This window comes from Mus caroli, unplaced genomic scaffold, assembly GCF_978045245.1.
Source record: "Mus caroli unplaced genomic scaffold, Mus_caroli_1 scaffold_5, whole genome shotgun sequence".
In the NCBI taxonomy this organism is placed as follows: domain Eukaryota; kingdom Metazoa; phylum Chordata; class Mammalia; order Rodentia; family Muridae; genus Mus; species Mus caroli.
Genome location: NW_028227260.1, coordinates 30,134,617 through 30,206,705, shown reverse-complemented (window position 1 = coordinate 30,206,705; position 72,089 = coordinate 30,134,617). Strand labels below are relative to the sequence as shown.

The 72,089-nt window shown below is 37.9% G+C and overlaps 1 protein-coding gene across 2 annotated transcripts; it reads right to left on the bottom strand.

The window, feature by feature from the left end:
- Positions 1-14,821: 14,821 nt before the first annotated feature.
- Positions 14,822-70,433, bottom strand: Rbm41 (RNA binding motif protein 41). Of its 2 annotated transcripts, none has more exons than XM_085838006.1 (7): positions 70,374-70,433; positions 66,954-67,070; positions 65,750-65,942; positions 65,128-65,332; positions 39,716-40,119; positions 27,345-27,492; positions 14,822-19,262 (listed from the first exon to the last, which is right to left on the bottom strand). In XM_085838006.1, exons 1-7 carry the CDS (start codon positions 70,379-70,381, stop codon positions 19,096-19,098), a joined length of 1,242 nt encoding a protein of 413 aa, XP_085694132.1. In that variant the 5' UTR covers positions 70,382-70,433; the 3' UTR covers positions 14,822-19,095. The 2 variants fall into 2 exon arrangements, with proteins under 2 accessions (XP_085694132.1, XP_085694131.1); XM_085838005.1 differs by lacking the exon at positions 70,374-70,433 and adding an exon at positions 67,156-67,287.
- Positions 70,434-72,089: the final 1,656 nt, after the last annotated feature.

The following is a 72,089-nucleotide window of genomic DNA, read 5'->3' as shown; positions in this document are numbered from 1 at the left end:
GGCAGCTATATCAGGCTCCTGTCATCAGGCTCTTGTAGGCATCTGCCATAGTGTCTGGGTTTGGTGGTTGTTTATGGGATGGGTCTCCAAGTGTGACAGTCTCTGGATGGTCATTCCTTCAGTCTCTGCTCAGAACTTTGTGTCTGTAAGTCCTTCCATGGGTATTTTGTTCCCCCTTCTAAGAAGGATGCTGAACTTCTGGGCTAATATCCACTTATCAGTGAGTGGGTCTTGAAAAGGTCAAGATACCTTCAAGGCCCTTTAAGGGGAAAATGGTCATTTCCAAGAGCTAGGTTCATTTGGGTTTTCAAAATGGGTCTCAAAGGGTCATTGTTAAAACAGTCTAGGCATAATAATAATAGACACCAATACTGTGACATAATCCTCACGGGCAGCTCTTGCTCTAGGCAGCCTGGTTCATGCTCTAAAGAAATGCACGCCAGAGCAAGCATTATGCAATTCATCTTTATAAAATTTTAATTGTGTAAAATACAATTCAGGAGAAATTATCATTATGAAACCCATCACATATAAAAAATATACACTAATAAAATGTAGTTAAAAAGATGAAGGACAAGGCCATCAATTGGTGGCAGAATGCCCACCTATCATATGCACGTCCTAGATTCAATCCTCAGCACTACAGAACAATCCCATATAATGAAAAGGACTAGGCATCAAGGAACTTACATTCAGTGGAGAGTTCTTTTCACTTATTAGCAAGGATTTCTCCCCATCTTCATGGAAGCAATTATACCAATTATTCAAATATCTGTCACTTTCTACCTGGCATCACATTTGTCAAAAGAAAGGCCTGAAAGTAATTCAGGAACCAACAGTCTCCTCTTAAAAGCCATGTTTCAGGAGAATATTTCTCTCACCTTCCTGGCTTTAAAAATATTTCATCAAACAAATATTATTCCTATATGGTTCAAACATCATTTTACCGAACAGTTACTGCGACGGTTAGTTTTGTCAACTTGATCCAATCTAGACTCACTTGGGAAAAGAGTTTCAGCGAGAGGTTGACTAGATCAGGTTGCCCTGTGGGAGATTATCTTGATGAATTTCATTGAGGTGGGAAGAGCCAGCCACAGTTAGGAGCATCATTCCCTGTTCAGGGATTTCGAACTGTGTACAGGTGGAAAGAAAATAAAAGCTACACACTAGCGCCAATGCACCAAATCACTGCTTTCTTCTCTTGACTGTAGATGCAATGTGACCAGCTCCCACAAGCCCCTGCCATTGGGACTTCTTCATCATGATGGAATATACATGTAATTGTGAGCCAGAACAAACCTTATCTTTTTTAAAGTTGTTTTTGCCAAAGTATTTTATCATAGCAACAGGAAGAGAAGCTAAGACAATGTACGTGTAGGCTGGTCCCATATTGTGTGTTTTGTTCCTAAAACAAAATATTGGATAGAAGAGAAGCAACAGAAGGAAAGAATGATTTATTTTGGCTCATATTTAAGAAGGGATATAATTGATCACAGAGGAAGGATGGTAATGGGAATGTGATGGAGTGTGGTGGCTTACATAATGCTTAGACACCAGAGAGTGGCACTTTTTAAAAAGAATTAGGAAGGGTGACCTTGTTAGAGTAGGTGTGGCCTGGCTGGAGGAAGTGTGTCACTGGGGTTGGGCTTTGAGGTTTCAAAAGCCCAAATTGGGTCAGAGGATCTGGGTGTAGAACTCTCAGCTTCTTCTCTAGCATCGTATCTGCCTGCATGCTGTCATGCTGCCTCAGCCATGATGATAATGGACTAAACCCCTGAAGCTGTAAGCAAGCCCCAATTAAATGCTTCATTTTATAAGAGTTACTGTGGTCATCGTTTCTCTTCACAGCAATAGATCAATGCCCAAGACATGCAGTCACAATGTGTCTGCAGTGAGAAGGCAGAGAGAGAGAGAGAGAGAGAGAGAGAGAGAGAGAGAGAGAGAGAGAGAGAGAGAGAGAGAGAGAGAGAGAGAGAGGTGGATTCTGATGATCAACTAGCTTCCTCTCTTCCCCTTTTTATTCATTCTTGGACCCCAGCCAATGGGTTATTGCTTTTTGCATTAAGGTTGGAATTTAAACCTCTCAGGAAATACCTTTGTAGACACATATCTCCTAGATGATTCCAAATCCAGTCACATTGACAGGGAAGATGAACAATCAAACATGGCTGATTGTGAACAATACCATGATAAACATGCATATGCAAGTATCTCTGTGGTAGGTTGACAGAATCCTTCAGGTATATAATCTGGAGTGATGTAGGTAGATGGATCATATAATAGTCACATTTTGGGGATTCTTTTTAGAGAAATCTCTGTACTGATTTTCAGAGTAGCTAACCAGTTTACATCCTCACCAGCAGTGAGTAAGAGTCCTTCCCATCCTCATTAAACCTTTGTGTCATTTTTTTTACCACCCGAACTTTGTCTACCATGCACTCGGAGGTGTTTCTCACAGGTGTGAATTTGGGGCCACGCTTCATTTCCGTTTTTAATTCCTTCTATTGATCCAGCACAATAACTCCTTCTCTTTTCTGCAGTCCTGTCACTGTCATTAATCAATATCTGTGAGCATTGGATGTTATTCCTAGACTCTATCATAGTTTATCTGGGATTTTATAAGGTGTCACTTCACTGTTGTTAATGTAATTTTATAAAAACAATTTCTATCTGATGATATAATTCTTCCTTTTGTTCTTCTACTTTAAAATTGGCTTGGCTATCCTTGGTGTCTTAGTTTGTTGATAACGACATTGTGACCAAAGGTAACTTGGGCAGGAAATGGTTTATTTTGCTTTCATATCCTGATTACAGTCCATCATGGAGGGAAGCAGAGGGAGGAATTCTAGCAGGGTAGGAATCTGGAGGAAGAAGCTGAATTGGACATCATGGAAGATTGTTACTTACTAGTTTGCTCTCCATGGCTTGCCCAGCCTGCTTTCTTAGGGAATCCAGGACCACCAGCTGGGGCGTGACACCATATCCAGTGAACTGGCACTTCCACATCAATCATTAATCAAGAATATGATTGGACGCATTTTCTCAATTGTGATTCTCTTCCCAGAGACTCTAGCCGATAAAAGTCTAATCAGGACACTTGAGCCCTTGCTCTACTTTCTGCATTTTTGAGTCATCTTGAAAATGCCAACCAAAGTAAGAAAATCCATTGAGATTTTCATTGAGTTATATATATATATATATATATATATATATATATATATATATAATGTATTATATATATATTATATATATATACTAATATATTATATATACTAATCAACTTGAATAGAACTGAGATTTTTCACTGTGTCTGACCTCTATATCCATGAACTTAATTTTTCCATTTGTGTTTCTACTTTTCTCTTTCACATTTTGTAGTTTCTTTTTAATTTTTTTAACATTTATTTATTTGTGATGTGTGTGTGTTTGTGTGTGAGCGCGCACGTGCATGTACACATGTCACAGCGCCTATATGCATGTCAAAGGACTTCCTACAGGAATAAATTCTCTCCTTCTACTATGTGGTGGGCCCTGGGGAATGAGACTCAGGACATTGGGCTGATGACAAGTGCATCCACCTACTTGGTCATCTCACCATCTCTCCTTTTTCATCTATAGTTTCTTATGTAGAGAGGTTTTTACATTAATTCCTAGATAATGTTATTTTAAATGGTATCTTTATTTTCATTTATAATTATTTTCTTTAATATATTAAACTAATTTTAAAACTTTTTCACCCGGTGAAATTTTCATATTAACTTGTCAATTCTAATATATAAGTGTAGGTGAATTTTTGTATAAATATATATACAGTCTAATCGTCTAGGCATGTTCCAAGACTCCATTAGTTGTCTAAAACTGTTAATAGAACTAAATTCTGTATATGCTATTTGTCTATAGATATATACATATCTGTAGTTAAGCTTAACTTATAATTACACGTATTAAAAGAATGGTAACAATAACAACTAATAAAGTACAGTAATTATAATACTGTCATTTGTTGTTGTTTTTCAAGATAGGGTCCCACTCTACAGCTCTGGCTGTTCTGGAACTCACTATATAGAGCAGGGTCAGTCTGAACTCACAGAGATCTGCTTTCCGTTGTCTCCAACGTGCCAAGATTAAAGGTGTGCACTGCTATTCCCAATTTATAATACTATCTTATAATAAAAGCTATATAAATGTTTTCCTCTTTCAAACTCTATAGATTAAGCATATGGTTTTTCTTCCTTAAGCTTTTAGCATTGCTTGTTTTTGTACATGTGAGTATATATACATACACATATATATATATATGCACCATGCGGTTCATTATTTTAAGACAAGGTATCTCAATAAATCTAGCAATTCTCTTGGGTCTACTGCCTACCCTGAGTTCTGGCTTTTTTTTTTAACCTGGGTGGTGAAATCTCACCTCAAGTTCTTCTTTAAGTTCTTCTTGGGCTTACACGGCCAGTTTTGCTACCTGCTAAGCGACTTCTCCAGCCACAGGTTTTGCCTTTTAACTTGAAGTAATCATTTTGCAGCTCATTTTGGTACATTTGATTTGGCAAGGTCTCTGATCTTGTGCTTGGAGGCCACTATTAATTAAAAGATTGGTTAATTCAATTGATACTATGACAATGACAGTTTATCTGATAACTAATATGGCTACCTCAGTGGTTAAGAGTAGGTGACAAATACACAGGATACACTGGACTCACATCACAAGCAGGATGGATCAGGACTATACAAGATTTTACTTTGCTACATAGCATGGCATGTTGTTTATAACTTACGAATTGTTTATTTCTGGAATTTTCCATGTAATATTTGCAGATCACAGTTGGCCTGAGATCAAAAGAAACTACGGTGCATTTTTCTATGCTATTGTGTATAAATGTGGATGCATGTGATTTTAAAAAATGTCTATAGGGAAAACATAGCACAAGAGGACCTCATGCATGACTACAATTTAATTAATCAGCTGCACTTATTACTTAGCATTTACCCTCACCTTTATTTATCTTGTGGCTCTCATTTGTCTTCTGCTGCCTGCCAAACTGCTCTGAAAAGCATCAGCACTGACGTCACCTGCAGTACCAAATAGACAATGTTTGCGTGCTTTGAAATGCTCAGTATTTTGGGTCTCACACTTGTTTGGGACTGCATGAAAAGGGAAAAGAAGGGGCTTATGACAAGGCTTCCAATGTTGGGATGTCAGTCTAACTGCTTATGCTCAGTTTCAGACAGAGCCTTTCATAAGTGCTTCTTGAAATGTCTGGCTCTCTTGCTATTCACTGACCACAAGAGGTCACTCAGTCCACAGTGCTATGGACACGTCATTATTACCCCTTCTTCTTGCTTCGTCTTCTTTGTTTCCTCCTCCCAGTAAAACAAATCCAAAAAAAAAAAAAAAAATCCTCTCCTAGTTTAATGGATGGGAGTAAAGAGACAATAGTAAGTATAATGTGTATCAAAATCAAAACCAAAACAGACAAAAGATCACATGGTGAGATGTTAGTCAGATTTTTCTATCCATCTAAAACAATTATAAACAAGACAAAAAATACAAAATATTTGTTTTCTTTATTGAGTGGGCAGTACAGGGATATTAATTATCTCCAATAGAAAGAAAACAACAAAAAACGGGGAGCTCTTGATTTTTTTCGTAACTGCCTGCCTGATAATATCCCTGAATTGGCGATACATAAGATTGAAGGCTATCACGATGCCTAGAATTTGAAAGACATAGTACTGGAAATGAGAGAAACAAAAAGGTAATGAGGAGAAATGGAGGTAGTGGGAAATAAAGAGGAGGAGGAAGAAGAGGAGGAAGAGGAAGTGGGTGGGAAGAAAGAATAAGAGAAATAAAACAAGAGGCTAGAGGCACAGAGGGAGATGAGGAAGAAATGAAGAGGGAAGGAGAAAAGGAGAAAGCAAAAGACAGGGGGATGGGGGAAGAGGGAGGGAAAATATTTAAATCTTTGGGGCATCTAGAGAGGATTTCCTTATTCTTTAGCTGAGTATTGATTATTTTATGTTATCTACCTTTTATTAATTATATTTGTTCAACAATTTCATATATAGTACATAATTCATTCCGATTATTTTTATCTCCTTTCTCATATCTTACACACATTTCATTTTGTGTGACACTATTCTTAGGGAGACATGAACAAACATCTATAAACCTAAGTAAGGATACCACTGAAGTCCAGCTTGGTGAGCCAATGAGTGTTAGTGTGGCTACTTACAGGAATGTGGGAGAGAGGTTACTTACAGGAGTAGAAATGACTCATAGTCATGTGAATCACTGACAGCCCACCCCAGCATGAGTGACAACTCTTGAAAACTAGAAACCTGGAGTGGATTGCACAACATGCAGACATCCGAACAGGCTAGTAAATGTCCTTACAAGGTAGCTCAGTTGTTCTGAGCCTCTTCCAGGAAGTTTGGCTGGTCTGAAACTCTTCCAGATATCTGAGCTTGTTTCAAAGTATCTCTCAGCAGTCTGTACACACACACACACACACACACACACACACACACACACACACACACACATATATATATATATATATATATATATATATATATATATATATATATATATATATACTTGGGGATGCAAGGATCCATTGAATCTGGTCAGTTCCAGTGCCTTCCTGAAGCTATTATTTACTTCCATAAGGTAATGAGCTTCCCTACAAGATGAAATGTTTCATCTCCCCACAGACCACTACTGGGATTCACCTCCCCTTAAAATACTTTATTGTTTTACCTTTCATCCCAAATCTTAATGAGATTCCCTTATCTCCGTGGAAATTGCGACACAAGATTCCCCATTCCTTGTACATGTCTCTTTTCTGTGTTCATGTTTGTGATGTTGTTTCATGGCCCACTGAGTTTAACCAGGGCTGTCTATATAACCATTTGGAGCTATCAGATGGGGCCTGGTGGTCTCTCAGTGGATAAACAATTGAATACAATGATGCTTCCTCTCCCAGAATCTATCAAGAACTAATAGTTCATCAGGGAAGGATTGAACCCTATAAGTCCCTCCTTCATCCTCAAATGACTGTTGACAGGCCCAGTCTCGTGCAAGCCCAGTGCAGCCAACAATAGCTTGTGTGAATTCCTGGTTGCAATGGCTGTGCCATGCCCATTGGGACAGCATTTCACAGCCATTCTCCCTATCCCTCTAGCTCTTACATCATTTCTGCCCATCATTCCTCCATGTTTTCTGAGCCTTTGCTAAGAGAGAAGGGTAAAAATACTATGTTTAGGGCTGAGCCCTATTCCCTTGTTCCAGCACCTTGGGAAGCCAAACAATAGCATTTTCCTCCCACTGTTCAATGCAAAGACAAGCTTCTCTGACACTACTGACAGTAGTGTTTGCCCTATGGGTATGAACCTTTTATTAATTATATTTGTTCAACAATTTCATATATAGTACATAATTCATTCTGATTATTTTTATCTCCTTTCTCATATCTTACACACATTTCATTTTGTGTGACACTATTCTTAGGGAGACATGAACAAACATCTATAAACCTAAGTAAGGATACCACTGAAGTCCAGCTTGGTGAGCCAATGAGTGTTAGTGTGGCTACTTACAGGAATGTGGGAGAGAGGTTACTTACAGGAGTAGAAATGACTCATAGTCATGTGAATCACTGACAGCCCACCCCAGCATGAGTGACAACTCTTGAAAACTAGAGATGGTAGGGTTGGAAAGAAAAAAAAATAGAAAGAACAACTTTTAGCCCTCTCTTGAGCTAATGAATCCTTTGTAGTTCTCCCAGCCACAGTAGAAATTCAGAGAAAGTAGTTTGGGCCATGCAAAATAGAAAGAACAACTTTTAGCCCTCTCTTGAGCTAATGAATCCTTTGTAGTTCTCCCAGCCACAGTAGAAATTCAGAGAAAGTAGTTTGGGCCATGCAAATTTAGCTAGACAATAGTAGTAAGTTCACTTCCTAGGGCCTAGGGCCTCCTCATCCATGAATTTTAAATAGAACTTACCAAGTTCTATTTATAATAGTACCAAGCACGAATCATTTCCTATGCAGCTGGTCTCAACTCCAGTCTAAGAGCTGTTGGTTACCTACACAACAGTTGTGCCTCTGTTGCACTGTTAGGCACACGGTGCCTGACAAGATGATTGTAAGTTTCTAAGGTTCATAGTGAAGACAAGTCATGTCGTTTATCCCCAGCAGCCTGCATGATACCTTAGGGCACTGTAAAGTTAGGAGGAAATTTCCAGTATAGTTCCAACTTGATTTCTTTATATCTAGCAACCAAGCAACCAACCTGTCTAGGAATATCTTCATTAATAGGGGGTCTATTAACTAGCTATAAGGGCTACCAAGAAAAATGGCAAGAGCTAGTATTGTTTTCAGGGACAACACTACATGAAAAGGTATCTCACAGCTGGCTCTGGGATTTTTGTTTAACCAGCCACGGAACTACCTAAGCTGGGAGATGGTAGGGTTGGAAAGAAAAAAAAATAGAAAGAACAACTTTTAGCCCTCTCTTGAGCTAATGAATCCTTTGTAGTTCTCCCAGCCACAGTAGAAATTTCCATCATTCTAAACTTTAGGTTTCAGTGCCCGCAAACATATTAGCTCAGTAGTGGAGAAAACAAAACAAAACAAAGCCCAGCTCTAGACTAGAACCAAACAAAGTTTAAAAGCAAGCCTCAGAAGAATAACACAAAATCAAATTAATTTAATAATATCCCAGGGAAAAGCTTTTAAAAATTAAACAAATTTTAAAAATTCATCATTCGCCAATGAAATGACACAATGGCTGCTATCCAGTAAAATGAGGAGACGTTAAAGAGAGTGTGAAAATACAACCATGACAAAGATAAAAGTGAATAAATTAAAAGACACAAAAGAAGCCAATGAGACAATTACTAGCCATAAACATTAAAACATACAACTTTTCCTTGTTTTCCAAAAAGGTAGAGAAACATGTGAACATGATAAGAAATGTTGAAGACCCAAGGAAATTTTTTTTTTAAAAAATGAGAGATGAAAATTACCCCTACATATGAATAATACTAGATTGCATATTGCAGCAGAAAGATTAGCACATTTGAAGACAGCAATAGAAACATCCTTACTGAAATACAGAAGAAAACAGGGTAAAAAAAAATTCACGAAGCATCATTTAGCTCTGTAAGACAACCTAAAGCAGACTAATATAGAGTTCAATGTGAGAACAGAAAAACGTTGGCGGAAATAATCACAGAAACCATATGATGACACATTTATAAATCTCAAAAGCTCAATGAATCGCAAGTACAGGAAATATGAAGAAAACTACATCAGGACATATTTTTAACTGCTTAAAACCAGGGATAAATGGAAAAAACATAAAAGCATCCAGGGATCACATTACATCAAGAGACACATTACTAACAGAAGAACACAGCTAAGCACTGCAGAACATTTTTTCATGGAAAACAACACAAGCTACAAGAGTAAGGGGCAATATATTTAGAGCCCGGAGAAATACAATGTTAACATCTACCTATGAAAATTATCTTTCAAAATGAGTGTGAAATAAAAATATTTGCAGACAAAAAAAAAACAGACCTCAAAAACATGTTACCTATCACTTAGCTAATCAAGAAATATCAAGGAGGAATCCTTCAGATGTGAGCAAAATGGCAGAAGAGATAGCTCTAAATAACCAATTCCATGGAAACATTGAAAGAAATAAACAAGGAACGAATCTAACACAAATCTGTCAGAAATCACATCATCAGAATTCTGGGAATCAGTGTAAAACCTTTAGAAACCAAGTAAACAGTGAGTCTATTCCCTTACCTGTTGAACACTGGTTTTGAAGACAAGAAACCAGGGTTCCAGTATGGAAACCTGGTCTGTAATTCCGAGGTAAGCAGAACAGATAAACACTATTCATAAAGTATCGTTTGCAACTTTAAAATTAATGTTGAACATTCGATCACAAAGTATTGAGTTTCATCGTGGTATCTTCCTTCATACAGATGTGTCATTGTACCATGTTCAAATTCATGCCCTTCCCATTTGCCTTCCACTATGGCTCTTGTCTGTCCTAATGGTTTACTTCCTTCCCCTGCCCTAATTCGCCCTTATGCTTTTATGTGCCTTCTTTTCATTTCATTCCCCTTTCTTCCTCTCTTTAAGATCTCTTCAGTCCCTCTCATGACCCACCTTGTATTTGCATCCCACAGACACACACACATAACTACACATATGCACATACACATACACAGTGTATACTGCATCACATTTTCTTTATGTACTCATCTGTCTATGACCATCTAGACCTGTTCCATTTGCTGCTTATTAGGAATGGTGCATTAATAAACAGAGACATGGAAGCATCTCTCTTGTAAATTGACTTAAGAGTCCTTGGGTATAGCTCCAAGAATAATACAGTTGGGTCATATGGCCATTCTATTTTTAGTTTTTAAGAGGTGTCCATACCTCATGACTGCATAAGCTTACATCCTCACAAGCAGTGTCTAAGGGCTCTTTTCCCTATATCCCTCCCCTGCCCCCAGCATCTGTTGTTACATTTTTACTTGATGATAACCATTCTGACCGTAATGAGAATCTCAATGAAGATTTAAATTTCATTTCCCTGATGGTTGAAGACATTGACTACTTCTTTATGATTGCACTGGCCATTGTACTCTTCTTTGGAGAACTGTCCACTTAGTTAATTGGCCCATGTATTGATAGAATGATTTGTTTTCTTCAGTGTTTGATTTTTACAGTTTTTTACATATTCCAGACAATAATTCTACCTGATGTGTGGTTGGCAAAGGTCCTTTTCCATTCTGGGAGCTCTGTCTTCCCTTTGGGAATTGTCTTCTTGGCTGTAGAGAAGCTTTTTAATTTCATGTAGTCCCATATGTCAATTCTTGGGCTTATTTCCCATGCTCTTGGCATCCTTTCTACAAAACCCTTGCCTATTTCTGTATCTTCAAGTATTTTACCCATTCTCCTCCAGCACCTTCACATTTCCAGGGCTTAAATTAGGGTATTTTGTCCCTAATTCCTTTGTTCTTCTTATCCCACCATCCTATGTCATTTGGGGTTAAGTTTTTCATTTTTAATTACTACAAATTTGTCCTTTAAAATTGTTTATACTGTGTTTTAATAATTTTAGTGGTTATTCTAGACCAGTGGTTCTCAATGTTCCTAATGCTGCAACCCCTAAGACAGTTCCTCATGTTGTGGTCATGTGTCCCTCCCCCCCCCATCATAAAATTGTTTTCGTTGCTACTTCATAACTTTAATTTTGCTACTGTTATGAATCATAATGTAAATATCTGTGTTTCCCAATGGTTTTAGGTGACTCCTATAAAAGAGTCCTTTAACCCCCAAAAGGACTATGACCCACAGGTTGAGAAATACTGTTTTAGATCATTGGGTCTCAGACATGGTTGATTTTGCCACCCCCATATGGCTTCTGGCAATAGCTATAGCTACTTTTTATACTATTATGGGGCGGTACTACTGGCATCTACTAAAAAGAGGTTAGGGACACTTCTAACTACTCAGAGAACAGACATAAAGAACAAAGAATTATCCTCCACCACAGTTAATAGTGATTATGTTGAGAAACCCTGATATAGAAATTATGATTCTTAACTTCAGTTCATCTTAAATTCATACCTCCCCATTTCATAAATCAAAAACAATAAAAGTCCCATTATCTGCTCTTGTTCAGTGTCGAATTCATTTCTACACGTAACTCCAGAGTCACTGCTATAGTTCCTTTAAATAGAAGAAGAAACATCACTTACAGTTGCCCACATACTTGTCCTTCTGGTGCTCTTTCATGCCTCCTAGACTCCTAGTCTCCCAACAGTATCAGTTTCCTTCAGCCTTAAGAAGTAGTGTTTTTGTTGGCAATTCTCTCAACGTTTTTATTTCCAAAGGATTTGGGGTCCCACAGCTCCAAGCAGAATGACACACCTGACAGTTTCTTCCAATGCGAACATACAACTGACCATGTTTGATATTTGTTTCTACCTCACAGGAGTTTCTAGTTAAAGAGGAAGATATGAAACTCCCAGTCTCAGCATAATTAAGTGTGCAACTAACTGATTTTCATTCTGTTTGGAATTAAAATAATTCAGGCATAAAGTTTCCCCCACATGAAGAACAGTAATAGCTGCTTACAGAATTTTACAAACAATAAGAGACGTTTCTTGCTTTGATAAAGTTTATACATGTACAACAAATATCACATGGTTTGTGTGTAAAGACTGGAGACATGTGGGAGTCATTTCTCTCCTTTTGTCATGGGTCCTAGGAATTAAAGTCAAGCCTTCAGTATTTATCCTGTATCCACTGAAGCATCTCATCAGCCTTTACAATATTTTATCTATCCATCAATTAGTATCTACCTCACTTGATTTCTTCTCTTAGCTCCTGTGAAAGGTGCCACAGTGAACACTGCAGTCCTTCCCACATTTTAATCCATATTCCACTTTATAACTTTGTTATCTATCTCTTAATATAGTACTGTAATTATTACTTTAGTTTGTTGGCTTTTTATTCATCTTAAAAATAGGACTGCTTTATGCACCATGCTCATAATAGTAGCGCCTTTGCAATTTGGATATTCACTCCTACCAGAGCTTTATTCCTTCCCATGTTTTCTTCTTACACATTAGTATCTCTCAATTTGAAGCTTGTCTTGTAGGGCAGATGCAGTGGGCATATATTAGTTTAGCCACTGTCTGAGACCATCTTTATCTCTCCACTTCTAAAAGATAGCTTTGTTGACTATTGTTCGGAATTTTTTTTTCTCTAGTGTTGTGAAAACCTGATTTACTTCTAATTGCTTGTAAGGTCTCTGCTAAGAGTTTTGTTGCCAGGTAAATAAAGACATATTCATAGCAACTGGGAAGATTAAAAATGCACTGCAAGCCTGATACCTGCACCAGGACCCCTAGAACCTATGGCCGCAGCAATACAGATGTCTCTCTACAACTTGGGAAGCAGAGACAGGACGATCTGCAGAAATGCTCAGGCTACCTATTCTCTGAAACAAGAGGGAAAGATAAGGAGCAACCCTGAAAAGTTTCCTTTGACTGCTACACAAGTATCAAAAGCACGAGGCTCCCTCTTGCATCCAAAAGGACGCTTCTATGAGTTTATTAAAGCCCACATTTGAGATGTTTCCCATGAGAGTATTTCCAGAGACAATTACTATGCCAAACAACTAAGAGGAGGGCCAACTTTAAATATGGCACCATCAACAATGTAAAGAGCTTGGGTCGAACAAACGCTAGAGGAGGAGGTATGCCTGAGTGAGCACTCTGTCTGCTTCCTGTCCACTACAAAGTGAATAGCTTTGTTCCACCACCTGAAGCCCATCATCTGCCTTACCCAGGGTCCAAAAGCAATGGAAGCAGCCAACCATGGAATAAAAACTAAATTGGGAGGATCAATAAATCTTTATTTAAACAGTTTATCTCAGGTATTTGTTGTTATGGAAACAAAAGGGTTGGCTTAATACACTTCTCCCTTCTTGGTAGTTTCAGTTTTTGTGGTTGCAGTTATCAGCAGTCAACAAAGTCCAAAAATATTAGACGGAAAATCCTGAAAATAAGTGACTCATATATTTAAACTATATTCTCGTCTGGATACTGTGATGAGATCTCATGACGTTCTACTGAGTAGAATCCATGCCATTCTGCCCACATCACACAAGGGATATGAATTAATCCTTTGTCCAGGATATCCACATTATTATATATACTACCCACCAGCTATTCACTTAGTAGCCATCTCAGCTACCCGCTAGTTACACTACTCATGCTTAAGTAAGCTTTACCTTATATAATAATGGCTCCAAAGTACAGTCCATAAACTATGGAGGCATATATTAATGTTGGTAGTAAATGGCAATGGTTCAGGATATACAGAAGAAAAACAAAGTCAAAATGCAGTAGATAAGGGGTTGGTACTATCCAGTGACTGTTTTACTAAAATAAATATTATACACAAAGGGTATTAGTTCTTGGGGCAACAAACATAGCTCCTAGTCTTTTAATGGCAAAACTGAGAAAAGTTCTAATTTGTAGCATAGGCTGGCTTGTAACTCACCACATAGTTCAAGCTTCCTGCTGTCTGGTCCTGAGTCCACACACTACTTCCCTGGATCAGAGTTCTAAATTTTAAATTTTAGGCAGTAGTGGCGATTGAACCTAGGAGCTCATGCACGTTCAACAAGTATATTATTCCTGAGTTACCTTCAGCTGTAGGGATTGGTAGTTTGAATGAGATTAGCCGCCATACCTCCTATGTTTGAATACTTTCTCCCTAGCTGATGAACCTATTTGGAAAGGATTATGAGGCATGGCTTTATTGGAGGATGTACTTCAATGGGAGGTGGGCTTTGAGGTTTCAAAAAGACTCACCCCATCCAAAGTGTGCCTCTTTGCTTCCTGTTCAGGAAGTAGGATGTGAGATCTCAGCTACTTCTTCAGTGCCAAACCTGCCTGCCTGCTGTCACGAGCCCTGCCATAATGGCAAGGGATTCGTATCTTTCTAGAGCTGGGAGCCAAAACAGTGCCTTCTCCAGGTAACCTGGCTTATGGTGTTTACCACAACAATAGAAAAGTAACTAATAAAGAGATTGTAATTTAGTGGCTTGGACTCACCTATGAGAAGCAAACGAGAAATACAGTAGCTTTGGGTTTTCAGCAGCAATTAGAGACCACACAATACTTGCACTAGTTAATGAAATGATTCTCTTTCCAAATCTCTATTTCATCAAAAATTACTTTTATTGTAAAAAATTCACACATTAAAATCCATTCTTTTGGTGCATAATTTTCTGAGTTTTAACAAACACATACACATTGTAACTATAAATAACAGAGAAAGTTCCTATTATTAAAAAGAAATCCCTTGTGCCAATACTTGGTGTCTACTGCTTTTTCTGCCTTATTGCTTCATCCTTTCCAGAAAACAACACAAATGAAATATAACAGTAAGCAGCCGTTTGAGTCTGGCTTCTTCTACTTAGCAAAATACATTTAAGATTTATCCAAGTTGTTGCATATATGGTTCCTTAGTTTTTTATTGCTGAGTAGAATTTTGTTGTCGGGATACACCAGTTTCTGTATCTCTGCACCAGTTGAAAGGTATCCTCTGTTAGATTTTCTCCATTTTTAAGTGGTCTGCAGGCCTAGCAAGGAGGAGGAAAGGTCTCCCACCTGAGAGGAAGCAGTCCCTTCTGGGAAACCTGGCTGAGAAGTGTATCCCAGGGTAACATGTGCAAGAGGCTGTAACCAGGATGGCTCCTTCACTTCCCATGCCTTAAACTCTATGAAAAACTCAAGTGTTAATCGTGTGAGCAATATAGCAAATGAATATAAGTTTGTCCTGAGTAAAGTCAGAAACCCTCAGAGTAGGGCTGACTAATATTTTGGAAGCCAAGTGTTTGTAAGAATATTTAAAAATTACTTTAATTAAAAAGTAGTGAAAAAGGTAAAAATCACTCCAAATCATACCACCTAAAAATGTTTCCGAGGTGGAGGTGTTTTGTTTTTAGCTTGTGCAGAGTCACTTGCAGAGGGTTTACAGCCTGTTATATACATTTCCTATTTTATTCCTATATTTGTTTTGAAATTATCTCTACAAACTATACACATGAACTATGTGCTTAAAAATGTGTTACATACATCTTATACATACATACATACATACATACATACATACATACATACATACATGTATTTTAGCTTATAACTTAATATAAAATCTTGGATATTAGTAGAGGTCACAATATATTCATAGATCTAGTCTACTGTTTTAATGGCTTCATAACACCCAACTAAATGGATGTGCCATCAGTGATAAGTCACTCGTGTTGACAGGTGGACATTTGGATGATGTCCAAGTTCCTATGTTTTTGAGTTTCACTGAGATTTAATTCACATACCACAACATTCACCCACTTGGTATGTTCACTGTTACACAACCACTAATGTAATTTATGAACACTCTAGTTTTTCTTGCCTACCATTTATTACTACATATATATGCACTTTTTAAACCAACTCTGTACTTGACATATACATGGAATTGTACAATTTGTCCTCATCAGTGACCGGCTTCTTTCCCTGAACATACTCTCGGGGTTCTCCCATGTGGTAGCATATCTCAGAAGTATTCCTTATTTTCTTAATAAACAGCTTGTGAAGAAACCGGCTTACTGTTTTATTAAACATTTAGTAGAATTCTAGAAGTCAAATCAAAAGCAACTTAAGTATGGGTATTGTTGTGGCTTATCTGTCTTGTTACTTATTTAACCTATTTGTTATTAGGTCGATTCTGGCTTCCTATATTTGGTTCTTGGTACTTTATCTTCTTAGGGATTTGTTCATGTTTAGTAGGTTAATTTACTGACACATGAGTATAATAGTACTCCCTCACCCACCTTCTATTTTTCAAAGGTCAGTAGCAACATTCCCTCCTTTATTTCTCAAACTAATGATTACATTCTACCTCTTCCTGCTATATGTAGCAAAAGGTTTGCCAGTTTCTCGCTTGGATACCTTGCATTTTCTCTATTGTACTCCATTCTCAGGCATTTTGCATGTTTCCCCCTTTTTGTTGGTTCCTGGTGTAGTTTGCTATTATTTTCCTATGGCTTAAGATATGAAGTAAATTACTGTTACACGATCTTTCTTCTCATTGAATAGGCTTATCTCTAAGCATGTCCCATATAGACAAAGGTAGCTGGGAACCATCAGTGTGGATGGTAAGGATCAAACTCAGGGCCTCTACAAGAGCAGTAAGTACTCTTAGGCACTGAGCCATCTCTCCTGCTTCTTTATTGACCTACTTGGTCTTTAAGGTATCACTAATTTTCACTTATTTGTGAGTTTCCCGATTTATTGGTACTGATGTATAACCTCCTTCCATGTGGAAGAGAACATGTTTGACAAGACTTTAGTCCATTTGTATTTATTAAGGCCTGTTTTGTGGTTCAGTTCATGATCTAGCCTAAAGATGTTTCATATACATGGGATAAAAATATATATTCTAGTACAGCTATATTTTATAGCTGTCTTTCAGATCTATCCAGCATCCAGTGTTGAAGCTGGCTACTTCCTTGTTTATCAACTGTGCAGCACTACTTGTATTAGGAAGGAGACACTGAGTATCCACCAGTTTGGAGGTGTGCCTGTTTCTCCTTTCATTCTCTACTTTGTTTGCTACCTTGTTTCAGGTTATTTGAGGGCTCTGTAGTTATGAAAATATGTGATTACAATTCTCACGTCTTAAAACACCAACCTTTTAAACACAAAGTGGATCTTTCTCTCTAGCATTTTTGTTTCCCTTTCCTCATGCTTTGGGGTATGACAACCATGCGAACTCTTTCAACACACTGCAGGGCTAACAGAACAGTACAATTACCAATATAATTCTGTTACTTCTAGGAAGCAGAATTAGGTTTACAGCCTAGTAAAATTTAGCCACCTTATTTCCCTTTTGTTTTATTTGTTCCTATGGATTTACAGGATTTTTAAAGAAACTATAGCATTATTTCCCAGCCTTTTTGTCCTATTATTGGCAGGTCCTACAGTTTGAACTCAGGTCTTCCTGTTTGGTGGCAAATGCCTTTACTCACTGAGCCATTTCACTCGACCTTTTGGAGAATTTTTATGCTTCTTTCTCGCCTTTGAATGAAATTCTTATTATATGTTGTTTGATGTACTTAGTGGAGTACCCTACAGTTCCTTCATTTTTCCCCTTGTTATAATATAATATAATAATATAATATACCTTGGATAATATAATCTCATTTAACCCTTACTCAGGGAGGTCTGAAGCAACGTTACTTTTTATAGATGAGATAAATGAGGCTCAGAGTAAGTGACTTTCTAAGCTCAGGGAGGTAAACATGGGTGACTTTGAGGGTCACAGGTCTGACTCCAAAGCTGGTTCTAACATCTAAACCATTTAGGTTCTTCTTCTTCTTCTTCTTCTTCTTCTTCTTCTTCTTCTTCTTCTTCTTCTTCTTCTTCTTCTTCTTCTTCTTCTTCTTCTTCAACAACTATAAAGGAATCACTAGGGGATTTGAGGCAGGCTGCCTTTCCTCTAAAGAACTTTCTTTCCTTGTCCCTTTAATATAGATTCTAATTCATTTGTCTTGAAAGTTCATATATTAGACAGATACTCCATGAAGAATGTATATTGTTTTGAATGCAATAGTACCATAGATTACCAATATTTTGGTTTAAAAGATGTCATAATAATAAATATGTTTTTGAGGACTCTGAAAACTTAGTGTGAAGGCAATTATTAAATAAGTTAATAAACTTATGAATCTACCTACTGAAACTGTTGAAGGTTCTGACAAAACACAGTTTGAGTTCAGTAAGTAAATATTTTAACACTGGGTTAGTTTTAAAACTTCGTATACAGGAAACAGTCCTAGAAAAAGTCTTATCTCTAGGACTAAACACTGAAGACTACAAAATTATTAAAGAATTTTTGGAATCTTTAGGAACAGTCCTATGTAATATATCCTGAGAATTAAAGGTTTTCACATGGTCTTAACACTCAGGGTATTTTCTGCCATATATAGTGTTCCATTATTATCTTTAACACCCAGGATATTGTCAATTTTATACAATCTTTTTCAATACTATACAGTATTTAATTATAGAAAATACTTTTTAGGGTTGAGAAATGACTCAGAGGTTAAGAGCACTGACTGCTCTCCCGGAGGTCCTGAGTTCAATTCCCAACAATCACATGGTGGTTCACAACCATCTATACTGGGATCCAATGCCCTCTTCTGGTGTGTCTGAAGACACCTACAGTGTACTCATATACATAAAATAAATAAATATATCTTAAAAAAAAGAAAATACTTTTATCAATTCTCTCCAAATGCTGAGAGTCATTGTCCTAATTTCTTTCTTATATTTCCTCAATTATCAACAAATTTTTATGAATTTACATATTCTTGATCTAAGAAATGAGAAAAGGAAAATCATCTGAATATGCATTTACATACATACATACATATATCCAAATGTGCATGTGCATGTGTGTAGATATGAATTTCTAGCTGCCATTGATTTCTGTTCTGCCATCTGTAGCAGACGTTATAAGGGAAGCACGCTGAACAGCTGACTGTAGCTTTTTGCTCTTTGCAAACTCTATCACCAATATTTTCCCATAGAGTTTATATCCATTAATTTGGTGCAGTGCTTGCCATGCTATGTCTTTATCTGGAAAAAAAAATAAGAAAAATGCATCAAATTATATAGCGCTTAATCACTCAATTATATTACAGGGTTAATTTGGATTTGTGTGCTATAAAAAATCATACTGATGTTTGATGTTTTTGTCCTGCCTGCAATCCCCAGTTTGTATAAGTAGGCAAGATTAAATTAATGGGTAATAATAGTGACAAAAGGCAAGCAACGGGTCACCTTCGGCGCAGAGTCGGCAGACACCCCCAAGGTCCCTAGAGGACTCTCCACACGATCTTAGGACCTCTGGTGAGTGGAACACAATTTCTGTTCCAATCCAATCACGTGGGACCTGAGACAGCATTAGGGAAGCAGAAAACCCGGCCTGACCAGGGTGGCCTGACCAGGGTCACAAATCCCCTCCGGTCGCCGCCAGCACCGGGTCACCTGGGCACGGAGTCGGAGGGCACCCCTAAGATCCTTAGAGGACTCTCCACACAATCTTAGGACCTCTGGTGAGTGGAACACAACTTCTGCCAGGAGGCAGGTCTGAACGCCAGATATCTGGGCACCTTCCCTGCTAGAGGAGAACTTGCCTGCAGAGAGTGCTCTGACCACTGAAACTCAGGAGAGAGCTAGTCTCCCAGATCTGCTGACAGAGGCTAATATAATCACGAGAGGAACAAACTCTAACCACAGACAACTATAACAACTGACTCCAGAGATTACCAGATGGCGAAAGGCAAAGGTAAGAATCTTACTAACAGAAACCAAGACCACTCACCATCAACAGAACGCAGCACTCCCACCCCACCCAGTCCTGGGAACCCCAACACACCCGAAAAACTAGACCCAGATTTAAAAGCCTATGTCATGATGATGCTAGAGGACATCAAGAAGGACTTTAATAACTCACTTAGAGAAATACAGGAGAACACTGTAAAGAGTTACAAGTCCTTAAAGAAAAACAGGAAAACACATCCAAATAGGTGATGGAAATGAACAAAATCATACTAGAACTAAAAAGGGAAGGAGACACAATAAAGAAAACCCAAAGTGAGACAACACTGGAGATAGAAACCCTAGGAAAGAAATCTGGACCCATAGATGCGAGCATCAGCAACAGAATACAAGAGATGGAAGAGAGAATCTCAGGTGCAGAAGATTCCATAGAGAACATCAGCACAACAATCAAAGAAAATGCAAAAAGATCCTAACTCAAAACATCCAGGAAATCCAGGACACAATGAGAAGACCAAACCTACGGATAATAGGAATAGATGAAAATGAAGATTTTCAACTTAAAGATCCAGCAAATATCTTCAACAAAATAATAGAAGAAAATTTCCCAAACCTAAAGAAAGAGATGCCCATGAACATACAAGAAGCCTACAGAACTCCAAATAGACTGGACCAGAAAAGAAATTCCTCCCGACACATAATAATCAGAACAACAAATGCACTAAATAAAGATAGAATATTAAAAGCAGTAAGGGAAATAGGTCAAGTAACATATAAAGGCAGGCTTATCAGAATTATACCAGAATTTTCACCAGAGACTATGAAAGTCAGAAGAGCCTGGAAATATGTTATACAGACACTAAGAGAACACAAATGCCAACCCAGGCTACTATACCCGGCCAAACTCTCAATTAACATAGATGGAGAAACCAAAGTATTCCATGACAAAACCAAATTCACACATTAACTTTCCATAAATCCAGCCCTTCAAAGGATAATAACAGAAAAAAAAAAAAAAAAAACAACAATACAAGGACGGAAACCACGCCCTAGAAAAAGCAAGAAAGTAATTCTTCAACAAACCTAAAAGAAGGCAGCCACAGGAACAGAATATCAACTCTAACAACAAAAATAATAGGAAGCAACAATTACATTTCCTTAATATCTCTTAATATCAATGGACTCAATTCCCCAATAAAAAGGCATAGACTAACAGACTGGCTACACAAACAGGACAAGAACATTCTGCTGCTTATAGGAAACCCATCTCAGGGAAAAAGATAGATACTACCTCAGAATGAAAGGCTGGAAAACAATTTTCCAAGCAAATGGTCTGAAGAAAGAAGCTGGAGTAGCCATTCTAATATCGAATAAAATCGACTTCCAACCCAAAGGTATCAAAAAAGACAAGAAGGGACACTTCATACTCATCAAAGGTAAAATCTTCCAAGAGAAACTCTCAAATCTGAATATCTATGCTCCAAATGCAAGGGCGGCCACATTCATTAAAGAAACTTTAGTAAAGCTCAAAAAACACATTGCACCTCACACAATAATAGTGGGAGACTTCAACATACCACTTTCATCAATGGACAGATCTTGGAAACAGAAACTAAACAGGGACAAAGTGAAACTAACAGAAGTTATGAAACAAATGGATTTAACAGATATCTACAGAACATTTTATCCTAAAACAAAAGGATATACCTGCTTCTCAGCACCTCATGGTACCTTCTCCAAAATTGACCATATAATTGGTCACAAAACAGGCCTCAACAGATACAAAAATATCAAAATTGTCCCATGCATCCTATCAGATCACCATGGACTAAGGCTGATCTTCAATAACAACATAAATAATAGAAAGCCAACATTCATGTGGAAACTGAACAACACTCTTCTCAATGATACCTTGGTCAAGGAAGGAATAAAGAAAGAAATTAAAGACTTTTTAGAGTTTAATGAAAATGAAGCCACAACATACACAAACTTATGGGACACAATGAAAGCATTTCTAAGAAGAAACCTCATAGCTCTGAGTGCCTCCAAAAAGAAACTAGAGAGAGCACACACTAGCATCTTGACAACACACCTCAAAGCTCTAGAATGAAAAGAAGCAGATTCACCCAAGAGGAGTAGACAGAAGGAAATAATCAAACTCATGGGTGAAATCAACCAAGTGGAAACAAGAACTATTCAAAGAATCAACCAATCGAGGAGCTGGTTCTTTGAGAAAATCAACAAGATAGATAAACCCTTAGCCAGACTCACTAGAGGGCACAGAGACAGCATCCTAATTAACAAAATCAGAAATGAAAAGCAAGACATAACAACAGATTCTGAAGAAATCTGAAATACCATCAGATCCTTCTACAAAGGGCTATACTCAACAAAACTGGAAAACCTGGACGAAATGGAAAAATTTCTAGACAGATACCAGGTAACAAAGTTAAATCAGGATCAGGTTAATGATCTGTTTAGTCCTATATCCCCTAAATAAATAGAAGCAATCATTAATTGTCTCCCAACCAAAAAAATGCCCAGGACCAGATGGGTTTAGTGCATAGTTCTATCAGATTTTCAAAGAAGACCTAATTCCAGTTCTTCACAAACTCTTCCACAAAATAGAAGCAGAAGGTACTCTACCCAACTCATTCTATGAAGCCACAATTACTCTGATACCTAAACCACAGAAAGACCCAACAAAGATAGAGAACTTCAGACCAATTTCTCTTATGAATATCAATGCAAAAATACTCAATAAAATTCTGGCTAACCGAATCCAAGAACATATCAAAACAATCATCCATCCTGACCAAGTAGGTTTTATTCCAGGGACGCAGGGATGGTTTGATATGAGGAAATCCATCAACGTAATCCACTATATAAACAAACTCAAAGACAAAAACCACATGTTCATCCCATTAGATGCGGAGAAAGCATTTGACAAAATCTAACACCCATTCATGATAAAAAGTCTTGGAAAGATCAGGAATTCAAGGCCCATACCTAAACATGATAAAAGAAATCTACAGCAAACCAGTAGCCAACATCAAAGTAAATGGTGAGAAGCTAGAAGCAATCCCACTAAAATCAGGGACTAGACAAGGCTGCCCACTTTCTCCATACCTATTCAACATTGTACTTGAAGTCCTAGCCAGAGCAATTTGATAACAAAAGGAGATCAAGGGGATACAAATTGCAAAGGAAGAAGTCAAAATTGCAGATGATGTGGTAGTATATATGAGTGATCCTAAAAATTCCACCAGAGAACTCCTAAACCTGATTAACAGCTTCAGTGAAGTAGCTGGATATAAAATTAACTCAAACAAGTCAATGGCCTTTCTCTACACAAAGGATAAACAGGCTGAGAAAGAAATTAGGGAAACAACACCCTTCTCAATAGTAAAAAATAATATAAAATATCTTGGCGTGACTCTAACTAAGGAAGTAAAAGATCTGTATGATAAGAACTTCAAGTCTCTGAAGAAAGAAATTAAAGAAGATCTCAGAAGATGGAAAGATCTCCCATGCTCATGAATTGGCAGGATCAATATAGTAAAAATGGCTATCTTGCCAAAAGGAATCTACAGATTCAATGCAATCCCCATCAAAATTCCAAATAAATTCTTCAACGAATTAGAAAGGGCAATCTGCAAATTCATCTGGAATAACAAAAACCTAGGATAGCAAAAACTCTTCTCAAGGATAAAAGAACCTCTGGTGGAATCACCATGCCTGACCTAAAGCTGTACTACAGAGCAATTGTGATAAAAACTGCATGGTACTGGTATAGCAACAGACAAGTAGACCTATGGAATAGAATTGAAGACCCAGAAATGAACCCACACATCTATGGTCACTTGATCTTTGACAAGGGAGCTAAAACCATCCAGTGGAAGAAAGACAGCATTTTCAACAAATGGTGCTGGCACAACTGGTGGTTATCATGTAGAAGAATGCGAATTGATCCATTCCTATCTCCTTGTACTAAGGTCAAATCTAAGTGGATCAAGGAACTCCATATAAAACCAGAGACAGTGAAACTTATAGAGGAGAAAGTGGGGAAAAGCCTCGAAGATATGGGTACAGGGGAAAAATTCCTGAATAGAACAACAATGGCTTATGCTGTAAGATCGAGAATTGACAAATGGGACCTCATAAAATTGCAAAGGCAAAAGACACTGTCAATAAGACAAAAAGACCACCAACAGATTGGGAAAGGATCTTTACCTATCCTAAATCAGATAGGGGACTAATATCCAATATATATAAAGAACTCAAGAGGGTGGACTCCAGAAAATCAAATAACCCCATTAAAACATGGGGCTCAAAGCCAAACAAAGAATTCTCACCTGAGGAATACCGAATGGCTAAGAAGCACATGAAAAAATGTTCAGCATCCTTAATCATCAGGGAAATGCAAATCAAAACAACCCTGAGTTTCCATCTCACACCAGTCAGAATGGCTAAGATCAAAAATTCAGGTGACAGCAGATGCTGGCGAGGATGTGGAGAAAGAGGAACACTTCTCCATTGTTGGTGGGATTGCAAGCTTGTACAAACACTCTGGAAATCAGTCTGGCAGTTCCTCAGAAAACTGGACACAGTACTACAGGAGGATCCCGCAATACCTCTCCTGGGCACATATCCAGAAGATGGCCCAACTAGTAAGAAGGACACATCCTCCACTATGTTCATAGTAGCCTTATTTATAATAGCCAGAAGCTGGAAAGAATCCAGGTGTCCCTCAACAAAGGAATGGATAAAGAAAATGTGGTACATTTACACAATGGAGTACTACTCAGATATTAAAAAGAATGAATTTATGAAATTTCTAGGCAAATGGATGGACCTGGAGGGCATCATCCTGAGTGAGGTAACCCAATCACAAAAGAACTAACATGATATGTACTCACTGATAAGCGGATATTAGCCCGAAACTTAGAATACCCAAGATATAAGTTACAATTTGCAAAACACATGAAACTCAAGAAGAATGAAGACCAAAGTGTGGACACTTTTCCCCTTCTTAGAATTGGCAACAAAATACCCATGGAAGGAGTTACAGAGACAAAGTTTGGAGCTGAGATGAAAGGATGGACCATCTAGAGACTGCCATACCCGGGAATCCATCCCATAATCAGCCTCCAAACGCTAACACCATTGCATACACTAGCAAGATTTTGCTGAAAGGACCCAGATATAGGTGTCTCTTGTGAGGCTACACCGGGGCCTAGCAAACACAGAAGTGGATGCTCACAGTCAGCTATTGGATGGATCACAGGGCCCCCAATGGAGGAGATAGAGAAAGTACCCAAGGAGCTAAAGGAATCTGCAACCCTATATGTGAAACAAAAATATGAACTAACCAGTACCCCACAAAGCTCATGTCTCTAGCTGCATATGTATCAGAAGATGGCCTAGTTGGCTGTCATTGGAAAGAGAGACCCCTTGGTCTTGCAAACTTTATATGCCCCAGTACAGGGGAACGCCAGGGCCAAGAAGTGGGAGTGGGTGGGTAGAGGAGTTGGGGGGAGGGTATGGGGGACTTTTGGGATAGCATTGGAAATGTAAATGATGAAAATACCTAATTAAAAAATGTTTTAAAAAAGAGAAAAAAAATAATAGTGACAAAAGACCCTCAAAAATGTAGATTTGATTTAAAAATATAGAAGATATAGGGAGACATAGGGAGTATATTTAAAACATATAAGCTAAATATAAGTATAAACATGTCTTTACCTTAGATAGCTTATAGATTTAAGAAGCAAAGTTTTCAAAATTGTTACACAAATAAAAGAAGTTAGCACACTATTGAACACACTAAGCTACTTTTTTTTTCTTTTAGAAAGAAAGTAGTTGTGGAATCCATATGGCGATGATGAATTTTTCTTGCAGGTATATAAAAAGTGTGTGTATGAGAGAATCTATATTACATAGCAGGAATAGTCAACATATGGGTCTCAGATACTATATGTAAGATATGAGGAGGGGTAGATTTTGAACTAGAGTCTGGGATTGTAAGTAGAAAGTGCCATTCAACTGAGATTACTTCGTCTCAGGTATACACCACATTTTCAAGTGTGCACTATAGCTATTAGGATTAGTCAAAGAGCTCCAAGCTAAGCAGTCCAAAGCTGGGGCTGGGAAGATGGTTCTCTACGTAAAAGGCTTGCTGTGTAAGCACAATAACTTGAGCTCGGACCCCCGGTACCTATATACAATTCCAGGTATGGAAGCACGCACTGGGGACCCTAGAGCGAGGGAGGGAGTTCTGTAGCTCACTGACGAGTCAGCCGAGCCTCGTCCATGAGCTCTAAGTCCCGTGAGAAAATTAAGATGGAAGAGCAGCTGAAGAAGACACTGTAGGTTAGCCTCGAACCACCACATGCATGTACACACATGTGCATACACACACGTACATATACACACATACACTTTACAAACATGTACACACACCAATATAAAGCCTTTGTATTACATAGCTTTCAATTAGAAGGTTATATATATTTTGTGAGAATACACATAATTTGTTTTCAAATGTAATAGGAATTCTCCCTTCAAAAGCCTGAAAACCACTGGTACAAAGGATGTACACATAATTTGTTTTCAAATGTAATAGGAATTCTCCCTTCAAAAGCCTGAAAACCACTGGTACAAAGGATGTACAAACCTTCAGTGAGATAGAAAAGACAGTACAGGGCTCTATGAAGGCAAGGGGAAGATCAGCAATTCTCATGTGTAAAATCACTTGCCTACATAAAAGTTGGCCTAGTATTACAAAGGCAGTTTAGAGGCAATGGAAGGTATAGATCCTATCTGGTTTCTTCATGCAAAAGGCATACTAGCTAGCTTACTAAGATCACAATTACCATATTTTTCTTGTACTTGGATTAGAGCACAAGCCATGCAAGGACATGCAAGTGATATTTGGAAGAATGTGTCTTCTTCTAATAATTATGAATTGGCAATGAGTTAATTAATTAGCTTAAAATCATTTACTCCTAAAGAAATTGGGCATGAGACAACAATATGTCTTCTTATCACAATACCAACACACTAACTATGAATAATTAACTATGAATAATTCTATTGCAATACAGAGTAGTAGTACTGTCAACAGAAAGAAAGAAGTATTGGTAGGGTAGGAAGGAAATGTCAAAAATGGGAACACTGAGGACAGGAGGGTAAGGTGGTTGTGTAGCATCCATAGGAGAGGAAGCAAGTATAGGAACGAGACCCAAGGAATACTGGAAATATATTTTCCACTGGTCCCCTTCCATGTGCTAAGGCTCTATCTAATTGGGTGAGGTGAGAACAATCTCTCATGTACTGATGCTAAAGTAGAGTGGCTACCTAGATGAAGTTACTCACTGGGAAAGGTGATGAAAGCTTGTCCCCTCATGCGTCCAGTCATCATTCGGAACTGAATGGGTGGTCCTTTTTTCTCCTGGAATCGAGCGAATAATGAGATAAGGTCTCTTTCTTTCACCCGAGGACTAAGGTTCTTCAGATATAGCACCTAATACAAATTAAGAAATGACAAAGATAATCACATGAGGAAAAGCAACCCTTTCATTATGGCTTGAATTACTTTCAGATAAAGAGGGGAGACTGAACAGTCACCTAATGCTATTCTCTCCAGAAAACTCTAAAGCCTCAGGCCCCAAACCAACAAGGTTAGAAAGGACTGAGAAAGAGGCACTAGCAACAATATTCTGGATGAGCAGGAACCAAAGACACCAAAGAAGGCTCAATAGCAAATCCATAGGATGGAAATTCAAGAACACATGCAATCTTCTTTTAAAGTCTTCCTAAGTCAGCAGTAGGCTAGGGAGGTGGGCTCTGTGAGTAAAAGTGCTTGCTGCATAAACATGAAGGCTAGATTTTAAATTGCTGCTGACCCATGGAAAGAGCTAGGTGAATCCCTAGAGCTTGCTGGCCAGCCACTCTAGCCAGTTGATGATTTCTGAACTCAGTGAGAGCCTATCTTAAAAAGTACAAGGTGGAGAACAACAGAGGAAGACACATGACATTGACCCTCTATAAATCTGTATATACACACACACACACACACACACACACACACGCACACACACATACACAGACACACATACACATACACACACACACACACATACATACACACACACAAGCACGCACACAGACACAGACACACACACATACACACACACACATACACACACACACACACATACACACACACACATACATACACACACACAAGCACGCACACATACACACACACACACACATACACACACACACAAAACATACAAATAAATAAAATTCAGAAGTCAGCACAGTGGTGAAAACCTGTAACTACCAACTAGGAAGGCTAAGTTGGGACAAGAGTCCAGTCTGGGCAACATAGTGATATCTTGTCTAAAAATTAAATAAATATATAAAATATAAAAATAAGAAAGAAAGAATGCATATACAAACAGTTCAAGAGTTGCTAGCTTTGGGGGGCTCTGGAAGTAGATGTGATTAGATAATGTTGAAATGAGGATGGCAAGTAGAAGGCAGTTGCAAAATGAATTATATTTTCACCCACCCTGCCATTATAGTGATGGGTGAGAGCGACTCATCAATCGTGGCAGAATATGAAGGTTAACTGTCAGAAACCGTGGAATGTCTTCTATAGCTGAGGTCAAGAATAGTGTTTTTGAAAGCAATGAGACTGGAAGAATGCATATTAAATACTGGGAACACTCCTGACCTGACTACCATTCGTCCACGAGAACCCTGGTTGTTTCTTTGTAAGAAAGCATAGGGGAGTCTTCTCTAGGGGAACTAAGCCCCATGTAAGACAAACATACTGTTTTGGAGTGCACAGGTTCTCCAACAAATGATCTAGCCAGATCATCTGGCTCCTTGTCTTTACTATTTTCTTATTGTCATTTGGAGACATACCCCAGCCTGGCCTAGAATTCACAATCCTCCTGCTTCAGCCTCCTAATTCTTGGCATTATAAAACATCACCTTGGATTCAAAGTACACAAAGGCCATGATTTCAGGCCTTCGGGACAACTTTGCATTCCTTACTCAGAAATGAGGACAGGAATAATCAGGCACAGAAGAAAGGCTTCTAGTGTGAAAGATAGCAGGCAGAGACAAAAGGGCAAATGAAAGAAAACAGAGACCATGAAGAAAACAATTAAAAAAAACAACAAAAGCCAACCTGTAACTAACTCGCAGGAAAATACTCTATCAACTATTAATAGAATGCTCTTGAAATTTTAATAGAACAAAATAATATTCTTTGTTATTTAACTTGTACATCATCAGCTTAAAACATTTTATTTATAGTAATCACAAAGAAAATACATAGAGGAAAATGAAAAATAAGGAAATGTTCACTGACAAGTAGATAAAGACAAGGTAGCATATACATAGACTAGACTATTAATCTTTAAAAGAAAAAATCCTATTGTGAAAGAGATTTTTCTGGAAAGAAACCATGCATTACATCGAACCTTGTGAAAGGTTGAAAACTAATTAGAACTTCAATGAACTTAGAGAGTTCAGGATAACACAGCTTGGGGCCCAATTATAATTAATTACCTTAGGCTACCTTTAGCCACCCCAAATACCCATTCCTTGCCCACCACTGTCTGACCCAACACACTTGTGATTAACAAGTGAAATCTTTGAAATGTGTTAACAGATCACTAGTTTCCAACCACCAAAACTCTAAGAATGTCATCAGACAACATATGAAGTGTAGTGCAGAAATATCTCCAGCTTGCCCTAGCCCAGATGACTCCACCGTGTACTTGAAATTACCTTCATGTAGGATGTTCTTTGTTTTTCTGTTATTTCATGAAACTGTTGCCATGTTGCAGCATGGACTGTAGGCTAACCTGAATCTGTGTTACTGGGCCATAGTCACTGATATTTGGCTCACAAATAAAGTGTCTTATTCTTTTTGGAGGTAAAAATTGTCTATATTTTTTTCACTAACACTATTATATGCTATGACACAAATACAATTCTAGGAGCATATGCTAAGTGACAGGAGGATAAATAATACCTTATTTTACTTAGACAAAGACTAAGTAATACAAACTATTGAAGCTAACAGTATAATGGTGGCAGTTACTGGAGTTGGAAAGGGAAAATGGAGGAGCTGCTCCAGTCATGGAAGGCAAGAAAACCCTACAAGCCTGGTATCCACCATGCTAAAGGCTCCAATAGCGCTTTGGAGACATAAAACAAGTTTGTAGGAAGGATGATCCAATGTATTCTTTAAATATAATACACAAAGAATGGGAGAGGGAAAAAGAAGAAATATTTTAAAATATTTTTAGCTTAAACTAGAAAGCAACTTCATTAAAAAAAGTTAGAAAACAATCCACATTAGGACAAAAAAAGATGACTGATAGGAAAATACTGATAGATCACTAAAATATATGAAAAACTACATTAAAGATTCTTAAAGTTACTAAGTAGTAGAGTCTTTAGGTCTAACACTTAACACTGTAAAGCATGTGGGACTTAAGCGTAGGCCCATGCCCAGCAGTAGATGGCCCACACAAAACAAACCCAGTGGTAGTTTTGTAAATGTTGTTTGTTTGGACATTTAAAAAAATATTGCTAGTTTTTTGCCTATTATATATTATGGTTTCTGACTTTGTGTTCTTCTGGGTTGGGTTTGGTGTGTGTCTCTGTGTGCACGTTTCTTGTGCTTTTTCCTCTCTTTCTTTTTCTTATTCTGGTTTATTTGCCTGTTTGCTTTCTAAAGAGAGAGAGAGAAAGATGTAGTGGAGTTAGATGGGTGGGTAGGATCTGGGAAGAGATGGGTGATGGAAAACAAATTGATCAAATATATTATAGGAAAAAATATTTTCAATAAATATAAATTTAACAGGCTTTAAAAGAAGTGTGAGAGCAAAGCCCAAAGCCCAAGTTTCTCAGTAATTAGAGAAGATCCATACTAACTGTTCTTTTGATAAATATACATTTAGTTGTTAGTATTTAAAAAATATTATTTTATGTGTATGAGTGTTTTGTCTGCATGAAAGTTTGTGTGCCATGTGCATGCAGTGCCTGCAGGACTCTGAAGAAGACATAAGATCTCCTGGAGCTGCAGTTATAGATTGTTCATCATGTGGATACTGGGAATCAAATCTAGGTCCTCGGAAAGAACAGTCAGTGCTAACTACTAAGCCATCTCCCCAGTCCTATAATAAAATTTTTTAAAAAAAATAAAAAGGAATTCGGGACAAGAAGTTGTCTTAGATTATTCTAGGGTCTACGCTCTCTGCATATATGTACAAATATATGCATGTATATATCTAAAACATAGATATGGATCTATACCATATGCATATATAGACATACAGATATTGAGAGCCCCTAAAACAAGATAAATGTTCTTATGAAACAGAAAACCAGGATCTCCTGCTCTCACTGTGTAATATGTAGTTTTGATTGCACAAGTTGAACTTTATATAGCTTATATTCTCTGCGTTCATTTGTAGCCATCCTTTTAAAAATCCTTGTAAATTTGACTTTATTAGAGCCAAGCGTGGTGGCGCACGCCTTTAATCCCAGCACTTGGGAGGCAGAGGCAGGCGGATCTCTGAGTTCGAGGCCAGCCTGGTCTACAAAGTGAGTTCCAGGACAGCCAAGGCTCCAATAGCGCTCCAATAGGCTACACAGAGAAACCCTGTCTCCGGAAAAAAAAATTTAGATTTATAGAAAAATGGAGAGTAATATGTCTTTATGCTCCATATCTAGTTTCTGACTTAATTGATCATACATTAGTATGTTATATTCATTATAATTAATAAATTATTGTTGTTACATTATTACTAACAGGAGGGACCAGGGAGGAATGCCAGAAGTTCTCTCTCAGATGTGCCTCTCTCAGGCACATTCATTATTTATATTTTCTAAGTTGCTACCTGATGTTATTTTTCTGTTTAAGACATCATCTAGGTTACTGGATTTCTTTCAGTTATCATGTAATTTTAAGCTTGTTTTGACAAATTTTTGAATAATCCTCATTTTTCATGATCTTGAAAATTCTAGGACTAATGGAATTTTTCTGTTTTTTTTTTTTTTTTTTAATGTTAGACTGCAGCAATGAACTATTGGGAAGAAAACTATACCAGAAGAGTTCAGCTTTTGTCACACTGTATCAAGCAGAAATACTAACAGCATCAATTTATGACTGGATTTTATCACCTGACTGAGGTAGTAGTGGTCAGATTTCTCCATTACTTGCTTGTCTTTAAGTAGAAAGTTCTTCGGAAAATCAGTTGTGTTGGATAATGTTTTGCTAGGGCAAACACATGAAGGAGTGTTTTCCTGAAGTGGACAAAGGTGAAAGACTAAGGCAGACATGTGAAGGAACATTTGGCTGAAGCAGACACAGGAGACAGGATGTTCTGCTAAAACAAGTATGTGAAAGGACATGTGATGGATTCATTGCTAATGACACACTTGTATTGGTCTGCCTTACACTGAGTAGCTGAGCTCCATTTGTAGGAACTCCACAGAAAGAAACACACCAAAAAAACCTTCTGGTGATGGGCTGTGGTTTCTTGCTGCTTCAGTGGACTCAGGCTGATTGGCAGAGTAATGTCAGCTGAGACAGATGCACATGCTAAGGCAAAACCCATGGAGGACTAAAACCTCCGTGATGTTTGGAGGGTATAAACAGGACTCCAGGGACAATGACAGAGGCTGAGCTTGGCTTGCTGTGCAGTGCTTGTTGGTCTTGTGTCTTTGCTGATCTTCACTTCCCTGAGAGAGGCACAGCTGAGAGAGAACTTCTGGCATTCCTCCCTGGTCCCTCCTGCAGACTTATGCGGAGGCTGAGGCCTGGCTGTCTCTGCTAGGAAGTGCCACCACTGCTGATTCCTGTTTGCTATCCCAACTCTAATGAACTGGACTGCTAGTAAGTATATCCACCAAGTGTTTGCAAATGGATCGAGCTGCCACTGCTAACTCCTGTGAACTGAACTGTTCCAGACAATACAGATAGGATTTGCTCCGAAAAACCTTTCTAAACAGGTCCACTTCCCCCATATCCTTTCTTTTTCCACTACCTCTGGTGGGTGGTGGGCTAAAAGGGAAGTTAAAGCATTTAAAAACCATCATTAAAAATAGGTGTTGAAAAAATAAAGTTACATCTTCCTTTCTATATTGTACTCTTGGGAAACAAAACAACACAAGCTGCTTACAACTAAGAATCAGGGAATTACGTGCCTAAGATTTATCTCTTCTCTACTTCCTCAATTCTTTAATTCTTAGCACCTGTATACAGACAGGAATATTCTATATTTTAAATCACTATTCAAAGTTAATTTGTTTAGTTTGTTGCAGAGATAGTTTCTAGCTTCAATTATTGGAGTTCTCCTTCAGTCCCTGTGTTTTATGCTGTTATTTTACTTTTCGTACAGAAAGATGTACAAGGCTAATAATCTTGTATATTTCCTGCCTGAGTAATAGGTGCAGCCATTTATTTTTCCAAAAATCTCGTTACATTTAGTAGAGAATGGTATTAGAAGTAATCCATCCTGAGCAAGACCGGGTTTGTTTCATTGGGGCTTGCTCAACTCAGAGAGCAAAACATGTTCATACTAACCTGTGTATAAACACAGATAAATACTTTTACATGTAAACTATCCATTTCTGTATTAAGTTGATACTAATATAAATTCACAGTGATGCTCTCAAATTTAAGCTACTACCATATGGATCATTTTAACTTCCTCCCTTTAATTTATCTACAAATTCCAACCAGGAGAACCTTAGCTTCCACTATCTGCCAACCATTTACTTAATGATGCAGTATCAATACTATTAACCAGGACACACAGCCTTAGCAACCTGGGCATGGTGCTTATATGCACTTCCCATTTGCTGTTAGTCTTACTCATTACACATTTCCAAAGCCACTTAGGTCAGTACTCTTTCTCCTATTCCTTTAGTGAGATTATGATATATAATTGTAATACAATAAGGTTATCCTTTTATAATCTTTATTCTTTCCTAAAAATCACTAATCTCTTAAATGATTTTAAATATTTGTGTACATTAAGAATCTCTTTATACTATGCAGTTATATATATTCTGTCAAATATACAGCTAGCCTTCAGCACTTCAGTATCATGTAGGATAATTTTATTCTCTTAAAAATGCTCTATGCTTTACTTATTCTCTCCTTTCCCTTAAATTTTTGGTAATCATTTTAATGCCTATCATTCTGAGTTTCCTAGAATATTGCAGAATGAAATAATAGAACGTTTTATTTTCATAGTAGCATCTTTTTTTTTACTAGTATGCATCTAAAGTTTGTATATATCTTTATATGGTTTGATAGCTCAAATCTTTTGTTGTTAAATTATATTTCACTGCATCCATTTGCCAAACGCATCTAATTGGAGGGCATTTTGATTAGTTCTACTTTTGGCAATTATGAATACAGCTATTACAAACATTCACATTCCATATGTATGTATGCATGCATACACACAGGTTTTTCAAACAGTTGAATAAACAAGAGAGAAAATTCTACATCATGGGGGGAAAACAATGTTTTGCTTTAAGAGTCTTTCAAAATGGTTCCCATTTTATCCTCCCACCAGCAATAATTAAGTAATCCTATTGCTCTAAATCATCAAAAGCATTTGGTATTGTCAGTTTTATGGATTTTACTTAAGTGGGAGTTTAATTGTATCTCATTGCTTCATGTTACAGTTCTTTGATAACAATGGTAAGATTGAATTCACAGGCTTGTCACGTTATAATCTTCTGTGATGTGAACCATCTAGTCCTACCTTCTGACCACTTTTTCAACTGAGCTGTTCATTTTGTTATTGGCAAGTTTTAGGAGTTCTTTGTAGAGTCTAGATACAAGTCCTTTGTTACATATGGCTGTGCTTTGGACTATTTTTTTTTCCCGATCTATGGTATGTCTTTCTGCATATTTTAAGATGTCTCTCACAGAAAAGTCTGAAATTTGAACAAAATATAATTTATCAATTTTTTAAAAATATAAATTGTGCTTTGGGTAAAAAAAAATACATCATCAAAGACGGAGTCACTTAGATCCCCCTCCCCGTTTTCTTCTAAATGTTTTGGAGTATCGTTTTTGCTCATGAGTCTATGGCACATTTTTAATGAGTTTTATAACAGAGGAAAGGTTTGTGCCTCGTTTTGAATGTGGATATCCAGTTGTTGTTGTACCATTTGGAGAAAAGCCTATCATTTCTGCATTGAATTATCTTTGTCAGAGTTCACTGGAGTGAATGAGTGTGGACCTAATTCTGAGCAGGCTTCTGCTCTGCTCCACTGACCCATCTGCCTTTCTCCACCAATGACACCTGACATTAGATTACAGTTACGTCTTGAATGTGGGTAGTTATCAGTTGTGATGTTCTTCGGTATTCTGTTGAATATTCTGTAACTTTTCTCTTTCCGTACAAACTTAGAATCTGTTTCTTAATATACAATTAGTTTGCTGAATTTCTTTTTTTTGGGGGGGGGGGCAGGCTTTGTGAACTCTACAGACCAATTGGAAAAGCACGGTATTTTAACAATATCCAAATTTTAATTTTTATCAATCCAACATATCTCTGAATTTTCCATTCTTCCTTTTTTTCATGGTTTTCAGCTTTCTGGCACACAGATCCCACATAGGTTTTGTTAAGATTATATGTAAATATTTTATTTTTTTCTTTTGTGATACTAAATATTTTAAACTAAAAAATGTAATTCTTTATTTCCTATATCAGGTAGAAACCTGACTTTCTATATAGAAAGCTTATATGATTCAAACTATACTTACTTAATAGTTCTAGTTTGCTTGACTTCTGACTAATTATTTGGGGTTTTTGACAAAATTACTTGTGAACAGTTTTATTGTCTTTTCTCTCCCTAATCCATGAACTTTCAATTTCCTTTCCTTGTCTTAATACACTGGACAACACTTCCAGTATGCTGTCAAAAATGAGTGGGCAAAGAGGATACTCTTATTTTGTTCTGAACCAAAGGGGGAAATATCTACTTTATCAGGCATGATGCACGATGTAGGATAGTCTTCTCTTTTCATAGTTAACTAAATTTTAAAACATGAATGAATGTTAAGGCATTTTTCAAATGGCTTTTCTACATCACATGAAATGAATACATTTTTCTTATTTATTCTATTTGATATGGTAGACTATATTTGATTTCCAAATGTTGAATCAGCTTTGGATGTCTGTTGATAATGATATGTAATTATTTCTATACATTATGAAATTATATTTTCTAATATTTTGAATTAAAATAAAAGCACTCTAGGAAACATATTAATGCTTTCATTGGCATATATCAATTATATATAATAATGGATTTCATTATGATACTCAAAATGTTTTGATTTAGGATTTTTGCTTTATGCATAAGATAGGACATTGCAGTTTTCTTTTATTGTAATTTTTTTAACTGGTTTCTATGCCAAACGAAGACTCATCTCCCAAAATGTGTTCTTTCTGCTTCTGTTTTACAGAATGAGAAAATCATTTCATCTTATCTTTGTGTTTTCTTTTTTCTGTGCTCTTCCTTTACATAGATCTAGTTTATTAATCTAATTTTCTTAGACTTTTGAGTGCTACTTTGTGACAAAGTCTCTAGATTCTTGTTTGTCTGAGAAATTGTTACTTTGCTACAACTGTTGTGAAAGGATAAGTTTCCTGGATAAACTTCTATGTGGGTGGGAATTTTTCTCTTTAAACATGAATATTTCATTGCATTTTCTTCTTGCTTGTGGTAAGTCTGATGTAATTCTCTTTGATCCTATATAAAGTATTCCTTTCTCCCTTGTCTTGCATTTCTGTAGTTTGACTATATTATGCTTACGTGTAGTTTTTAAAATTCATCTTGCTTAATGTTCTCTTAGATTCCTGGATGTATGGCTAGAAGTCTGCCATTAAGTTCAAAAATATTCAGAAATTAGTAGTCTGAATCACTCTCTTTGTTCTTGTTCTTGCACCTCCCTCCCGCTTCTCTCTCCCCTTCTTACACATCCCTCTCTCACACACATACACATAATTAAAAAAGTATAAATCTTTAAAAAATGAAAAATAATCCTTATAAATAAGTACAGAGTGCAGAAATATCAAATGATGGGTAAAGAAACAGAAAGCTAGCTCACAGAGGATAGGAAAAAGGCTAATAAATGTAAAAATACATGTATATCTTTACTGGAAATGAGGAATTTGCAAATATAAAAATAAATTACTTTTCCAAACTGGTTAAGATGTGAGGGGACTGTCTGAAATACTGGTTAGCCAGGTGGTGGTGGAACACACCTTTATCCCAGCACCAGGGAGGCAGAGGCAGGGGTAGCTCTGTGAGTTTGAGGTCAGCCTGGCCTACAGAACAGTCAGCGTGACACAGAGAAACCTTGTCTCAAGAAAGAAAGAAAGAAAGAAAGAGAGAGAGAGAGAGAGAGAGAGAGAGAGAGAGAGAGAGAGAGAGAGAGAGAGAGAGAAAGCAAAGGAAAGGAGAGGAGAGGAGAGGAGAGGAGAGGAGAGGAGAGGAGAGGAGAGGAGAGGAGAGGAGAGGAGAGGAGAGGAGAGGAGAGGAGAGGAGAGGAGAGGAGAGGAGAGGAGAGGGGAGGAAAGGAGAGGAAAGGAAAGGAAAGGAAAGGAAAGGAAAGGAAAGGAAAGGAAAGGAAAGGAAAGGAAAGGAAAGGAAAGGAAGAGGAGGAGAGGGACCAGTAGTAGTAACAGTGTAACAGTGCTCCTGACAGTGGACGATACGGATATCCTGTACCATGGAAATTTCATACCTAGATAGGCAACCTAGAAAATTAAGTCTAGAAATTCCATTCTTAGACCAGTAGTGTCAGCATTTCTTGGGAACATGTTGGAAATGCAAATATTCATAACCTTTTTCAGATCCACTAAGTCAAAAATCTGGTGGGGAAGCCCAGCAATCTATGTTTTAATAACGTCTTCACATGATTTTCATGTATATTAAAATTTGAAAACATTACAAGAGAGTGATAGATTTCCCAATATTTTGTCTGAGAGCTAGGAAGAGAGCTGTATTGAATACTGTAGCCCACATATACTACTCCTTCATTCTAACATATATGCATGCGCAAAATATGGTTTACGAAGGTGATTAACTGTGGGGAATATAATTGTATGGGATACACTTTGATCTGTTATTCTATTCCATTCTTCTATTTGTTTCACTACAAATAAAACCCTACTGGTGTCAACTATGAATTTTGACTTAAGTTTGAAAAATATTGTCTAGGAGGAATGTCTGTTCATGGGCAATAAGAGATATATATAAGCCAGGCCTTGTGATTTAAGCTTAGAATATCAATTACTTAAGAAGCCAACGCAGGAAGATTACAAGTTCATGCTTATTTGGGCTACAGAATTAGTTTAGCATTAGCTCATGCAATTAGTGAAGTCTCAACATAAAACATGAAAAAGAAGTCTATGGATATAGTTCAACAGTAGAGTTTGCCTAGTGTTCATAAGGATTTTAGGTTTAATCTCCAGTACTGAAAAAAAGATATGTACAACAATGTTACAACTTTATCGATAGTACTAAAATAATGGGAGGAAACCAATCAAGAAAATGGAGAAATAAATTATAACATATTTCTATAATAGAATACTAAATAGTTCCTTGTATCATTAGAAATAAAATTTTAAAATATTTGGTACATTGAGTCAAAACAGTAAGAAAAAAATTTGTAAAGTATGATATTGTCTATATAGTTTCAAAATGTATAAAACAAGATATTTATGAATAGCTAAGACATACCTTCAGTTAAGGTAGGGTCATGTCCTTGATGTACCAGGGTAGGGCCTTCCCCTTCTCAAAGGAGAAGGGGGTGAGAATGGGAGGAGGAGCTGGGGGGGAGGTTGGTAGGAGAAGAGCTGATACTGGGATATAAAGTGAATAAATAAACAAATTTATAAAAAAACAAGATAGGGTCATGTCTTGATAAATCCTATTAAAGTTGAAAACATCCTAAGTTGGAAACGCACTTAATATATATAATCTATGGAGCACTATAGCTTAAGCTAGTACCCTAGAGTGTCAGTGCTTTCCCCTCACAATATGTAGCTGACTGTGAGCTGTAGGTCACTGCCCTGCTCAGCATCTCAATAAAGCACCATAAGGCATTTTGCTAGCTTGACAAAAATAAAAACAAAAATTCAAAATATAGAGTGCAGGGTCTACTGAAGGCATGTTGTTCTCAAACCGTAAGAAAAAAACAAAGTAAATTTAGTTATCATTCAGTAGGGATAGTTGTATACAGTTTTAGATAGTAAATACATAAAAATACCCACAGGAACAGAACTATTGAATTCAAAATAGTGGATAGAGGAAAGAAGGAAAAATGGGATTGATGAGTGCATGAAATTCTTCAGGCATATACATAATGCGCTATTAATGTTTAAAACTAAGCAAATATGAAAAGTTATTAAATCTTTGTAAACATGGCTAGCTAGGTATATGGATATTTCTTAATTTATTCATTCAGTAATAGCTCATGCTAGGAGAACATGCTAGGAGATAGACTACTTAAATAGTATGCAGAAAGTGACAAGGTCAAGGACAAACAGAATCACTCACTGTACCTATGTCAGAATCTTTGGCATAAGCAAAGGTATTTTTAAAATGCTGCATTAGGTAGCGGTAAATGAAAGTGAAAACAACCCAGGTCGTTTTCTTGATGTGGCCTATACCTTGTTTGGTTCCCCTGGATTATATGAAGAAAACATAGGAATGTTTCGGATCTCCTCCTCTGATAAACGATTTCTCTGGATCTCATCTTCTGGGATAAATTCTATTGGTTGCTTCAGCGTCTTAGGCCCAGTCCAATATTGCTCAGTTGGAAAATCAATAACCTTTGCCACATGGAGACTGGGGCCTTTACCCTGTGCTGCCTGTTTTCCCTTGTCCTGGAGGAGTGATGGGTTCTCAGCTGTGCCACTCCCACTCACTGATGCAGCTGAGACCAGTGAGTGGGAAGCAAAGGGTTCACCTCTCAAAAGTTGGAACTCTTCAAGACGTTTTTTCATTATAGTCTCGTGGTAAAAATGTTCCAGGTTGTTCATGGGATCACCTTTGTTCTTCTTTGGGGGTTCATCTGGATCAAGACAAAGAGATATGGAAGTTCTACAAAGCCTCCCCAGTACAACTTTTAAAAAATTCATAAAAATTAAAATCTGGATCTCAGATACAGAATCTTGTTTAGGAAAGGTAACATGTAGCAAATACATGTGCGTGTATGTATGTGTGTGCATGCCTGTGAGCATGAGCATGTGAGCGTGCATGTGTATGTATGTACCTTAAGACTGTCCAACTCAAGCAAGGCCAATACATGGCAGAGTAAACTAAGGCACCGAGAAACCTCAAGCTCATGCAAGTATACATACCTCTAACTCACAAGGACATTTGAAGAACAGAACCAGGATGGCATTTTCATGCTCATGAACTTAACAACTAATAATTCCTATATATTACTTGATTCTAAGGTTATATTTGAAATATCTTGATTATTTCTGTGATTTTTTTTAAAAAAGGTACTTGGTTACATAATCAAGATCTAAATCAGTTTTTGGCTAGTATGGCTTTTACATAACTCTTCTATCCCATCCCTTCATCAACTTTCCTTCTCCATCCATTGATAATATAGAACCATTATCTACTCTATGAAGAAATTGTTTTAATGAAGTGTTTTCTGATGATAACTTCTTCCTAATTTCTTGCATTTCTTGAAAGTTAAATTCTAATTCAGTAGTCATTTGTCACTTGTATTTACTATTTTTTTAATTATCAATTTGGGTCAAATTTAGTGCATTTCAAATTCTCAACAGATATATAATTGCTCTTCCATGCCAGATTATCAAGAACAGATTGAGACCTGTTTTAGGAAACTACATTAAACATGGTTTCTGTAAAAATTTAACTGGATCAATGTTCAATATTTAAGGCAAAACTATTCATATATAGCTGTGTATTTCCTATTGTACCATGCCCAAAGGCACATAATATTCACTGAACACTTTTTTAGTGATATTAAAATTAATCGGTGAACTTAAGTGCTATTTGCGTACAACTTTTACCTTTCAGGCTTTATATCCTTGGCAATTACTGTTTAGGCCTATTAGCTTATGAATTACAAAATGGGGGTTCCCTGACTCTGTTACTTCCGTTGAATTTTTAATCTGGAATCAATAATTATCAACACTTTAGTTTTCCTGAATATAGTTTATACAAGAAAAGCAGGATAAATGCTTGATTCGATCTGTTCTTCATTATTCAGGAGAGTAAGGAAATAACTAATGGTGACCAGTGGTTGGCTACTTTTCAGCATAATTATGGAATTATGTAGTTTTATGATTGCTTGTGTTTCAATTAAATGTAATAATTATTTGTGATAGTGGACCTAAGGAGTCCCAAGCTGATCTTGTACTTTTTTTTTTTTTTTTTTTTTTTTTTTTTTTGGTTTTTCGAGACAGGGTTTCTCTGTATAGCCCTGGCTGTCCTGGAACTCACTCTGTAGACCAGGCTGGCCTCTAACTCAGAAATCCGCCTGCCTCTGCCTCCCAAGTGCTCAAATTAAAGGCGTGCACCACCACTGCCTGGCTCCTGGACTATTTTCCAAGGATCCCTGGTTCCTTTTAATGAAAAGTACTTGGAAACTACTGTTGTTCATAGTGTTCATTGTTGTTGCTTCTAAGCCTCTGCAGTAGACGAAGCTGGGATAGTTTATAGGAGAAAAATAGATCTTACATTTATAACATCATTTCCAATTCAAATGTAATATAACAAGGTTTGTTCTTAAACTCTGATTTTAGCCTTGTACCTCCTTTCTTTTGTGTGGATGGTTGTTTTTGGTAGTCCTGAGGATCAAATCCAGGACCGCTCGCCTTCTAGGCAAGCACTCTATCACTGGCATTCTATTTCCAGTTCCTTCTATCAAGTTGGATTATTAGCTTTCTCAAACAATATCCTCACATAATTGAAAAATTTCAAAGCAATACGAATAAAGAACAACAAACATACAAAAACAAAAAACAAAATAAAATACTAATAAAAGAACAATAAAACGATTGGATATACTTTTATATTTGCAGTCCTTAGAGACTATGTTGTTAGTAATAGACCTGTATTACTTTAAAGTCACTACAGCATTTTCTCTGGGTTGTTATGCTACTGGTTATGTTTCTCGCTTGTTTTCTTTGCTTCAGGTTTTTTTCCTTTTATAGATTCCTTCTCTCTCGAGTTTTGGGTGCCTGTGATGCTGCAGAGTAAACTCAGGGCTTAGTGAATGTGAGCAAGCACTCAACTGGGAAACGCACAGCCCTTCCAGCCCCCTTCTGGTTCTGATGAAAGGTTTTATTACATTTAAAACCATGCAAAACCTTTATGTGACTCTAGATTTAAAAGGGTTCTACTATAACTTTATGGAAGTATCATTCTATCGCTGATCCCTTCGTTTCATTCCCTGTGGTCCTCATAAATACTATTTCTTATTAAGTTTGACCTATGGTTCCAGGATTTCCTTTTTTTGTGAAACTATATGTATACATATATGAAATTCATTAGTTATATTCTTTTCCTATATAAATACTGGTCTGAAGCTTGCTCTTTTGATTTTAACAACATGTCCTATATATAATTCTATATCCATATAAAAGCTATTCTTTTGCCTTCTTACAGTTACACAATACTGTGTGTGTATGTACAATAGTTATTTAGATATTTTGCTATGAACAAACCCTGAAATATTGGTTTTATATCTGAAGTCTTATGCTGTTTTGAACTATGCCCTAAAATTAGCCTTGTGTTTTTGTGTGTGTCACACACACACACACACACACACACACATACACACGATTTGGTATTTTTCAAGAACTTCTTTCAAATAAATTCTAAAAGGTGAAATTGCTGAGACAAAGAGTAAATGTTTGTGTACTTCTAATATACAAATTCCATCCTGAGGTAATTGTACTTTTCTGTATTTCTACCAGCAATGTATAAGAGTAGTTATCTCTTAAGATACACAATGGGAATTCAAGAAAAAGAAGCCATGAGAGAGAGACAGAGAGAGACAGAGACAGAGAGAGAGAGAGAGAGAGAGAGAGAGAGAGAGAGAGAGAGAGAGAGCACAAAGGGGAAATACATGCGAGGAGCTAGAAGAAAAGCAAGGGGGAAAATATATATTTTAATTTCAAAAGTAAAATATTTTATTTTTAAAATGGTACAAAAGATGTAGTCATTTAGAAAATGATGACTTGATTTATGAATACAGCTGCATTAAAATAAAAAATTCCTGATCATAGGATATGTCATAAAAGACATCAACAATACGACTCAGTGGGTAAAGGCAACTGCCCCAAAACCTGGGGAGCTGAGTTCAATCCTGTGGCCCACATGTGGAAGGAGAGAACTAATTCCTCCAAAGACGCCCTCTGACTTCTACACATACGCTGTGGCACAAGGCATCCACTAAGCAAAAGAATCATCCGTAGATAGAAAAACCATGGGATAAGATAGTTACTACACAGATAATTAGAGAGTGCATACACTGGAGGTATGAAATTGCATATATCCTTAAGAAACAGAGGTAGGCAACCAAGGGGAAATTGAGGAAAAGACTGATGAGTCTTCCCTGAAAAGAGGGAAAATATATAACTAATAGACATATTAAAAGTGTTTAATCACATTAGAGTTTGAAATGAGCTTGCATTAGAGGTGAAATGCAAGTCAGATGAGGAGGGCAATCCATAGGATTTAAAAATCCTGATGTTTGAAAATATATAACTGCACGAGCATTCTAAAGTATATAATCAAAGAGACTTATACCATGACCACTATGAGCCAGGCACTATTCTGGGTTCTCAGGTGATATCAATGAGCAAAGACCCTAGGAACTTAGAGATGGCTGAAACCAATAGAGGGACACAGCACTCAGGAACCAGAGGAACACAGATCTCTGTGAGTTTGAGGCCTGATTTATACAGTGAGTTTCAGACTAGCCAAAGCTGCAGAATAAGACCATGTCTGAAACAAAACCAACGAACAAACAACCCAAACCAAACAAATTAACAAAACCTGTGGAGCTTCCTTAGTGCTTAATACCACACAAATTGGATCCTGCCAACCTCTTCTCCAAGTCTGTCTGCTGCTGTCTGCAAAAACTTGAAGAGAAGAGAAAAAGACTGAAATGACAAGGTAAAGAGGAAGCATGAGCCCTCGTGGAAATAAGAGGGATTCCATAGGAACAAAGGTGGAGAACTTTCAGTCAACGAGCGAGAAAAATCTATGTTGATTGACAACTTTATAAACATAACAATTATCAACACAATCCCAAAAGAGAATGGCTTACTAAACGGTAACAAGAGGCTGAATTAGTAATCAGCTAGCTATCCTAAAAAAAACCACTCAGGTTCAATAGGACTCATTGGTGAATTATATCAAATATTCACCTAATCTTCAGTACCATTTTAACAACTTCATCTTAGGACCTCTGACCTCTAGATCTATACTAGAAGAAACCTATGTTGCTTTAGGCTATCAGATGTGTAGTAATTAATTATAATAACTGTAAGAAAGTAATGTACTGCAACAGAGCTGGTATAGAAAACCTAGCGCTAAGATGAATGGCTTAAAAACAGATGTTTCTCCCTGAAGAGAGCATTTGCTGCTCTTCCAGAGAAGTTGAGTGTGATTTATAGCAAAGAATTAATAGTAATATTACGTTAAAAGAAGATTAGGGATAAAGCAGAAACACTAGGTCACATTACTTCCATTCAACAACGTACTGAAGGTTCTGGAAAACAGAAGAAGGAAAAAGCAAGTAAACAACAAGTTTCCAGACAAGAGAACAAGTAAAACTGTCTTTATTCATAGGAAACACAGTGTTTCTTGTGTAGAAGACTCCAAGCTATCCATACTAAAGACACTAGAATAAAATAATCAATAGAACATTTAATTAGATCATGTTAGATGAATATAAGGTGAAAACAAAACCCAACATATCTCTATATACTTGCAGACAAGAATAAACTAAAGCAGAACAATTTTATTTACAAGAGTGTCAAAATGAATACAATGTTTAGAAATAAATTTCATAGAAGTATAGGTCTGATGAACTATAATATATACAATATAATATTACTTATTATATAATATATAAAACATAAATATATATAATTATATATAAAATAATGCTGAACGAAATTATAGCTGATCTGAATAAAGGAAGAGACACTGTGTGTTCATGTACTAGGAAAAACTATCACTAAATTAAATGACAGACTCAATCCAATCTCCTTTCAATTTCAGCATTTATGTAGAAAAATCAACAAAGAGTTGACAAATTTTGCATGGATATATAAGAACTAGGATAGAAGAAACAAAGTTGGGAGAGTTACGCTTGATTGCCAAACTCACTATAAAGGTCTACTAGGGATTTGAAACATAACGACATGAATATAGATCAAAGCAACAAAACCATACAAAGAAATTTAAGATACAGTGCTAATCAATAGGAAATCTTCATATAAAATTAAGAACCTAGAGCATACCTTACAAACACAAATTTCCATGCATTCTAGAAGAAGACATAGAACTATTTTTTTTAACTTTGATTCCAGGAAAGATTTCTTAGTTAAGAAACCAAAAAGCTTAAATAATAACAGAATAAATTTCTAAATTGGACCTCATTAAAACATCTGTGCTTTAAGACACAATTAAGAACAAAAGATCAGAAGAAAGCATTATACTTATAAAGGACCTGCCTTCAGAATACACAAAGAAATCTTACTATATAATACTAAAACTACTCATACTCCACCAACTTAAAACTGGACGAAAGTCTCAAATTCCACTAAAGAATTTCTTTTTGTTACTGGGTAAGTGCATAGAATATGAACTTTGGCAGTGAAGGTATGAAATTCATGTGGATCTCCACAGCTTGAGAATGCCTGCTCTTACTGTAGAAAAATTCACTGAGATGTACAGACTTTGGATATTGGTTAAACACTATCTATTTGAGGATAAAAAAAATAAACGGACTCTTTTATAATGTATACATAAGTCAGTTCCAGGTAGATTAATGACTTAAATGTGGACAAAAAAAATAAGCATTTAGAACAAAGACTAATACCTTCCTACAGACACACTAGGGAGGACTTATTAACCGAAACACCAAAAGCTTAACCATAAAGGAAATATCAAAACACTTTATTCCATAAAGACGAAAATTTTTATTCTGTAAGGCAAAGGACATAGTCAATAGGACAAATCAGCAACCTACAGATTGGAAAGAAATCTTCATCAACCTCACATCCGATAGAGGACTAATATTCAAAATATATATAAAGAACTCCAAAAGCTAACCACCAAAAAACCAAACAACCCAATTAAAAATGGGGTATAGAACTAAACAGAGAATTCACAACAGAGGAATCTTGAATGGCTGAGAAGCATCTAAAGAAATGTTCAAAGTCCTTAGTCATCAGGGAAACAAAAATCAAAACAACCCTGGATTCCACCTTATACCAATCAGAATGGCTAAAATCAAAAACTCAGGTGACAGCAGATGCTGATGAGGATGTGGAGAAAGAGGGACACTCCTCCACTGTTGGTAGGATTGCAAGCTGGTACAACCACTCTGGAAATCAGTCTGGCGGTTCCTCAGAAAATTGGACATAGTACTACAGGAAGATCCAGCAATACCTCTCCTGGGCATATACCCAGAAGATGTTCCAACTTGTAATAAGGACACATGCTCCACTATGTTCATAGCAGCCTTATTTATAATAGCCAGAAGCTGGAAAGAACCCAGATGTCCCTCAATAGAGGAATAGATACAGAAAATGTGGTATATTTACACAATGGAGTACTACTCAGCTATTAAAAAGAATGAATTTATGAAATTCTAAGGCAAATGGATGGATCTGGAGGATATCATCCTGAGTGAAGTAAGCCAATCACAAAAGAACACACATGATATGCACTCACTGATAAGTGGATATTAGCCCAGAAACTTAGAATAACCAAGATACAATTTACAAAACACATGAAACTCAAGAAGAACGAAGACCAAAGTGTGGCTACTTCATTCCTTCTTAGAGGGAACAAAATACCCATGGAAGGAGTTATAGAGACAAATTTCAGAGCTGAGACAAAAGGAAGGATCATCCAGAGACTGCCCCACCTGGGGATCCATCCCATAAACAACCACCAAACCCAGACACTATTGCATATGTCAGCAAGATTTTGCTGACAGGATCCTGATATAGCTGTCTCTTGTGAGACTATGCCGGGACCTAGCAAACACAGAAGTGGATGCTCACAGTCAGCTATTGGATAGAACACACTGCCCCCAATGGAGGAGCTAGAGAAAGTACCCAAGGAGCTAAAGGGGCCTGCAACCCTATAGGTGGAACAACAATATGAACTAACCAGTACCCCCCAGAGCTCATGTCTCTAGTTGTATATGTAGCAGAGGATGGCCTAGTTGGCCATCAATGGGAGGAGAGGCTCTTGGTCTTTCGAAGATCATATGCCCCAGTACAGGGGAATACCAGGGCCAGGAAACGGGAGTGGGTGGGTTGGGGAACAGTGTGGGCCGGGGGGTGGGGGATGGTATAGGGGACTTTAGGGATAGCATTTGAAATGTAAATGAAGAAAATATCTAATAAAAAATATAAAGAATGACTCTCCCTTCCCCAGTAATCAATCACTAGCTACCAACAGCTCCTCCAGAAGGGGTGGCTTCATGAGTCCTGTTTCTATCCATGATAAAATCTTTGCAAAGTCCATCTTGAGCAGATTTTGGGCAGGTAGAGTCCACCTCCCGTAGAAAGATAGGGCATCAAAGTAAAGGGATGGGGTTGCCACCCCACAGTCACATCTCTGACCCATAAGTGTTCCTGTCTGAAAGAATTAAAACGATGAAAATAGAGAGGCACCGGAGGAAAAGAAAGTCCAGCAAAAGGCCCAAAGTGGGATCCGGCTCAAAGGGAGGCTCCAAGGCCTCACACTATTACTGAGGCTATGGAGTGCTCACAAAAAGGGACCTGTTCTCCAAAAGATGCAACAAACAGCTGAAAGAGTCAGATTCAGATATTTGCACCCAACCAATGGGCGGAAGCAGCCGACCCCTGTTGTGGAATTAGGGGGAAAAAACTGGAAGAAGCTGAAGAGGAGGGTGACTCTGTAGGAGGACCAGCAGTCTCAATTAACCTGGACCCTCAAGATTTCCCAGGCACTAGACCACCAGCCAGGCAGCATACACCAGCTGATATGAGGCCCCCAACACACATACAGTAGAGGACTGCAGGGTCTGGGTTCAGTCTGAGATGATGCACCTAATCTTCAAGAGACTGGAGGCCCTGTGGAGTGGAGAGGTCTGGTGAACTGAGGGGGTGGGGACAGCCTCATGGAGATGAGGGAGGAGGTATGGGATGTGGAACAGTCAGAGGGTGGACCAGGAGGGGAATAAAATCTGGAGTATATAAGAGAGAAAAAAATAAAATAAAATAATTGTAAGTTGGACCACCATAAAAAAAGAGGTATCATAAAGACAGTGAATGATTAGATAGAGTGAGAATTGATACTTTAAACTCATGTAACATATAGCCAAAAAATTAATCCATAGCCATAATGATAAGAATCCGTATATATTTCTGTAAATGTAGAAGAATAGAGTATGACTGGGCAGTTGGAGATAGAGTACACACAACACCTGACCATTTGTAGGCTCCTCCTCCGTAGTGACGATTAGATAACTGGAGACCACTGAGATCCGCCAAATTCAAGGAACTGAGGAGCCAAGCTACAGTTTTCATAGAGGCTTAAAATGACTTCTGAACCAAGACTATACCTGACACAAACCAGTACCAGTGACCGAGTACCAGATGAGTACTCGGAAGAAAACAGGCAAAGAATTCAAAGCCGATTTACAGAGGAGGCTGCTCATATGCTCAAGAAAGTTGTGAGATGGTGCCCCTCATCACTAGTTATCTAGAAAATAAAATTAAAGCACAATGATGCAAACAATACAGATACGTACTCCAGATAACTATAAATGTCTGGAGACCCAACCGTATTTAACATACGCCCCACACACCCTGTAAGAGTTCTTCTAAAGCAATTTAAATGAGATGTGTGATCCATGGTTATATCCTATATAAAGTCAGAAATGTGATTACAAAATGTATATTAGAGAAAATTACAGTAGTAATGCCATAGTTTCTCAAGGATGATCATATTATGGCTGTATAGGAAAATAGTTGTTTCCTAGCATACACATCACAGCTCAAAACTGTCCATAACTACAGTTCCAGGAGATGTATGCCATCTCGTCTACGTGGGTATCAGGCATGCGCATGGCACACATGCATACAAGTAAGTGAACCACTTGCACACAGAAAAATTTAAAAGAAGAAATCTCATTTTAATCTGACAGTCATTTCAAATAGTTTAGCCGGTATCCTTTTAATTTTTCTCCATACTGCAAAACTGTCAAAACAATAGGTTAAATAAGACTTGACTCAGGGCTAGAGTGTAAAACATAACACTACTAATGTTGATTCTTAATACAGGGAATAAATAAGACAAGGAAACATAAGTCAACATTTATTAGACTGGAAATGGAGCAACCTGAACATTCTTCCACAACTGCTGAGACATTAACTTGGGAGAAATCCCTTCAGATATTAGTTAATACTTATGAAAATGGAAGATTTGTGACTCATCACCTCTCAATTATACTCTAAAGGTGTAAATCTTGATAAACTCATGGGCGTGTTTCCCAGGATTTCTCTACAAGAAGCATCATGTAGCAGGAGTGATAATGATGCTAAATCCTAATGAGAACACCCCAAATGTCCCATTGTAGCAGAACAAAAAGCATGCATGTTCATAAAAAGGAATTCTATATTTCAGTGAAAATGAACTTAGTATAGCTCCAAACTGTAATGTGGATGAATCTCGCAAACAAAATCTTAAGTAGAAAAGGAAGACCCAGTATATATGCAGCTCAGTTGACTAGTAGTGTTTAATCACAGGAAAAAGAAAACACTGTCTATGATGGATATAAGTAGTTTTAAAAAAAGAAAATTATTATTACAAGTCAGGACAGTAATTACACCTGAATAGGAGGGGGCTATGGTTTGTGAGGGGGCATACAAGGGCTTTTAAAGTTTTCTCCTGCTCTATTTATTAATCTCATTGAACTTAAATGTTTGAAGTAGCCGGGCAGTAGTGGTGCACGCCTTTAATCCCAGCACTTGGGAGGCAGAGGCAGGCGGATTTCTGAGTTCTGAGTTCAAGGCCAGCCTGGTCTACAGAGTGAGTTCCAGGACAGCCAGGGCTATACAGAGAAACCCTGTCTTGAAACCCCCCTGCAAAAAAAAAAAAAAAAAATGCTCGAAGTACTCTTCAGAATGATTAATCTTATCATTTAAAAGTACAGTTTGTACAAATATGAATCAAAGGTGGGGAAGAGGCAGTCATAAACATACTGGGTTCAAGAATATCCCAAAGCCTCAGAATTAAACTTCAAAGGAGAAAGAGATCTTTGCAGATATAATTAATCAAGATGAAATCATACAGATCAGGGGAGGGCCTAAGGCCGAAGACTGTTGTTTTTTGAGGAGGCAAATGAAGACATAGTACCACACTCACAGAAAGGAAATATATGTGCTAACAGAAACAGTGATGGTTGTACTATGACAAGCCAAGGTTTGTCACTAGGCGTTAGGACAAAGGCATGCACAGGATTCCCTCACAGAGCTTTAAGAGGGAAGCAACTTAGCCAATATCTTGCCTTTGTACTTCCATAATCATGAGACACTATATTCCTGTTGTTTTGTTATGGTAACCCTAGGAAGTCAATAAATATTTTGGACTGGGAAATGGAATGATGCTGGAAGAATTTTGATGTTTGTTAACAACATAAGCCCAAATTTCCTTCAGGAGTCCACTGGCAGAAACACAGATCCTAAAGGCGGTGGTGGTCAAGGCTTAGGAAAAGGGGGAACAAACAGTAAATAAAGGTCATGTAACCCTAGACACTATGCATAAGCATGGATATCTGCATGTGTACATACTCATCACGAATGCAATATTGCTACAGATAGAAACATTAGCCAAATTTCTACAGAGGCCTTAGGAAAAAATACTGAATGATATTTAACACTGGAAGAAAAATGATCTTTGTTATTCAGTGGCAGAAAGTTGGCTTAAGTGGTTTCATGTTATTGGGGGGGGGGAAGCTACCTTGTAAGTAACAAATTTAAGATATGCAGCTGAGATATCCAAAGTATGAAAGACAAGGGTTATTTCTTCTTGATGCTCACAATAAAATTGTAATGTAAAAGATATAAAGTGAAAATCTAATTATTAGGGAGAAAGAAACTAGCAGTTGATAATCTAAAAAGGCCTAAACCTATCAAGACAGTGTGTTCTGGAAAAGGGGCCAGGTCTGTGGCCAGATAAACTTTTACTGAAGACACTGGGAATGACTCACAGATTCAGTCATCTCCAGAAGCCAGAGATGGAGGAGGCAAGCTTATCTGTGAAGGATCTGCAGAGAACCTCCAGTCTAACTGCATGCATCTCTTGACTTCCTCAAGGCTGATAAGGCACCTGAGAATTCTACGCCAGAATCAGTGGCAGGCAGCCTGGTGGGAGACAAACCTGGGACAAAAGGAAGAAAAGATGACTAAGAGCAAAAAAGACGCAGTTGCAGAGGCCAGAAAAGGAGCACAAAGCATAGTAAGGAATCAAACTTGCTCTGCTGGCTGATTAACTTGTTCAGTAACCCCTTTATTCCGTCTTTCTTGCCTTTTCAGAGTGGGGCTGTCTATCATATGCCTGCCTCACCATTATATATTACAATAGCATGATTTCTTTTTCAATTGCACAATTCTCTGGGTGGGAAGAAAGAAATTTTGTTTCAAGATGTACTATATCCTGAACCTCGTCCACACCCAATTTAGATTACTTGGAGGGGGGTGTTTTAAGACAGGGTTTCTCTGTTTAAGTAGTCCCAGCCATCCTGGAACTTGCTCTCTAGACCAGGCTGGACTCACACTCAGAGATTTTACCTGCTTCTGCCTCCTGAATGCTAGATTAAAGGCATATGCCACCCCTGCCTGCTTCAATGATTTAAATAATGAAATGTGAGACTTTTTGAGTTTACATGTAAATGTAGTTTGCAATGGGTTACATGTATATTGCATGTACTAGGAAGAATCTGGACTTTTACAGGACAGAGGACAGAATGTGCTATGTTGCACAGAATATCTCTACTCGGAACCTCAAACTGATAGTAGTTGATAATATACTATTTAAATCTGTTGTTAAACTACTATAAGCTAATACTGGGTTAGGGTGCGTTCAAACCCCAGTGAATACAATACTCTACAGGTAAAATGAATATACAGAAACAGACAAAGAGAATGCCATTTTGAAGACAGAAGTAAAATTAGAATAATGTATCAACACATGCCACAGAATATCAAGGAGTACAGGCAAGTAGTATAGGCTAGAAAAGGCTAGGATGGATATGCTCTTAAAGCCAACACAAAGACTGGCCCATCACCACTTTAATTTGCCTCCAAAACTGTGAAGGAGATAAATTTATGTTATACAAAAACCAGATTTATGTGAGTTTACTAGCAGCCTTAGAAATCTAATACAATGATTATTGAAAATTCTTCTACAAATTATATTAGAGAAAGAGATAAACTATTGGTATACATAACAGTGTACCTCAAAATCTTTATGCTGAATTAGGTATGTTTTATGCAAAGAATACTGTATTGTTTTACCTATAAAAAGTTCTAGAGGAGAACAGAACTATTTAGACACTATAGAAACAAATCTACATGGGAAAACAAATCAAAGTATGATCTGCCTCTGGGTGAATAGGATGGGAGTTATGGGAAAGAAGTATGATGGGAATTTCTGGAATGATGGTAAGCTATGCAATTTGATAAGTGTTGGGTTATACACATGTAATGATGTGCTGTAGATGGCCTAAGGTTTGTGTGCACCCATTTTCATACTGAGTAATGACAGATTGGTATAGCCTGCAACTGTTCACAGTGGAAATATGTAGACCATGGAAACTGGCAAATGATACAAACCAGTCAGTGCCTGAAGAGCCAATGCCCTTTCTTATTAGCATATCACCATTCATAACCATACACTGTCTATAAATGGGCAGATGGACACTTAAGGTTTATATATATTATAACATGAAAATTTTATGAAGATAGAATCAAAATAAATATTTAACTATAGCTAACAATATGAATGCTGATGTATTTGAGAATCTATATTTATATCAACTTTTAAAATGCATGTATAAGCAAAATACATTGATACGTATTTAGAAGTACAAATTAGATATGCGATAAAGTATATCAAGGATACAATATAGATTGTGATGTAATGGGTGTTTGTGGGAAACCTTTTTTACTTTTCTGGATGTTTGAAATTTTTTCATTGAAAAACTCCCTACTTAAGATATCAGAAATATTAACCGATGCATATAAGTCTGGCTCTCTAACTGCTGCTTATGGTATATAGTAAAAGAAGAAAATCCAAGTGTTTTGTTTTTCCAAGAATTTAAAATGCTGAAGGACATCCCCTTGCCCCCAGTCTTCAAGTTCTTTAGATAGAAATAGTATGTACTCGGGGGAAACTGGCAAATGACCCAATTGAAGTCCTCAAAGGAAAAGCGGGCCCCAGCTGCAGCCCCTTAGGAGATAAGGATGGACTCCAGCACTGGAGTATAAAGATTAGCATTAAGCACCAAAGAGTCCCCTGTCTCTGAGAGAAGTGGGAAGAAAGGGAGAATGAGAAAGCAGAAGTCTGCAGAGTGCTGGAGGACCAAGCAGATGCAAGTTCTTGTTGCTTTGAAATTGGACAGAAAGCTATCTGTTAAAACTAATGAAAGGGTAGGACAGGGAAAGGACTGAGTATCTCCCAATTGTCCTGATAAGGAGTGAAACAGAGAGCTGCCTGGGGACCAGGAGATACAGACAGAGGGGGTCAGGCGGCAAGCTTTAGATGGCGCCAAAGATGAGGAATTTAGTGAAGTACTAACGACCCAAAAGTGACGTGATTTTTCTCCAGTAGAGCTCACAAGGCAGGTTAAAGGAAGACAATTAGCTGAGACTTGTCTAAGGAGGCATGAAATAAAGACAAGAAAGCAAAGATAGATAGATAGATAGATAGATAGATAGATAGATAGACAGACAGACAGATAGATCCCTGAGGTTAGAACTGAATGAGACTAGGAAGGAAGAGGAAGCAGGCAAGACAAGAGAGATTACAAAGAAAAAGGTAAAAGAAGTAGATCTCAACACTATTGAAGACACGGCATACCAGGTAAAAGAATCTGGAGAGCTATTAAGGTAAGGAAAAAGACTGTAGCTGGGCATGGTGTGCATGCCTGTAATCTCCATACTCGAGAGGCTGAGATCAGTTGATTGCCAAGAGCTCAATGCCAGCCTGGGCTACACAGCAAGTACCAGGTCTGTCAGCATTACACGGCATGACTGTCAAAAAAACAAACAAACAAAAATTAGCCAAAAAGAGAAAAATCATGGCCAAAGACTATATTTTAGACTTATTTCCAGGAGAATATTTCTAGAAATAATACATCTCAGCTTTTCCATGAATTTCATTTTAAAATGATCTTGCATAATTCAAAGAAAGTTTGTCTCAACAGTTGGAGATCTAGCTCAGTGGCAGAGCATTTGCCTGCTATATAAGTTCAATCTCCCATACTGCAAAGGGAAAGAAGGCTGTTTCAAGATAGTCTTTTGAAAATCATATACGCAAGGGCCATAGTCAACGCCATCATTGATTTTTCTAAAGATGGTATATTTCAGGGACAGCATAGTTAATTAACAACTGGGTTTGAGGAAAGTTACTTATTCTCCTCAGAAGCTCAGTTTTGTCATCTGCAAAATATATGTAATAATTTCACATCTTACAGAGCTGTTACCAGAAGTAAATGCATCAGTTTGAAAAAAAAAAAAAAAAAAAAAAAAAAAAAACGTTTAGCACAATGACTGGCATAAATAAGCCTTCAAAGAGTATCAGCTGCTAGGACTTCAGTTTCTAGGTAAGATAAAATAAACTCCCTTCACTCTGTCTATCCCATGAAGTACAGTTTATAAAGCTTACCTAGTCTAACCCACAAAGTAGAGTTACAAACCTTGGTGAGAATATATGGTCCACTTGAAGTGTGTGGCTAATGAACAGTAGCAGACAGCTAAGTGGTTAAAGACCTAAAATCTAAACTAAGGAACTCACGCTCAGATCTCATTAAGTTGCTGAAAATAGAAAGACCGCCAGACTTAGCAGCTTAATCCCAGTACTTGGAAGATGGAAATAAAAAGATCAGAAACAGAAAGAAAAAAAGTTTACGATGATGGTAAATTGACTTTCTACAATAGTGTCAAGACAATTTTAATGTGAAATGGCAGTGTTTTCATATGCAATGACAATTGTACATATAATCTACATATAATCTCTATGTATGTGTATATATATGTGTATATACATATATATGCAACCAGATGAATATAAATCTCTCTCATATGCCAAAGTAACTCAAAATGGTTCATAGACTTACATGTGTGAGCTGAGCTGAAACTGCAGTCTTTTAGAAGAGAGGAGAAAATTGGTATGTTCCTAAGTTAGAAAAAATTCTTCATCATAAGATCAAAAAATAGAAGTCTCAAAAAGCAGTAGCTTACATGGAATCAAAAATCACAAACTTCAGCGTTCTGAACTATATGTCATTAAAACGATGCCAGAAAAACAGTAGAGTAGGAACCTTTGAAACATCGCTTCCAAAAAGGCAATAAGAAAATCATCAGAACCAATTCTTACAGTTCTAGAAAATAGTCCAACACACTGGGAAAGATTTCTTAGGAAGAATAGCTGGATCTCTGCAAGAATAATGAGTTTTTCAGTGCTTTAATCTACCCTACTTCCATCCCAACTCCTAGTTTGGTGGTTAACCTTGAAAGCCTGTATTCGAAATCAATAGAAAACAAACAAAACCAACAACAGGGCCACCAGTAGAGGGCGAAGAATGAGGCAGCAGCCCCTTGGAACTACTGTTCCTTCAGGAAATTCAAGAGACACTCCCTTTATCTGAACAAACTCAAAGCTCAGAAAGTGATCACAACCTTTTCTTCTAGGAGGTTTTGGCAAAGATGTTCATAGACAATTGTTGAATTTCACAGAGGTGAAGATAACAGTTGGAGAAAACACATGTTAATAAAAGGCTTTTTAAAAAGGCTTCAAAAGGCAAATCTCAAAAATGAGATGCTTATATGAAGCTCTAAAAACATCTAACATATATGTAGGCCTGCCCATACATACACACATACACATATACAGACAGACAAACAGACTTAGGTTTCTGCATGTTCAGAAAAGACCTGAAAAAGTCCCGTGGCATCACTTTTGATTAACCAAGAGGTTCTGTGCAAACAAGAAAGGGAAGCTGAGATTGCAAAGTTCATAGGTTAGGGTTGAAGATATTTTCAGCATGCACACAGAATCACTCAAGAAACACTGGAAAACTACTAGCTCTAGAAATAATGTTCTAGATACAATGAAAACATTACACTGAAGTTGAGAGCACCATATATTATATGAATCATTTATATAAAATGTCTCAAATAGGTAAATCCGTAGGGATGGATATTTTCTCAGTGGCTGCCCAAGACTCGAGTATATACAAAACCTAATAGCAGTCCTTTAGGTGATGGCAATGTCCTAAAACTAGATTGTTGTTATGGTTGATGAATTCTATAAATTTACTACAAATCACTGAAGTGTGCACTTAAGGAACAAGTTTTATGGTATGCAGTAAATGCTAACTCAATAAAGTAGAAAACATGAGCCAGCTCCATGCTGTAAAAGCCTCCTCTTCCCCAAATGCGGTAATACTAATAGGGAGAGGTAAACGGATGGTGGGAAGGCAATCCTGGGATGACAGAATGAAAACCTCTAAAGAGCTCGGTCCTAAAAGCAGAAAGAACACCGGCAAAAAAAAAAAAAGTCAAAATCAATTTTGGTAGAAAATTAAACACTTAAAATAAAACATGGAACAGAGTGTTTCAAGAAAAAGTAAGGTTAGTAAGTAAGGCTTGTAGCATTTCAACTTTCTATAATATCATCTCTTTCTCTGCAGCTTCAAAGCCCTAAAAAGTGCAACATTATTGTCATTATAGAAGCTAGAACCCAGCAGCACAGCTGAACTTAGAGGGCAGAACTGTTCTAGAATATTACCAAAAAAAAAAAAAAAAATAGCCCATCCTCAGAAAATCTGCACTATTTCATATGCCTGGCATCCCGTGGGAAAGCACCATTCTGAAGACTTGTCTGTTTTTGATCTGACTGATACCCCTTACTGTAAAAAGAGTTCATCCCTATGGCATTTGTCAAAATTAAGTGGTGGAGGTTATATACAGTACATCTGCTTGACATGGAATTAACATTGAAGACTAAAAAAGGGCCAATGAAACGATCCCACACAGGATCAAGAGAGCCAACATTCCAGCGTGTAAGCGGGACGGGGGGCAGGGAAGTGAAAGCCCCCATCCTGAGCTGAGGAGTTCTTGGCAGTTAATGGCTATTAAGGAAGGCTGAGTCACTTTTCTGAAAGGGTATGGGGCCCTGGTAGGTTGACCATGCTCTATAGGGACTGCCCTATACCCATGCACATATGAGCTTCAGGACATTATGTTCATTGCAGTTATTAAAAAAAAAAGAGTGCAGGAAGATGGGGAGGGTGAGATGTAGAGAAGTACAGAAAGGAGGGGAGGGAATGAAGGGCAAGGACGAGCAAAATATACTGAGTCCGAGTAGAAACTTAAAGGGGGAAGCAGGCCTGCAAAGATTCAAATATGTTCCCAAGAATCTGGGAGGCAATGAACATAAACAAAGCTGTGTATATACCCAGGACAGCTGGGATCCGAGAAGACCCTATTATCTCACGGTGGGCTGACAGTAAGGCTTAGCTTGAATAGGAGGTGACGTCACAGGCAGAGCCGGCAAGCCTTTGGGTATTGAAAGAGTGTTCCCAGCTACTTATACACAGATCCTTAAGCAAATGATGATAGACATTCTGGTGCAAGACCCTTAAGGAACTCTCTTCAGTTGTTAGAGAATTACTTTGCTAAGGAAGCAAAGAGAAGACATAATTCTTAGAATTAAATACAAAGGACATTTACTAAGCAAGGGCATCAACAAATCCATGAGGTAGTAGCAATGGTGTACTGCTTTTTTGATTTACTACATTATACTATTTATTTTCAATAAAATATACAACATATTATAATGGAAGAGGAAAGTATGACTTATACACAGGTAGAGAAAAAAAAATCAATAAAATCATGTTAGGCTAACTAGACAAAAATTTAAAACAGTTATTCTAAGTTCCTTAAACAACTGAAGAAAAAAACCCCAGACTATCTGATAAAATGGAAACTAAAAGTAAGCGGAGGACATGAAAATGAAGAGCGAAGCAGAAACTCTGGAGTTGCAGGCAGAGTAACTGACGTGACCACTTCTCAGAACTTAACAGATTTGAGCTAGCAGAAGAAAGACTCCACAAACTTGAAGATAACCCCACTATCTACTCAGAGAACAATAATCTAGTCCGGGAAAGAAAAACAAAGAAGGGCAAGGACATAGTAACAGCCTCAGCGGACGAGGCAAATGATTAACCCTTTCTGACAGCACACACAGAGCACAGGACTCTCAGAAGCTGAAAGAGCGGGTAGGAACAAACAACAACAACAACAACAAAAACAAAACATTTCAAGAAGCAATGGCTAGTAACATCTCCAAACTGATATATATATATATATATCTCCAAACTCCAAAGGGGATGCAAAGAGTAAATGTGTGTGTGTATGTGTGTGTGTGTGTATACATGTGCACATGTGCACGGATGGGTTTGTATGTGTGCATGTGTGTGTGGGGGGGTAACTCATGTGTTACAGAGACTTGACATGTATATAAGTGACCGTGTATGTATAGGACACAGGACAACCTCACTGTTGTTCCTCAGGAGCCATTTACTTTGCTTTTTTGAGACAGGATCTCTCAATGGCTTAGAGCTCCCCAAGCAGTAAGGCTCAGGGATACACGTATCTTTGCCTCTTTAGCCCCAGGATTGCAAGCACATATCACTATGCCCAGTTTTTTTTCTTTTGTTTTGTTTCGTTTTTTGTGGGTTCTGGGGTTTGAACTCAAGTTCTCATGTTTACATGACAAGCATATTATTGGCTAAGCTCTCTCTCCAGCCCGAGAATGAATTGTTAAAACAGCAACTCAAGAGAAGAGACTCATGGAAAGAGGTCCAAGTAGAAATAACAACTGACTTACAGAAACCACAGTGGCCAGAGGCAATAAGATGGCATATTCAATGTGCTACAAGAGAAAGGCCGTGCACCAAAAGTTCTCATCCATCAAAATGTCTTCAGAGAAGAGGAAAAAGAAAAACCAGTGAACAACAGGAGGATGACTACAACTGAAGTATATTATATGCATATAAGATAAGTCACAAAGACACTCAGTATTTTGTAATAATTAATATATGCTAATAGTGCTTTTTAAAATAAAAACTATAATTAACAACTGAAGAAGAAATTATCAGATAAAGAATTCCTTACCAGAAGACCTACCCTACAAGGAAGTAAATCCTTTAGGGCTAAGTGAGTGAATAGTGCATAGTAGCTCAGATGCAGAGAGGAACAGCACTCATAAAGTTGACTACATAGGTATAAAAAAAACCATGGTGTGATCATCAGATCTTTGTCTGATCTGATGTAAAGCAATAATTACAAAACTGCTATAGTACTTGAAAATCTACACAGAGGTAATCTGTATAACAGTATAAAAGAACAGAAATATAACCACATTTTAGATATGATTAAAATTATGTTGCCATGAATGTCAACTAATTTGTTTAATCTAAAATGTTAACTGTAATCCATAAGATAGCCAGGTAGGGAATAAAAGACACACACCCGCATCTACACTGGTAGGGGGTGGGAAGAATTTCATCAAGTTAATTAAAATGACATACTAGATAAAACTAATTCCATAAACAAACGAACAAACTAATAAATGCAAATCCTATCTTATCAACATAAGCTAATACTTTAAAATAAGCAAACAAAAAAACCTTAATCAAAAAGGCATGAGAAGCTTCACCCATAAAGTCTCAATAATATGGTTGCCTAAACAAGACCTACATGATAAAACCACCAGCTGACATGCCAATGTTTGCAACATTAAATGGACTGAACTTGATTTGTAGAGAGACCCTGTCTCAAATGAAACAAAACAAAACAAAACAAAACAAAACAAAACAAAACAAAACAAAACAAAACAAAACAAAACAGCATGCTACTGGCATAAAGCCAGACACATATACCACCAACGAGCCTGGAAATAAACTCTCATCCATATGGTAAATGATCTTTGAACAGAGATTACTCAGTGCAGAAACAACAGCAGTCTTCAAAAAATGGTCCTGGGAAAACTCAGTAGTAGCAAGTATAAGATGAAACTGAAGCCTTCTCTTATGCCATATGCAAAATTTACTCAAAATGGATCAAAGACCTAAACAGCAACACAGAAAATGTAACGGCTCAGAAGATAACATAGATGAAATGACTTCTTGATATTGGATTTCGTGCTGACTTCTTAGATATGCTAACAGAGGCATAGATAAAGGAAGGAAAATAGCCAGGTGGCGGTAGCACACACCTTTAATCCCAGCATGCAGGAGGCAGAGGCAGATGGATCTTTGAGTTTGAGGCCAGTCTGGTCTGCACAGTGAGTTCTATGACAGCCACGGCTACACAGAGAAGCCCTGTCTCAGAAAAACAAAATAAAGGAAGAAAAATTAGAGAACTGTTCACATTAAAGGATATTATAAAAAGTTAAAAGCAGACGAAGAACAAGAGAAAATATCTACAAATCATGTATATGAGAAGTTATTAATATCAACATACTTGAATGAGTATCTATTTATAGAAGATACATGGTCAAATAGTATATGAAAAATACACAGCAGCAGCGGGGTGTGGTGGCACACGCCTTTAATCCCAGCACTTGGGAGGCAGAGGCAGGCGGATTTCTGAGTTCGAGGCCAGCCTGGTCTATAAAGTGAGTTCCAGGACAGCCAGGACTATACAGAGAAACCCTGTCTCGAAAAACCAAAAAAAAAAAAAAAAAAAAAAAAAAAAAAAAAAAAAATACAGAGCAGCATTAGGTAGGAAAATGCAAATCAAAAGTACAGTAAGATAAGTCATGCCTTTTAAAGTAGTAATTATCCAAAAAGAGAAAAGACCAAAAACAGCATGTGCTCCTGAGAATTGAGAGGGACTGGAACTTCTGCGCATTGCTGGTAGGAATGCAAAATGACGGTGTGTATAGAGAGCAGTAGGGAGATTCGTCAAAAAGGAAACAAAATTATAAGATCCAGCAATTCCATTTCTTTATATGTACACAAAGAACTGAAAGTAGATATCAAACATTTGTTCACCAATGTTCACATAAGCATTAGTCACAATAAGTACAAAATGGAAGTAACTGAAGTGTCCACGGATGAATGAATTGATTAAACAAAGCAGTATGTATATACAATGGAATATTATGCAGCCTTAAAAAAGGAATGGAATTCTGATACATGCGACAACATGAATCAGCAATGAAGACATTTATGCTAAGTAAAAAAACCTGATCATAACGGATAAATATTGTATGATTCTATTTATGTGAGGTACATAGAGTAGTAAAATTCACAAAAAGTAGAATGGAGGTTGCTAGAAGGCAGAGGGTGTGAGGTAAGATAAAGTAGTTTTTAATGTGTGTAACTTTAAAAGCTCTGGAGATGGATGCTGGCAATAGTTAGAGAATAACAGATATATTTTAACACCCCAGAAGTAAATACTTAAAAATGGTTACAATGGCAAATTTTATGTTACATATATCTTAGCACAATTAAAAACATACTACTAAGAGAATAAAATTACAAGCTCCAGACTGTTAAAAAAAACTTGCAAAGCATACATCCTGTGGAGGACTGTGTTTAGCATATAATCGAGTAATCTCCAAGGTCAATAGGAAGGAAAAACAATCCAATGAGAAAATGATAGCTACATGACCAGAAACCTTAACAAACAGAATAGAAGGATGGCAAAAAAAAAAAAAAAGCAAATGGGAAGATGGTCAGCGTCAGTCACCACTGAGAAAAGGCACATACAAACACCACCTATCAGAACAATCACAATAAACGCTGACAAAGATGGAGAGCCAGGGATGCTCAGACATCACTGGTGGGAATGCAAATGGTCCAGCCACTCGGGAAAATGGTTTGGCAGTTTCATATAAAGTTAAGTGTGCACTTACCATATGACCCAGTAATCCCACTTCTAGATATTTACCTTAGAGAAATAAAAACTGATGTTCACACAAAAACCTGCACAAGAATGTTAATATCAATATCATTCATAAAGACCATAACCTGGAAAACCCAAATCCACTTCAATACGTGAATGGATATGGAATATCCACACAATGAAATGGGACTCCACAACAAAAATGAATGAGTTATTGATATAAACAGCAACTTGGATGAGTCTCAAAAGCATTCTGTTGAGTGAAAGAAGCCAGCCTTGCAATGTTAGACACTGCACGATCCCACTTAGATGAGTCTCTAAAAGGTAAAGCAGAAGTAATGGAGAGAAGTGAGAGCCGGGGACTCGGGGCGAGCAATGGGGGTGATTGTAACAGGGATAGTGTGAGGGGAGTTTGAGGAATGGAGCTGCTTCCCCTCTTGACTGTGGTGGTGGATACATGAAATCTACATGATTTACAAGTCACAGAACTGTACACCAAAACAAGGCCCCATGCAATTTTACTGTAAGTTCATTTCAAAATGAAATTCTACTTATGATATAATTATTACCATCATCATCAATATTACATTGATTAATGATATTTGAAATTATTTGCGCAATGGGATCTAAAAACCAGCCAGGTCAATAATGTTTGGTACAATAAAGCTATAGAAGTCAAAACAAAACTAAATGTAAAAGCTTGGCAACTTTGACTAACTCCTCTCTTTAATATTTCATATCAGGACAGTATGTTCTCTCTGAATTATTTTCTATAAACATTGTCATAAAGTGACTATGGAATGAAATAAGTGCTCAACTTAGAAGTCTGGGACCCTAGTTTACAGTCCTAAATCTAACACTGTAAGAAAACCCTTGACTTGCCTTTTGTGCCTAATTTTATCTTCCTCTTCATTGAGGTCATGTACTTGTCTGCACTTGTCTTTTTTGTGGTATGCTGTGAAGGTTTAAAGCGAGGAGTTTCAACGACAGGAAAGAGAACAGAGACACACACACACACTCCCACCTATCACCCCACTACCAGGTCCTGCTCTGATTCCCATGTGTTCCCTCACTTCGTCCTAACAACTCCACAGCATGGCTATGACTGATAACTTTCATTTCCCAGAGGAAGCCACTGAAGTATAGAGAGGTAATGTGATCACCACTACACAGCTAGGAAGTAGGGGAGCCAGGTTTGCCCCAGGCAGTCTACTTCCAGAGCCAAAGTTCACATTCAGTATGCCATGTCTCTCCACAGAAAACTGTTCATTCGCTCCTTCCTCCCTTCACCAACAGCTCTGCCACCTGTCTAGCCTATCTCTCTTCATCATCCCATCCCATCACTTAGCGTATCATAAAGCAGATGAGTGCTAGTCCCATGGACCCTCTTCTGACTTCTCTCCTCAGCATCACGGTTTCAATGTTCATCAGAACCTGTATATTCTCATCCCACCATCCTCATCAACTCAACCGGTCCGAATGAAACGCACCATCCTTCCTCAAAATGTCCGCTAAAGACTTCATTTTACCAAGTGTTCACTTAGACAGCCTTGAAATATAAGCGGTACCCTGCCTTATTCCTGTCCACTCCATCCTCATTCAGTGAGTCTCCTCCTTCATCCTCAGTCCTGTCACCTACAACTAAGTCCACCTCTCAAGCCCACTATCAGCATTCCAGGTGACAAGTTGATAACTCAATGACTTCTAACGCCACTCTCTCTTTCCTCTCTCTAATTTTCTTTACTGACCACCACACTTGATCATTTCCAAGTCCAGTTTTTGTTATCTTACTGTATTCAAATGCATTAACTGAAGAAACTAGCTCCATATACCTTCGTATTATCAAACAAATCAGTTTTCCGAGTATTCCAAGCTACCTTTTTAACCTGATCTCTTCAAACTAACCCAATTAACAGTGCTCGCGACCAATTACTGCAACTGAAATGCTAGTTCCTCTCTTATAGGAGCTTAAAAGAGTATGTAGATCTTACCCCTTCTGAGAGGCCCTCTTCAGTCACACCAATAAAACTCTGAGCTTCTGTGGCACTGAGCCATGTATCTATCATTACTCCTAAAGAATACATGTGGGCACCTCTAAGCTGACTAGTACACGGCTAGAAACCATTTCTTAAACACTTTCTGGGTACCTTTGACCATGCAAAGTAAAATTACCTGGTAAACAAATTCTTTATGGTTAAGACACATACTGTTTATGGACAGATTTCGCACTGTCTTACAGTTCAGCCTAAAGACTCGTCACGATCTAGCTGTATTTCCCTTCCCTTTTGTGTATCAGCCATCACTCCTGACCAGACACTGTTTCAGTGCCACACTGAACTTCTTGCTGTTTCCTACGTGTACCAGGTCCTTCCACAGTATGACTCCTATCCACTCAGTAGCAGTAATGTTCCTTCCCCTTTACATTACAAAAATGCCCACTGTCCTGTTAAGACAGTACGTCATTTGTGTTCCATGCCACCTTGGCATTTGAGCAAACCCTCTAGAATAACACTTTCCATGCTAGTAACTATACACATATTTGTATCTCTTGTGGGACTATATATTTCTCAAGAGTAGTAACACCTTGTCTTTCACTAATTCCCCATATCTAATGGCTGGATGTTAAGTCTTTCTTCCAGTTAAAGAAGCTTTCAGAGTCAGTGAGGATCCCATACCTTGGTAATAAAGAGCTTTAAGGAAGGAGTGACGATCAGTTCCCTGAAATAAAGACTTCTCAATTTCCATTTCTCTTCGGGTCAACTGTTTGCTCTTTGAAAACCTCTGTGGCAGGCAAAGGATGCGCTGGCGCTCTGAGATTCTTTCTTTAATATCTTCAAGCCGTTTCTGTATTGCTTCGGGAGTGGCCCTCAGCCTTGTCCTCTGAAAGCAGGGAAATAAGGTGCTTTATATCAAAAAGGATACAGTACAAACATGAATCAGAGACCTCATGTGAGAGAGAAGATGAGAAAGGCTCAGAAATTGGAAGTGTTTATGGAAGTTTTAGTTAAGGGCTAATCAACAGCTTCTCTTTAGCCAATGTCTCTATCTTAAAAACCAAAGAAGATTCAGACCCAACACTCAATTTTAGAAAAACTCAGAACAAAAAGGTTCTCAATGACAAAATGAAATAACTACTATGTTGGGGAGTTCAGCCGTATCTGCCTGTTGATGGTTTACACACCCCAGCATAGAGGCACAAAATTGGGCACGAGATTTATCTCCTGAGTATCCTGCTGCCACCTACCAACTGGCATAAATGAAAATAAAGAAATATTTTTATGAAAAGAGCCTGTTTACCTTTTCACCAGAAACATGGCTTTTCCAGATCAATATTTCAGTTTCATTGAGCCCTAATTCCCTGAGAGAAGCAGTTTCCTGGTCTTTTTCATGTAGTGTCTGGAACTGGGACAAAGTCATTGTCCCAGCTGCTTCCTTCCCAAAGGGCTTGTACATAGTCCCAGGCGCAAAGCTCTTTTTCTTAGAGACACATCTGCAAAACACAAAAGAAGTGAATAAGAACATCTGGTGGTTGAATTCACAGTGATGGGGCCGCCTGTTAAAACAAGTCCAATGAAGTCCATAGGCAAAGTCTCGTTTCCATTTTATTGCCTAGGTGAAGCACCAGGGCAACAAAATGGAATTCCCCCACAAATCCAGGACTAAATTAACAAATGTTAACTGAGTACATGCTATACATTAGATGCTGTGTTCTGTTCTGAGAGTTCACATTTTAAAGAAAAGAAACTCGCTGGGCAGTGGTGGCGTACGCCTTTAATCCCAGCATTTGGGAGGCAGAGTCAGGTGGATTTCTGAGTTCGAGGCCAGTCTGGTCTACAGAGTGAGTTCCAGGACAGCCAGGGCAACACAGAGAAACCCTGTCTCGACAAAACCAAAAAGAAAAAAAAAAAAAAGAAAGAAAAGAAACTCAAGGGGCTAGAGAGATGGCGTAGCAGTTAAGAGCTCTTACTGCTCTTACACAGGACCTGGGCAAGTTCTCAGCACTTGCATGGCAGGCCACAACCACCGGAAACTCTAGTTCCAGGAGCTCTAAACCCCTCTGGTCTCTGTAGGCACTGGCACACATGGGGCTTACATAAACTAACGAATTCCTCTCCCTCCCTCTCGCTCCTTCTCCACCCCCGCCCCCACATACAAACACATAAAATAAATCTTCTATAAAAATCTCAAAAGAGCTGCCACCTATATGAAGAATTGTAGAAAGGATGCAACTAAATAGGAAATGAGCATAAAGAATTATAAATGTCATGTTAGGGGAAATGCTGGGTGCTACAGTAGGACACGGTAAAAGTAGTTAACCCGGGCTTGGTATGATATACACTTAAACTTCCTCCAGAAAGACACAAAAACAAAATCTGATTTCATCTGAAGAGGTCTTCTGAAGAAAGTGGCTAGGTGAGAGGCCTGCGCCATCAAGCTTGAAGAGGGATAGATAACCCGCAGGTAAGGGTCTACTAGAATCTGTTTACAAATCAATACCCACTCTTCAATGGAGACAGAGGTATCGAGTTGATGTTGAAGGAGGCTCTTCAGCTGCCTCTCACCTTCTGTTTCCAGTTCCTCCAGGACATGTTCTTCATCCTTCACACAGCTATTTACCCTGGAACGGATATAAAACAAGAACAAAATCCATAGGGAAAGCAGAAGACACATAAAGTCTGAAAACATGTCCCCATCTATATTACCTATCAGCGATCCATTTGTTCAAACGCATGTCTTCAATCGTCTCCTGCCCTGAGTATTATTTGACTATACATTCAGTCAATACCTATGCATAGAAGAGGCACTGTGTTAGCTAGTTTTGTGTCAAACAACACAAGCCAGAGTCATTTTGGAAGAGGGAACCTGAATTGAGAGAATGTCCTCACCAAAGTGGCCTATGGGTGAGTAAGCCTATGGTGTGCTTTCTTGATTGGTCATTGATACGGGAGGGCCACACTCACTGTGTGCAGTGCCACACCTGGGCTGGTAGTCCTGAGTGCTATAAAAAAGCAGGCTGAGAAAGCCATGAGAAGCAAGCTGGTAAACAACACCCCTCCGTGGCCTTTGCATCAGATCCTGCCTCCAGGTTTCTGCCAAGTTTGAGTTCTTGCCCTGACTTCCCTCAGTGATGGAGTGTGACCTCAGAGCTGTAAGCTAGAATGAACCCTTTCCTCCCCAGGTTGCTGTTGGTCATGGTGTCTTTTCACAGCAGTAGAAAAGTTAACTAAGATACTACTTGTAGAAATTAAAGATATTCTAGGCATAGTTTTGATCAAGGAATTTGTAATATATTTAGGGAGAAGACGTATATCCTCTTGTGCTGTGTACCTGCGCCTCTAAAGAGAGGGAATCTAAATAATAATAGAGAAACATGCTCAAATGAGTAGAAGTTTGCAGAAGAAAGGGGTAACCTGGGAGCTAAAGTGGTAAAGATGACTTCAGAACAGTATTCTTAAACTGGTACGTGAAAGATTGGATGTGACAAAGTAAAGGAAAGCAAATATAAAGAGACAGGCCATGAATTGTGGGATACCTGGAACCTCTATTTAGATACTCTCTTTGAACAGCCTTAAATACATGAAGTAAGGGATTTGGACCAGACCTGAGCATACGCAGATTAGGAAGCAATTTATCAGTCCACTGGGTGTCAAAGAGTAAGCAGTGTTTAAGACCATGTGGATTAGAAGATATAACTAGAGCAACTAGTTAGGAAACTATTGAGGTATGTGGCAATGAAGGTCCAGACTAGGGCAGAACTGGCAGAAATACAAAGGAGGGATTCAATGGGAGAGGCCTTTAGGTGAATGATGTGAATGACGTTAAGAAAGTAAGACAGACAGACACATAAATAAAAACACTCAAATTTCGAACTGTTGGTACAGCTTGACAGAATGTGGGTATGAAGGAAGGAAAATGGTTCCAGCTGGAATAAATGCCTAGGAAATGGAAGGTCAGTGTCACTACTACCTACACTGAGGTGAGCAGCTCTTCCAACTCTGAGACCCTCCCAGGAAGTGCACTTCCAAGGCACTGGTCTGAAGCAACAACAAACGTTGACTGGCTACAGTTCTTACCGGGAGGACAGTCTGAGGCTCAACACAGAGGAAGCTGAAGCCATTTGAGGACATAAGATCTGAAGCCATTAGAGAAGAAATTCTGAAGAAGGGCAGAAAGTATGAAGAGCGTCTTGTGAGGTAGACAACCGGATCACGGCTGTGAGCCAACCTCAAGTGATTAAGAACTCTTACTCACGTCCCAAGGAATAACACAACCATGTAACCATGTGAGAACAGGGTAGAGAGACACATGAACAAACACAAAGATGACTTAAATCCATGAGAAAACTAAATATCGAATTTCTTACCAAACAGACCTTGTCTACTGGGGTTTATAATAAAGTACAGAAAATCCCTGTAATTATAAGATTCCTAGAAAGAGCTGGACCCATATTGAAATATTCTAAAATAACTCTGGAACTAAGTTTTTAAAAACCTTTTAAGTCTATCTTTATTTACAATCCCAAAAGTTACTGCTAAATTTAATTTTTTAAACATGAATAAGCATATCAACGCACATGGCTCTACTGAGAAATACTGTGGGTTTTTTTTTTAAAAACTTATCACAGAAAAAGACAATATATTCTCATTTATATAAGGTTAAAGCACAGATGATACTAGGAATATTTTGTTCAGGGATTAAACTCATATGTGGAAAATGAACTAAAAAACAAAAAACAAAACATGAACAAACAGCTGGGCTGTGGTGGCTCACACCTGTAATCCCAGGACCTAGGAGGCCAAGGCAAGCGGATCTCTGAGTTTGAGGCCAGTCTGGTCTACAGAATGAGTTCCTGGACAGCCAGGGCTATACAGAGAAACCTTGTCTTTAAAAAAACCAACAAAACAAAACAAAACAAAAACAAACAAACAAACAAAAGACAAAGGAATAATTGTAATTGGTGCAAACTCCTAGATAAAAGGGGAAGAAACAATCTGAGAGCCAAGGGGGCTTCTACGGCACGATGTGAATCCTGTCCTACCTCTTAACCTGTATAGCAAACAGCTCTTTTATAATCACCCAAGCTATACACTAGATTCACTTTCCATGTATGAGGAATCTCATCACAGAATAATTAAAATAATTAAAGCAGAGGAAACATGAAAACAAGACAACAAATGAAACAAACAAGCAACAACAAAACCCTTTTTAAAAAATTCAGGAGAAAGTATGCCTAAACAGGTTCTTTGTGCCATTGTTCCAGTGCGAAGATTCAACGGTAGTGAGAAGCCAAAACTAAGTGGCTCCTTTTTCTTAAGGTTTCCTGTCCGGTCAATAACTGGGAAGCTTTGGCCTCAGGGAAGTCCGCACCAGGCTCAAAGGGCCATTTACTGCAGAACCAGGAGGGGAAACTGCCCTGAACTTCCCTTTCTTCTTCCAAAGCACCCGGAGCCAGAGCTGCGCTCAATTTGGAGATGCAAACTATCACCCCGTAACTTGAAGATCTCAAAGCACTACCCGGTGTGGCGGGCCCATTATGTCTTTAAAATCTAGACAAAGTAAAGTGCCCACCCTCTGACCCTCTGGCGGGTGAGACCTAGCAGGACCAGCGGGCGGGCCAGGGAGGGGCTGGCGTGAGCATCCGGAGAGTCAGGAATGTGAGAGGCCAGGCAGCTCCAGAGGCTTCTGCCCTGAGGGAAACATTCCAGTGGAAACCCGCCTGGCTACAGCCCTTCCAGAACTTCACCCCAGCAGACTGGTCCAGCCTGCCGGCCTTCCCTCCTCCTTTGTCCTTAGTCTTCCCGCTGGAGAGAACCCGCCCCTCAAGAACGTGACACATCCCAAACAAAAGGAAAAAAAAAAACCACAAAAGTGTCATAGTAAAAGATAAAAGTTGCCTTCAGCAACCCGGATATGCCCTTACCTCTTCATGTTTCCGCAGGCCCCTATCACTAACTTGGGTAAATAGGAAGGAGACCTCAACTCCCAGCAATCTGTGCGGCAGACTCAAAGGTGATGAAGGTTGGAGCGTGGAACTCTGGGAAGTGTAGTAATGTGATAATGGAAAGAGAAAGCGAGTATTGGGTAATGGGTTTATTGGAAATTAAGAATTTTTGGCCCAGGCTAAAGATAACATCCAAAATATAAAGCTCATAAACCTAGGATTCACCTTTGGCTCCTTGGATTTTTCACCAAGTATCAATAAATCCTATATTGTTTCTAATCACCGTCTTCGTTCTTGTCAGCAAGGCTCCTCTTTTAAGGATTTATCTGACCTGCCTGCTGTTTCCCCTAAAGCCTCTGGTCTAACCACATTGTTTGCACTAATGCTTCTCTCTTAGTTGTAACAGATCCTTCAGGGTTCCCTTAGTTTAAAGTCAGAAGCAATACGTACCCAGACTTTTGAATATCTTATAAAAATATATCGACGCCAGAGTCAGATATGGTACTGAACCGGAGTTCAGTTCCCATACAGCAGTTCACAATTGTCTATAACTCCAGTTCTGAGCATCTGACTTGTTTTGGGGACACCAAGCACACACATACATACAGGCAAAAAATTCAGATGCAGAACATAGCTTATTTTTAAAAAGCTTCGTATACAAAAGTGTTTAAAAGCATTGGTTCCTGGGTTTAGGGATGTAGCTGAATCTGTAAGGTTCTGGCTTGACATGCATGCACAAAGCCCCCTGTTGGATCCTCAACACCACACAAACTGGGAGTGGAATACTTGTTCGGGAAGACACTGAGTTCAAAGGCAGCCTGGACTATACAAGACCCAATCTCAACAATAACAACAACATGAATAACAAAAACAATAAAAGTATGTGTTCTTAATGGCCCAAAATGTAAAAGCAAGTATCTCTAAAGTTATGAAAATGTATTAATTTATAAGATGGAAATTTCAAGCTACAAAGCTCATTTAACTACATAGCTCAAAGCAAGCCAGGTCTACATATTCTCAAAAAAAAAAAAAAAAAAAAAAAAACCTAAAACCAAAACAAAAACAAAAATATAAAACAAAGGAGGACTACTACCATGCCTCCAAACTATAAAAGGTAAGCAGAAAATTCTGAGACTCTGCACATTTATGAGGAAACAAGAGAAATATGATTTCTAAATGTATTGTAGGATCTTGAAATAGACAGAGGACACACGGTAAAAACCAAGTACATATAAATAAAGTATCGTTTTTATTTAATAAGTTTCATTGTACATGACAAATATACTGTTGTGTTAGACATGAACTCTAAGAAAAACAGTAGAGTACATATGGAACACTAGAGTATGAAGCTCTAATGTAAATCTAGAACTATGTTAAAATAAAACTTATGATTTTTGGGATCTGTAGATTGTATCCAGGGTATTCTGCACTTTTTTAAAGTTAATATCCACTTATTAGTGAGTACATACCATGCACATCCTTTTGGGTCTGGGTTACCTCACACAGGATGATATTTTCTAGTTCCATCCATTTGCCTGCAAAACTCAGGATGTCCTTGTTCTTAATAGCACTCCATTGTGTAAATGTATCACATTTTCTGTATCTATTCTTCAGTTGAGGGACATCTGGGTGGCTTCCAACTTCTGGCTATCACAAATAAGGTCATAAGGTCACTATGAACATAGTGGAAAACAT

Excerpts from the sequence above, each read along its gene's own strand:
- Rbm41 (XM_085838005.1), bottom strand. The coding sequence starts at position 67,184 with ATGCGTTTGAACAAATGGATCGCTGATAG. Across the intron at positions 65,943-66,953 it reads ACCTCTGTCTCCATTGAAGA|ATGTGTCTCTAAGAAAAAGA; the intron begins GTGGGTATTGAT and ends TGTGTTTTGCAG. Across the intron at positions 65,333-65,749 it reads GCCATGTTTCTGGTGAAAAG|AGGACAAGGCTGAGGGCCAC; the intron begins GTAAACAGGCTC and ends CCCTGCTTTCAG.